Genomic DNA, 72,089 nt, shown 5'->3' with positions numbered 1-72,089 from the left:
ATCATACCAATATGAAAACCATTTTCACTTGCAGCTTTGTGCTTCTCTCACCTACAATATGTCATGGAAATAACAGTTTATTTATGTAGGTTGGCTTTGAAAAATGTGATATATGTAAAAATTACACACACATGAATAAAAACAGGCATATCAAACAACAACTGCAGCCCTAAGTGAGATCATCTAGTCACTTAGCACACGGTTGGAAGGCTGACTCGTTTCGAGGGACGAGCCCCCTTTCTGTATTTTGTAGTGCATTGAAGATTACCCAATCGGAGGAGGCCTGTATTGAGAAAAACATTTGGCTTTGCAAGATATCATCTTTGTCTGAGCACTGAAATGTTATCTTTTTTCAATTTTAATCTACTATAGATTAAAAAACTTGCCCCCAACACAGTGAACTATGTGTGTCTATTGTGAATGCTCTAGCTATTGCGAACTCTGTAATTTTATCCAACAATCAATATGCTCAGCATGATTGGAAACCAGAATGAGTGCATATTGAATTCAAGTGTTTAAATAAAGAAAAGGCCTGTAACCATATAATATTTAGGGGTACTAGTGATTTCTCCCTGAACTAGAGTTCTTCCTTAGAGTATAAGCACACTTTTGGGTAAACTAAATGTAGCAAGCATACAGTAGATCACACAGCTTTAAATTTCTTATAAATTAACATACGAAAATGTTTCTCCTGCTTGGCTTATTGAAAAGTTTCTGGCTGCAGTGGAAAGTGTACAGCAGATTAAGGGAATTGTAATAGTTGCTAAGCAATCCCCATATCTAAAGATGTCACTGTCATCAGAATCCGCAGTCCAGTGACACTGAAACTCCAAACTCCAGGCTGACACTATCAATTTAAATGACAATAAATCATTGCTTTGCAATGCGATAAAATGTTTTAATTAAATTGTGACATGCTAAGAAAACTATGTGTCTGTGATTGATGCTAAATAGCAAGAAGCAAAGCATATTTTACTAAAATATAAAGAACTAGGGATCATGATTGCCAGATTTTATATGTGCACCATATTGGTGAACAGTTTAGAGATCAGATTTAAGTACTGTATTTATTGGCGTATAACACTCACTTTTTTACCCTGAAAATAGAGTGTAAACTGTACCTGTATGTTATACGCAGGGGTCTGTGGTAAGTTTTTTTCCTTAAACTTCCCTCTTAAGCCCTGTACACACGATCGGTTTGTCTGATGAAAACGGACCGATGGACTGTTTTCATCGCACAAACCGATCGTGTGTGGGCCCCATCGTTTTTTTTCCCCATCAGTGAAAAAAAATAGAACATGTTTTAAAATTTTCCTATAGATAAAAAAATGATAGAAAAAAACGATTGTCTGTGTGGAAGTCCATCGGTCAAAAATCCATGCATGCTCAGAATCAAGTCAACGCATGCTCGGAAGCATTGAACTTCATTTTTCTCAGCATGTCGTAGTGTTTTACGTCACTGTGTTTGGACACGGTCAGATTTTTGACCGATGGTTTGTAGGCAAGACTGATGAAAGTCAGCTTCATCGGATATCCGATGAAAAAATCCATCAGATATCCGATCGTGTGTACAGGGCTTTAAAGTTAGGGTGCGATAAATACGGTAAGTTAAATATTTTGTTTACCATGTTTCCCCAAAAATAAGCCCAGGTCTTATATTGATTTTGGCAAAAAAAGACACAGTATAGAATAGATAACACATATACATGAGTTGTGGGTGCTGCACGCCCCAATTTCTTGTATTAAATGGAAAATCCCTCAATGTTTTTTTTAGCAGAGAAATTTATGTTTGAAAAGAGAAGCAATAAATTGACATAAAAATGTATATTTATTTATTTGTGTCATGGTATCAAAAAGTATTTCCATAAATACACAGGAGTCATAAAAAGCAGTTCTGGCCTTAACATAAGCGACATAACTCATCAAAGATGGGGAAAATACACATAACTCATGTTATATAAACTCTTTGTGCTTGTATAGAGTTTCAAAGTAGGGCTTATTAGTGGGGTAGGTGTTACCATGTAATGTGTTGTCTTCTCTCCCCCTCTCTCCCCCTGCCTGGCAGGAATCCCCAGTGTGAACAGAGTTAAAATGCTTGTAAAATCCTATAATTCATTCTATTACTGTAGAATATAATGTACAATGTGTGTGTTCCTGTAATATAATTGTGCCAAATACGTTTGTTGTCGCTTCTGTGACCCACCAGAGCTCTCTTTTCCACAATTATATTACAGAAACACACATATTGTACATTATATTCTACTGTAAGAGTGGATTATAGGATTTTACAAGCATTTTAAACTAGGGCTTATTTTTGGAGTAGGGCTTTTATTGCAGCCCCCCCTTATTTTTTTAGGTAGGTGCAAGACTTTCATTGACTCATGCTTTGTACACACGACCGAGAATCTCGGTGTAAAAGATACGTTGTTTTCCTCAACGAGGTTCTTGTCAAGCTTGATGAGATTCTTGTCAAGCTTTCCTTGCATACACACTGTCAAGACAAAATCTCGTTGTTCTCAAACGCGGTGGCGTACAACACGTACGATGGCACTATAAAGAAGAAGTTCGATTCCACTGGCGCCACCCTTGGGGCTGCTTTTGTTAATATCATGTTACCGCGTGGTAAGTAAAAGTTTGGTGAGAGACGATTCGCGCTTTTCAGTCTGTTACAGCGTGACAAATGTGCTATCTCCATTACGAACGCTACTTTTATCGAAGGTGCGCTCCCGTCTCATACTTTATTCTGAGCATGCACGGGTTTTTAAGCATACACACAAACATGTTTCTCATCGTAAGCCAGCCCGACAAGAACCACGACGAGAAAATTGAGACTGCTGACGAGAAAAAAGAGAGCATGTTCTCTTTTTTTCTCATCGAGATCCACAACAGTTTTCTCGAGGAAAAACATACACACGACTGTTTTTCTCGGCAAAAAAAGCTCTGCCAGCAATTTTCTTGATGGTTTTTGCCAAGGAAAACGGTCGTGTGTATGAGGCATCAGACTTTGATCTTGCTATTCCATGCTCTTCAGAATACAACTGCAATACTTTCATATATTGATGTGCAAAATGTGTAACATTGTTTATCTGGGATCCTTTGCAATTCATTCACTGTCCTTGCATTATATGATGGAACAGAGTTTATTTACTAAAACTGGAGAGTGCAGAATCTGGTGCAACTCTGTTTAGAAATCAATCAGATTCCAGGTTTTATTGCCAAAGCTTAACTGAACAAGTTGAAGTTAGAATCTGATGGACTACCATGAACAGCTGCACCAGATTCTGAGTGCTCCAGTTTAAGTAAATCTACCCCAGTCTTCTTTCTTGGTCACTGGACTGTTGGTTTTGGTAGCTGGTATATTTTTTATGCAACTGTTCAGCATGTTCAATCACTGTTTAAAACATGATGGTTGCGGTTTGGTTTCCCAAAGAAGAATCTCTCATTTTGAATAATTCTGTAAAAAATTCTTATATGGACAATTTTTGCTTATAGCCTCATATAGCCCTCTCATTCTATCCCCAGTCATATAGATTTGTTTAGTAGATAAGGTAGTGGCATACATGCACTGGTTCTATGCCATAGAAACAAGGTGTGTCCCCTCTTTCTAGTCTTCTTTTTTATGATTAAAGTTTAAAGGAAAATTACTGAAAAGAAAGTAGTCACCCAGAAGGTCTTCTATCCAGAACACCATACGTAGGTACCAGGTGTTCAAAGCAGCAAGCATGCATTTATTGCCTTTAGTTTTACCTTGAGGATTAACACAGTTGAGTACAGTACTTAATGACTTGTTTATTTACACTGACACTTCATTTTTGCGGGAGGGGTTAAGGGGTGTATCCCTTCATCTCAATCCATGCAGTACTGGTACACAAAGCTTTAGTAAAATGTTAGAAGAATATTTTCAGAAAAAAAAACACACACCTTTTATTATCGTGAGTGTTTCGTTGTTCAAAGATTGTTCTTCTTAACATTTTGCTAAAGCCTTATTAACAGGTGCATCTCATAAAATCAGAATACCATCAAAAAGTTCATTTATTTCAGTAATTAAATACAAAAAGTGAAATTCATATTTTATATAGATGTGTTACATACAGTTATATATTTCAAGCATTTCTTTATTTTTATTTTGGTGATTATGGCTTACAGCTAGTGAAAACCCTGAATTCAGTATCTGAGAAAAACAGAATATTACAGAAGACCAATAAAACTTTTTTTTTTAATACACACATGTTGGCTTACTGAAAAGTATTTCCATGTACAGTATAGCATGCACACAATACTTGATCGGGGCTCCTTTTGCATGAATTACTGTATCAATGCTCCGTGGTATGGAGGTGATCAGCCTGTGGTGTTATGGAGGCCCAGGATGCTTTGATAGCAGACTTCAGCTTGTCTGCATTGTTGGGGTCTGGTGTCTCTCATAGTCCTCTTGACAATAACCCACCTGCCCACACTGCCAAAAGTACCAATACTTGGTTTAATGATCATGGTATCACTGTGCTTGATTGGCCAGCACATTTGCCTGACCTAAACCCCATAGAGAATCTGTGAGGTATTGTCAAGAGGAAGGTGAGCGACACCAACCTAACAATGCAGACGAGCTGAAGGCCACTATCAAAGCAACTTGGGCCTCCATAACACCTGAGCAGTGTCAAAGGCTGATCAGCTCCATGCCGCAACACATTGATGCAGTAATTCATGCAAAAGGAGCCCCGACCAAGTATTGAGGACATACTATATCGTGCATGAAAATAGTTTTCAGTAAGCCAACATTTCTGTATTAAAACCCCTTTTTTTATTGGTCTAATGTAATATTAAAACTTTCTGAGATGCTGAATTGTGGGTTTTCACTAGCTGTAAGCTATAATTATCAAAATAAAAATAAAAAAAAGCTTTAAATATATGACTCTGCATGTAACACATCTATATAAAATATATGAGTTTCACTTTTTGAATTGAATTACTGAAATAAATTAACTTTTTGATGATAGTCTAATTTTATGAGATGCTCCTGTATTAGTACTTCTTGGGCTCAGAAGAATGGGATACACCCCAAACATTTTTAAAGCAGAGTTCCACCCCCTTTGCAACTTGGTCTCAAAGGAAAGACCACCCCTTCTTTTTGGATAACTATTTTTTTTCTTTCTTACCTTTTCTGAAATACATAGTGTACTTCCGTCCTAGCTCGGACAAGTGCGCCATTTCCGTGTGTGTCCTAGAAGAGAACGGGGCCATTCAGAAAGTGAATCATGTATGCGCAGTAGGAATTGGCTGTGAAGCCTGAAGGCTCCACTGCCGGTTTCCCTTAGTTACAATGGTGGCGCCTGCACCTGATCCGATGGACAAATCGGCCTCGGGGGATTGTCATCGTGGGCTCCCTGGATAGGAAAGTGTCCTTATTATAAGTCAGCAGCTACAGTGTTTGTAGCTGCTGACTTAAAACAAAAAATTGTGGCTGGAACACCGCTTTAACTGCTATTGGAAAAAAAAGCATAACAGATAATACTCAACTGCGTTGTTGCAAATATGCAAATATGAAACCCACTGAGGTTTACATAGGTAACTTATCATGCCTGACTTTTGCATCTTAAATTTACTCATAGTGACTTTGTCTATGTAGTATATTGCCTTACCTGTTCTTGTAGTCTTTGGTGAACATAAAATAAGGAAATTATTAATAGGTGGACCAAAGTGCCCACACCATATTTCAACTCCATATTATGGATTTTAATCACATTACAGTTTTTGGGGTAAAAACTTTAAATAGTCTTCCAGAGGATGAACTACAATTTTGTGAGCTCGGGAGACTAAGGCCCCGTACACACGACCAGTTTCCTCGGCAGAATTCAGCTTCCGACCGAGTTTCTGGCTGAATTCTGCCGAGGAAACTGGTCGTGTGTACACTTTTGGCCGAGGAAGCCGACGAGGAGCTCGACGAGGAAATAGAGAACATGTTCTCTATTTCCTCGTTGTTCTATGGGAGCTCTCCTCCCGCCGAGCTCCTCGGCGGCTTCAGGGCTGAACTGGCCGAGGAACTCGATGTGTTTGGCACGTCGAGTTCCTCGGCCGTGTGTACGGGGCCTAACTGTAAACTGTCATAGAGCTGCAAAGCTTTTGATAGCTCTGTGTTTACATTTAGCTCTGCGACAAGTCTGACAGCACAGACAGCCAGCCAGCCAGTACAGCAATGAGCAAGAACATGGAAATGCAGGCCGCACCTTACCCTCCCTGAATACTATAAATGCTGTTTTGCAACCCTACATTAAATATATCTCCTCCTACTGTACATCTGACAGATGGATGCCATCTGATCTATATAACCTAGTGAAACCACCCTCTAAATCTCTGTCTGTAGAAAACCGCCTATGGTTGGAATGATTTTTTTCATAGATTTGTTTAATTGTCGTCTAATTTTTTCTATTTTATTTAATTGGGCCTCCTGCAGCCAAGGTATTGAGGGATGCTATCTTGAATCGATAACAGTGTTGTTTCATCATAAACATAAGATCCAGTGTTCTTACTTTCCCAACATCATTTCCTCAAAGATACACGATTAATACTGTATATCAGGGGCCAGCCATAACTCAAACAACCTGGAGAGAGAGAAATACAAATTAGACCATTCCTTTCAAACATAATTGACATTTTTCAGCATCCAGAGACAAATTGGATGTACAGCAGCGCTTCGTAGCTCTTTTATTTGCCCAATACACAAAAGAGCGACCCAGGATACAACTATAAAAGTTAAAGAGAGAGATCAGGTCTGACATAAATCTGAAAAGTTGCGATTCCGATTCACCCCAACTTTTTGAATCTTGCATCTTCCAAGCCCATCTTATCGGCTTCCGTAGACGCCCCAATTCTGAAAGAATGAGAGGTAAACTTAAATTGCTGTATGTCCAATTTCATTTAGAATAAAATTAAACTGATACCTTGTGAGAGGGGACCCATCTAAATGAACCAGAAAGACACCCTCACAAGCTGGCCTCAATGATAGATATCTGTTCACAGATCTTACTGGAGAAATATCCACATCTCCATAGTACAATAGAGAGATCCAAATACCCTTACCTGACCTATCTGTTTTTGAAACATGGATAAACAATCGTATCCCTGTCTTGGAGACAATAACATGCTTCAGTAGACCAGAAAAGGATTTTATGTTTTTTGGTAATAATTCAGATAATTAAAGGGCACCAAATAAAGCCAAAACAAAAGCAGTATTAAAAAGGAAAGCCTCGAACTCCAAAAAACATACCAAGGGAGTAGTTATACACACCTTTTTTAACTGAAACAAAAATAGGTCTCCTATCATCAGAGAAAGAATTACTTTTCTTATAAGAGGATGAATAAGCTGGATGAAAAACAATGCTGTACATGGAGGTAAGTTTCTTAACTTGAAGAAAAATTATACACTCGCCAGGGTCTTAGCAATGTCACTGCATACAAAGTGCATAGAAACATTTGAATATCTGTTACAGAAGGAGAATCAAATTGTATGTCAAGTTCTTTAGCAAAGTTGGTCCACCTATGCCATTTGGCTGAATATTCAGCAACAGAATGTCTGATTGAATTTGCTGGAACTACTAAATTAGGCTCCACAGATGTTCTGGAAATGCTTGACCTTCCTTGTCTGCATTGGGAAAAAGTTGATGGAATCTGCATACCTGAAATCGAGACAAGGTGTCCGCAATTTGATTCTCCTTCCCTGGAACATGTCTGACTTTTAGCCGAATGTTAATCTTAAGACCCCCATACACACTGTACAACTTTTGTTGTCTAATTTCCTTTAGATTTACCAAAACCAAGTCATGCAAGGGCCTTCCTGATTGCATACAAATTGAAACTCCTAAATGGTATGTAAAGAAGTTTTTTTTTTTAAATAACAAACATGTTATACTTACCTCCACTGTGTAGCTCGTTTTTCACAGAGTGGCCCTGAACCTGGTCTTCTGGGGTCCCTCGGCAGCTGTTTCGGCTCCCCCTCACAAGAACTCATCACCTTCAAGCAAGCGAGCGAGCGAGCATAGTGATGAGTTCTTGCGGGGCGCTCTTGTGATACAGCCTGCGGCTATAGCCGCTCACTGTATCACTCGGCCCCCCAGCACACTGCATCATTTGATGTGATTGACAGCAGTGCCAGTCAATTGCTGCGCTGCTTTCAATCAACCAATGAACGAGCCGAGAAGCCGACCGAGAAGCCTGCACGTTCACGGCGTGCGACTTTCGAAGAGTCAGGTAAGTAAACGGGGGCTCGTGGGGGGGCTAATGCTGAGATGTTTTTTCACCTTAATGCATAGAATGCATTAAGGTGAAAAAACTTTTACCTTTACTACCCCTTTAAGGTTTGACCTCATATTATATGGTTTTAGTAAATCTAAATCTTAAGGGCCAAATTCCCAAAAACGTAGCCTAACTTAAATTTCAGCAGTTAAGTTACACTGACTTAAAATCTCTACCTAAGTGCCCGATCTTCAAAGCACTTACCTAGAAATTTCAGGCCGTGTAACTTAAGTGCCGCCGTCGTAAGGCGGTCCTCCTCTCCTGGGGGCGTTAATAATTCAAATGAGGCGCGCTCCCGCGCCGGCCGTACTGCGCATGTGTGTGACGTCATTTTCCCGACGTGCAGCGCGCGAACGTAATTAACGCTGGGCGGCTTTGAGAATTTCGACGGGACACTAAAGTTGCGACGGGTGAACAAAAAAAAGACGCGCCGGGAAAACAAATAATTATAAAAAAAAATGACAGCGTCGCTCAGCATGCATTCCTGAGAGGGAGAACTCCATGCCAATTTTCAAAGAAAAAAACGGCATGGGTTCCCCCCCCCAGGAGCATACCAGGCCCTTAGGTCTGGTATGGGTTGTAAGGAGACCCCCCTACGCCGAAAAATCGACGTAGGGGGTCCCCCTACAATCCATACCAGACCCGTATCCAAAGCACGCTACCCGGCCGGTCAGGAAGGGAGTGGGGACGAGCGAGCGCCCCCCCCCTCCTGAGCCATGCCAGGCTGCATGCCCTCAACATGGGGGGGTTGGGTGCTCTGGGGCAGGGGGGCGCACTGCGGGCCCCCCCACCCCAGAGCACCCTGTCCCCATGTTGATGAGGACAGGACCTCTTCCCGACAACCCTTGCCGTTGGTTGTCGGGGTCTGCGGGAGGAGGCTTATCGGAATCTGGGAGTCCCCTTTAATAAGGGGGCCCCCAGATACCGGCCCCCCACCCTAAGTGAATGGATATGGGGTACATCGTACCCCTATCCATTCACCTGGAGGCAAAAAGTAAAAGTTAGTAAACACACAACACAAGGGTTTTTAAAATAATTTATTATTCTGCTCCGGAGGCCCCCCCTGTCTTCTTTATTAGCCCCGGGGGGGCTTCTTCTTCCACTCTCCGGGGGTCTTCTTCCACTCTCCGGGGGGGGTTTCTTCTTCCGCTCTCCGGGGGGGGCTTCTCCGCTCTCCGGGGGTCTTCTTCCATCTTCTCCCCTCTTCCGCTGTTGACTCGGCGAACCCCGGTTCTTCTGCAGATGTCCGGTGCCTTCTTCTTCAGCGCTGGCTGCCTGCTATCTTTGTGTGTTAGCTCAATTAGTAACAGGCAGCCGGCGCGGTCTTCTGTGACGTCAGGGTCTTCTCTCCTGTTCTTCTCCCCTCTTCCGATGTTGCCTCGTCGCCTCTTGTCGCTGTAATGATGGAAGCGCGCCTTGCATCCCATTTATATAGGCATCACCGTCCCATCATGCTCCGGTAGGTACCCACGTGGTGGGTGCACGTGGGTAGGCACCCACCACGTGGGTACCTGCCGGAGCATGATGGGACGGTGATGCCTATATAAATGGGATGCAAGGCGCGCTTCCATCATTGCAGTGACAACAGGCAACGAGGCAACATCGGAAGAGGGGAGAAGAAGAACCTGACGTCACAGAAGACCGCGCCGGCTGCCTGTTAGAAATTGAGCTAACACACACAGATAGCAGGCAGCCAGCGCTGAAGAAGAAGGCACCGGACATCTGCAGAAGAACCGGGGTTCGCCGAGTCAACAGCGGAAGAGGGGAGAAGATAGAAGAAGACCCCCGGAGAGCGGAGAAGCCCCCCCCGGAGAGCGGAAGAAGAAACCCCCCCGGAGAGTGGAAGAAGACCCCCGGAGAGTGGAAGACCCCCGGAGAGTGGAAGAAGAAGCCCCCCCTGGTAATAGAGCTAATAAAGAAGACAGGGGGGGCATCCGGAGCAGAATAATAAATTATTTTAAAAACCCTTGTGTTGTGTGTTTACTAACTTTTACTTTTTGCCTCCAGGTGAATGGATAGGGGTACGATGTACCCCATATCCATTCACTTAGGGTGGGGGGCCGGTATCCGGGGGCCCCCTTATTTGAGGGGACTCCCAGATTCCGATAAGCCCCCGCCCGCAGACCCCGACAACCAACGGCAAGGGTTGTCGGGAAGAGGTCCTGTCCTCATCAACATGGGGACAGGGTGCTCTGGGGTGGGGGGGCCCGCAGTGCGCCCCCCTGCCCCAGAGCACCCAACCCCCCCATGTTGAGGGCATGCGGCCTGGCACGGCTCAGGAGGGGGGGGGCGCTCGCTCGTCCCCACTCCCATTCCTGACCGGCCGGGTAGCGTGCTGGATACGGGTCTGGTATGGATTGTAGGGGGACCCCCTACGTCGATTTTTCGGCGTAGGGGGGGTCTCCTTACAACCCATACCAGACCTAAGGGCCTGGTATGCTCCTGGGGGGGAACCCATGCCGGTTTTGAATTTAAAAATTGCCGTGGAGTTCTCCCTCGGGAATGCATACCAAATGCCGTCGCTGGAATGGGCCTTTACAATGTGTGACTAACTTTCCACATTATAAAACCAGCCCTAGTTTTGCGCAGGCAAATTCGGAACTTACGCAGAAATCACAGTGATGAAATGCTTTGAAAATCTGCTTAAGTCCTCATTTGCATACGCAAAGCTGCATTTCAATGAGAAATGCCCCCAGTGGCGGATGCGGTACTGCATCCTAAAATCTGACCGTGTAAGTGTCTTACACATGTCAGATTTTCTGCCTAACTTTGGAAAAAGCCTTTTGAGAATCGTTTCCAAAGTTAGGCACAGACTGAACAGCAGTTAAGTCTGCGTATCTCTTTTGAGAATCAGGCCCTAAGTATCTAAGCAATTTGACCACAAATATGGATTTAGCTGACAAGCAATTCACAGCATATAATACTCCTTTATTATCAGAATTAATCGGGATCCTTTTATTGGCAAATTGCTCACCCCAGATTTCTAGAGATACTACTAAAGGGAATAGTTCCAATACTACTATACTTTTGGTGGCTTTCAATTTTACCTGGCCACTTACCACAGCCCAATAAGACTTCCAAATTGCTGAGAATCTGCATGAACCTGCAGCATCTGAATATAATTCTAGGTCTGATGAAAACACAGATTTCTCATGAAAAAATGATCGACCATTGTATATCTCAAAGAATTTCATCCAAACTAACATGTCCTTTTTGAGGTCAGCTGTAAATCTGATATGCGAAAAAGAAGGTTTCAGGCTGGACATAAGAGAATATCCTGCCAACAGGTATGATTCCTGCTGCAAACGCCAATAATAATTAATAATTGATTAATAATGATTGTAGTCCCTTTAATAAAACTTGTTTTCACTAACAAACAAAGAAACCATGGCTTTAATATTGTACATTTTTGACACTGGTAACTGATATTCAAATATTTTGGTATCTATCTTTATACCTAAGAATTCTATAGATGAGGACGAAAAACTGTTTTCTCACTAGCTAGTGGAATATCAAAATGCTGAATGACTACACTAAACAGTTGCAGCATAAAGATATAAAGAGGGGAATGAGCCAGGCCAATGAATAAGAAGTCATCAAGTAATTGAGGGTAGAAAGGGGAGTGGGATGTTTACGGTGCTAAATAGAAAAATTTCTAGAGTATCACAAAATAGATTCATTTAATAATTTATTAAAGTATAGAAATATAAATTCAAGTAACACATAGTACAAAGTTTTAAAAACAATTTAGTCAAAACTTAGGTATTTGGGTTGCTGGAGTTCCCCAAGTTGAATAGCTGGTCGGTTTCAGGTGTATTGTAACCCAATATATTTCGCCAAGATTGGCTTCCTCAGGGGTTCTGAAAATTACCAAATTTATACAACCAGCTCTGGCGAAAATAAAAAACAGCATGTAAGAAATTGTACATCATAAATTCAGCTATACATATTCATTAATACAGTATGGCAGAAATTTCCTTTGAAGAGGACATGCGCTGACCTGACATCCCGGATGGGGAGAGAAAACTGTCACCGATCCTGAAAGGACCCCAGGCCCCGAGAATGGCTCAACCCAAGGAGGGTAGGAAGCCCTACACCAAGGTATCAATGCTGCGTGGGAGCAAAAGCTGAACCATAGGGGGAGATATAGGGACCAAGCTGTAGGGAACACATAACGCCTAATGAGTGACATGTTCCACACCAAAGAGAAAGTTATATGATCACTAAAGGAGAGGTGGCACTTACTGCAAGAAAAAAATGTATTGTAAGGAGCAGAGAGCAGCCAAATAACTTTGTCTACTGGTAGATTGAATGCAAAGGCGAGGTATATCCAATTATGCAATCTTAGAAAAAGGAGAAAAAGTAATAAGGATTAAGAGTTGAAAAGAGAAGGCATATTATTGATTAATTTATATTTAATCCAGGTATGAAAGTATATCATACCATTAGCCACTAGAGGTCAGTAGTTAGTATGGCTTCACTGCCCGTTTCCTACTGCGCATGCGCGAGCAGCGTGGCGCTTTGTGAATGGGACACACACAGCTCCCAGAATGCAGCGCGCCCCATTAACAAGAAGACACCCAGTGTAGGAGGAGGATGAGAATCCACCGCGGACGATGAAGAGGCAGATTCGGCACTTCCGCATAGCAACAGCTATTTAGGGTGAGTCAATTTATTTATTTATTTTCATTTATTTTTATTTATTTATTAATTATTATTTTTTTTGGTGAAATATATTTTTTTAGGTGGAACCTCCACTTTAAATGCCATTGGATCAATAGGTAGTAGCCTAAAAGTAGCCTTTATGTCTGCTTTAGCAAGCAGCACGCCTTTCCCAAATTTCCTGATCTGCTGAATAGCATCCCCAAATGCGCAATAAGAGATGGATGACATGCTAGCATCAATTTATTTATTTAAAGAGGTGCCTTTTGGGAATGATAGGTGGTGTATTAGGCTTCTTCTTAGGTATGATCCCTAAAAAAAGGGGGTAGCTAAATGGACCTGTTATTCAACCCACTTTGACTTCTTTATATAATTTTTCCTTAACTATATGTTAGCTATCAACTTTAAATTGTTAACCAATGTGTACCCCTCACCTTGAAAACCTGGAAAACCTTTGGAGAAACCTTCAATTAAAAACGTGGCTGTCTCCTATATTTCCAACCATTGCTGCATGCTTGTTAGTTTCACTAGTGTGTATGATTTTTGCAGTTATTTCTCTGTGAACCTTGAAAATTGGTATTTCTTTTGATACACCTGAGTAAAGGGTAGGGCTTCTGCCTAGTATATCAACAAAGGCTTGGGGAATGCCCAGCTTCTGCCTAGTATATCATGTTTTCTGTGGGTGGCAATATCAGGTTAAGCCACAGCCCAACATCTGTTTTCCCCCATTTTAATGACGGATATATTGATAGATTTTGTCTAAGAGCCCTTTCACACGCACAGAGCAGCTGTGCTAGTGGTAAATCGCTGCTAGTTTTAGCGGCGCTTTACTGTCATTTATAGGTGCTTTTCAGCTGCTAGAGGGGCGCTTTTAACCCTGGCTAGTGGCCAAAGAAAGGGTTAAATGTGCCCGAAAGTGCTGCTGCTGAAGCACTTTGCAGGCCCTTCGGCAACGGTGCCCATTCGATTCAATGGGCAGAGGCGGTGAAGGAGCTCCAAAGATGGACTTTTTCTAACGTCCTTCAAGTGCACCACTCCAGTGTGAAAGCGCTCAGGCTTTCACACTGGGTCTGCAGGGGAGGCATTTTTAAGGTGCTTTATAGACGCTATTTTTAGCCCTTTGGTGCCTGAAAAAATGCCTCCAGTGTGAAAGGGGTCTAAAGGATTCATCATACTGGAACCGGCTTAGTCCTCTGAAACACTTATATCTATTGCTTCTGTCTTACGTCCTTACAGACTGTAGGTCATGACACAGGAAGGAGTTGACCTGCTGATCTCATTAGCACGCCCTGAATCATCCACCCTCCTATTCCCAGCTGCATGTTTTTTAAATAAAATGCAATCAATCAGTGATCACCCTTCTCACTAAATACACAATCAGATTGCATAGTGTATGGCCATCTTTATACAAGTACATAGGAGGGAGTGGACAGAAACACACAGCCAAGCCCCTATCACATCTCTGCATAGTGAGAAGTCGCATTCCCACATGCTTTTTTTTTTTTTTTGCGAGAGGGGGAGGCTTTTTGGAGCATTTTCACTCATCACACATAGGGCAGTCCATCCACCTGAATGGGCTGCCCTACATGCAGCAATCACCCCAAAGAAGCTTCAGAACTTTTTTTAGAGCAGAGCTTGGTGCGTTTTTTAATGCAACCCTGAAAAACAACCCCACACCATAATTCCCCTCCACCAAATGATTTGACCAGTGCACAAAGCAAGGTCCATAAAGACATAGATGAGCAAGTTTAGGGAGGAGGAACTTGACTGGCCTGCACAGAGTCCTGACCTCAACCAGATAGAACACCTTTGGGATGAATTAGAGCGGAGACAGCAAGCCAGGCCTTCTCGTTCAACATCAGTGCCTGACCTCATAAATGCACTTCTGGAAGACTGGTCAAACATTCCCATAGATACACTCCTCTAAACCTTGTGGACAGCCTTCCAGAAGACTTGAAGCTGTTAGAGCTGCAAAGGGTGGGTCAACTCAATATTGAACCCTACGGACTAAGACTGGGATGCCATTAAAGTTCATGTGTGTGTAAAGGCAGCTGTCTCAATACTTTTGACAATATAGTGTAGATAGATAAAAAACAGCTTTTAAAAAAATGCAATAGTGTGTGATGCATAGTGCTATAGCAAACAAAGTCACTCAGTTATAATTTATATGTACTTTAATGAATGTTGTAGTCCTGGTCATTCCTTGAACCAAATATAAAAGCAATAAGTGCTATTAGCATTTCCCCCCACATTTATTGCTAGGCAGGTCAGGATATTGTGTATTACCGTGAATGGATGCACTTTTCATAAAATCTTTTTCAGGATTGTTTAGATGTATAATGCAGTTCCAAAGTCTATCTTAGTTTCTACCTGCTGTACATATTGTATAGTTGCTTACACTGCTTTTGTGTCTCTTGTACTTTATAGACTAAAGGTATTTTGTGTAGGCATACATTTTAAAGATGTCTTTGTTACACCTGCAACTAGCTATATATTCAGGCTCAGTAAGTAACAGCTCAGAAAGGTGTAATTGGATTTATTAGAGATATTGTTTGACATTGCAAGTAGAGGAAATCAAACACTAAGGTGCTTCATTTATAATAGGGATGAGCCAAACACCCCCCCCCCCCGTTTGGTTTGCACCAGAACCTGCGAACAGACCAAAAGTTTATGTGAACTTTAGAACCATGTTAAAGTCTATGGGACTCGAACGTTTGAAATCTAAAGTGCTCATTTTAAAGGCTAATATGCAAGTTATTGTCCTAAAAAGTGTTTGGGGACCCGGGTGCTGCCCCAGGAGACATATATCAATGCAAATTTTTTTTTAAAAAAATGACGTTTTTTTTAGGAGCAGTGATTTTAATAATGCATAAAGTGAAACAATAAAAGTGAAATATTCCTTTAAATTTCGTACCTGGGGGGGTGTATAGTATGCCTGTTTCCTGTATTTCCTGTGCTTAGAACTGTCCCTGCACAAAATGTAATTTCTGAACGAAATAAAGTCATTTAACCACTTTACCCCCGGACCATTTGTCAGCCTAAAGACCAGAGGTGTTTTTACAATTTGCCACTGCGCTGCTTTAACTGGTAATTGCACGGCCATACAATGTTGTACCCAAACAAAATTTGCGTCCTTATTTTTCCCACAAATAGAGCTTTCTTTTGATGGTATTTGATTGCCTCTGCGATTTTTAATGTTTGCGATATAAACGGAAAAAGAGCGAAAATTTTGAAAAAAAATGATATTTTCTACTTTTTGTTATAAGAAAAATCGAACAAACTCAATTTTAGTCATGCATTTTGGCCAAAATGTATTCAGCCACATGTCTTTAGTAAAAAAAATGCCAATAAGCGTATATTTATTGGTTTGCGCAAAAGTTATAGTGTCTACAAACTAGGGTACATTTTCTGGAATTTACACAGCTTTTATTTTATGACTGCCTATCTCAATTCTTGAGGTGCTAAAATGGCAGGGCAGTACAAAACCCCCCCAAATGACCCCATTTTGGAAAGTAGACACCCCAAGCAAACTGCTGAGAGGCATGTTGAGCCCACTGAATATTTTTTTTTTTGTACCAAGTGATTGAATAATGACAAAAAAAAAAGAAATTACAAAAAGTTGTAACTAAATGATATATTGCTCATACATGCCATGGTTATATGTGGAATTGCACCCCAAAATACATTCTGCTGCTTGATTTTTTGGGAGCCTAGCCGCGTACGGGGCCCCGAAAACCAAGCATCGCCTTCAGGATTTCTAAGGGCGCAAGTTTTTTATTTCACTCCTCACTACCTATCACAGTTTTGAAGGCCATAAAATGCCCAAATAGCACAAACCCCCCCCAAATGACCCCATATTGAAAAGTAGACACCCCAGCCTATTTGCTGAGAGGCGTGTTGAGTCCATGGAATATTTAATATTTTGCCACAAGTTGCGGGAATATGACAATTTTTTTTTTTTTTGCACAAAGTTGTTACTAAATGATATATTGCTCACACATGCCATGGGCATATGTGGAATTACACCCCAAAATACATTCTGCAGCTTCTCCTGAGTACGGGGATACCACATGTTTGGGACTTTTTGGGAGCCTAGCCGCGTACGGGACCCCGAAAACCAAGCACGGCCTTCAGGATTTCTAAGGGCATACATTTTTGATTTCACTCCTCACTACCTATCACTACCTATCACAGTTTTGAAGGCCATAAAATGCCAAGATGGCACACAGCCCCCCCAAATGACCCCATTTTGGAAAGTAGACACCCCAAGCTATTTTTCGAGAGGCATGTTGAGTTCATGGAATATTTTATAGTTTGCCACCAGTTGCTGGAATATGACAAACTTTTTTTTTTTTTTTGCACAAAGTTGTTACTAAATGATATATTGCTTACACATGCCATGGTTATTTGTGGAATTGCACCCCAAAATACATTCTGCTGCTTGTCCTGAGTACGGGATACCACATGTGTGGGACTTTTTGGGAGCCTAGCCGCATACGGGACCCCGAAAACCAAGCACCGCCTTCAGGATTTCTAAGGGCGCAAATTTTTGATTTCACTCCTCGCTGCCTATCATAGTTTCGGAGGCCATGGAATTCCCATATGGCACACAACCCCCCCAAATGACCCCATTTTGGAAAGTAGACACCCCAAACTATTTGCTGAGAGGCATGGTAAGTATTTTACAGCGCTCATTTATTTTTGAAAATGAAGAAAGATATATATATATATTTTTTTTCTTTTTTCAATTTTCAAATCTTTGTGACAAAAAGCAAGATCTGCAAAATACTCAACATACCTCTCAGCAAATAGCTTGGGGTGTCTACTTTTTTAAAATGGGGTCATTTGGGGGGGTTTTGTGCCATCTGGGAATTCCATGGCCTCCGAAACTGTGATTGGCAGTGAGGAGTGAAATCAAAAATGTACACCCTTAGAAAGCCTGAAGGCTGTGCTTGGTTTTTGGGGTCCCGTACGCGGCTAGGCTCCCAAAAAGTCTCACACATGTGGTATCCCCGTACTCAGGAGAAGCAGCAGAATGCATTTTGGGGTGTAATTCCACATATGCCCATGGCATGTTTGAGCAATATATCATTTAGTGACAACTTTGTGCAAAAAAATAAAATAATAATAATTCTCTTTCCCACAACTTGTGTCAAAATATAAAATATTCCATGGACTCGACATGCCACTCAGCAAATAGCTTGGGGTGTCTACTTTCCAAAATGGGGTCATTTGGGGGGGTTTTGAACTGTCCTGGCATTTTATGCACAACATTTAGAAGCTTATGTCACACATCACCCACTCTTCTAACCACTTGAAGACAAAGCAATTAGTGAGACTTTTTTTTTACAAGAAGACATATTTTTTTTTTTTGCAAGAAAATTGCGTTGAACCCCCAAACATTATATATTATTTTAAAGCAAAGGCCCTACAGATTAAAATGGTGGGTGTTGCATTTTTTTTCCACACAGTATTTGCGCAGCGATTTTTCAAATGCATTTTTTTGGGCAAAAATACATATTTTTAAATTTTAATGCACTAAAACACACTATATTGCCCAAATGTTTGATGAAATAAAAAAGATGATCTTAGGCCGAGTACATAGATACCAAACACGACATGCTTTAAAATTGCACACAAATGCGCAGTGGCGACAAACTACATACATTTTTAAAAGCCTTTAAAAGCCTCTACGGGTTACCACATTAGATTTACAGAGGAGGTCTACTGCTAATATTACTGCCCTCGATCTGACCTTCGCGGTGATACCTCACATGCATGGTACAATTCCTGTTTACATATGACGCCAGACTGACACTTACGTTTGCCTTTGCGCAAGAGCAGGGGGGGACAGGGGTGCTTTTTTTATTATTATTATTTAATTTGCTTTTTTAATTTTATTTTAAACTGTTCTTTACTTTTTTTTATTATTTTTATAATTTTTATTGCCATCTTAGGGCATGTAAATATCCCCTATGATAGCAATAGTTAGTGACAGGTACTCTTTTTTGAAAAAATTGGGGTCTATTAGACCCTAGATCTCTCCTCTGCCCTTAAAGCATCTGACCACACCAAGATCGGTGTGATAAAATGTTTTCCCACTTTCCCAATGGCGCGGTTTATATCTGGGGAGGGGACATTCCCTCCCACTGCTTGTAAAAGCAGTTTAGAGGCTAATTAGCCGCTAGGATTGCTTTTACATGAAAGCCGACCGCTGGCTGAAAAGAATGATACCAAGATGATACCTAAACCCGCAGGCATCATTCTGGTATAACCATTCAAAGTCCAGCAACATACCATACGTTGATGGTTCTTGTTGGACATGTATTGTAATCTTTTTTTTTTCATGCAGCCTGTTGGCTGAACGAAAAAAAGAGATTGATCGGTGGGTATGCCCACCATTAGAATACCTCCCTTCATCCACCCATTTCTAATGATGGGCATACATGCACCATTTATATATGCCGAAGCATGGGGGCATCCTCCCGCAAAAAAGTTATGCCGCTCACACACGTATGTACGCCGCATAAAAAGTTATGGCGCATACACACGGTCGTACTTTTCCACGGGCAAGCTTCCGACGGAATTTCGACCGTATTAGGAGCAAAATCGCTCCTCCGCCCCTAATGCCCCCATGCTTCGGCATATATGCTCTTTTTTTAACTGTTGTGGTGAAATCACCTCCTACAGCGTTGGAGTCGCGGCTTTATATATCGTGGGAGCAAACGCTGTTGCTGTCACGCTAAATAAATCCGCGATGCAACTGAATGGCGTACCTGCTAAGCAAATGATGGTTAACAATAAAACAAATATTACAGTATAACATACCATACCTGCAAAGCAAATACAATAAAACATTGTAAAAATAGAGAGAATAGATATAGAACAATAGTGAGTGGACAGTAGAGAGTGAACATAAGAGAACAATAAAGAGAGGAGAAAAATACAACCACAACTATTTTTGGATTTTTTATTTTATTTTATTTTTTGTGTTTGTGTGTGTTTTTTTATTTTTTTCCACTTTTTTTCACTTTTATGAAAACTATAAACTGAACGTTGCAGATTATGGTCTCTCAAAATGTGATGGCCATCACATATTCCGAGACCCTGTGTTGGTGTGCCTAGGACTGTGTGGTGCTGTACCCTACGCTAAAACTCAACTAGTGTGTGGTAGCGTTTGAAACATACACCAATGCAGAGACCAGGTTGGTCAGGACAGTCGGGACAATAAAATCGGGTGTCACGCCTAAATCCGAGTTTGCTGCAGACACGACATCTTTTTTGGGGGGTTCTTCGGGTAGGGGTACCAGCGAGGACAAAAGGAAAATGCCTCTCATACAGCCGGCTCACTGCATTTGCGTTGGGAAGGTGGGGCACAGCACCATCTGGAAACAGAAGGGCTTCGACGATCTCTTCCTGGAATTTTAGGAAGGATCCAGTCCGTCCTGAAGCTCTGTATAGCACATGAGCGTTCAGCAAAGCCAATTGAAACAAATAAACAGACACTTTTTTGTACCAGCGTCTGGACCTCCGGGAAATTAGGTACGGCACCAACAACTGGTCATTGAGGTCCACCCCTCCCATGTTAAGGTTGTACTCGTGGATACAGAGGGGTTTCTCCACAACACCAGCCGCCGTAGGAATTTGGACTGCCGTGTCTGCGTGAAGCGTGGACAGAACGAAAAAATTCCATGAATCCCTCCACTTCACTGCTAACAAATTATTACACTGTAAGCAGGCTCTCTCCCCCCGACTAAGATGAGATTCTACAAGCCGTTGGGGTAAGCCCCGGTGATTAGGTCGCACGGTGCCACATGCGCCAATTCCATAATCAAAAAGGTGACTAAAAAGTGGCACGCTTGTGTAATAATTGTCCACGTACAAGTGGTACCCCTTTCCGAATAAGGGTGACACCAATTCCTACACTATCTTACCAGCGCTCCCTATGTAATCTGGGCAATTCTCCAGCTCTACGTGACTGTCTTTTCCCTCGTAAACCATAAAGCTAGATGTATAGCCTGTTGCCCTGTCACAGAGCTTATACAACTTGACCCCGTATCTGGCACGGTTGCTGGGAAGGTATTGTTTGAATGACAAGCGACCAGAGAACTTAATCAGGGACTCATCAACGCAGACAACTTGTTGGGGATTATACAAGGCTGCAAAATGTTCGTTGAGGTAGTTTACGAGGGGCCGAATTTTGTAGAGCCGATCGAATCCAGGGTCTCCCCGAGAATGACAGAGTTCATTGTCACTAAAATGCATGAACCGCAAGATCTGCTCGTATCGTGTCCTGGCCATGGAGGCAGAGAAAATGGGCATATGGTGAACTGGGTGCGTGGACCAATACAACCGCAGTTCACTCTTTTTAGTCATGCCCATGATGAGGGAAAGGCCCAGAAAGATCTTAAATTCGGAAACCGTAATTGGCTTTCAATCTCTGGCAAGGGACAGCTGGGGATTAGCGGCGATGAATTGACCAGCGTACAAATTGCTTTGGTCCACAATAGATCTATAGAGATCTTCCGTGAAATACAGCGAATAAAAATCCAGTGACGTAAAATCAACTGTATTCACCTGAATTACGAGTTGGCCAGTGAATGGGGGAAGTACGGGTGCTGCAGAAGTGGTGGGTACCCAATCAGGATTGGCGAATGCAGCAGGAAGGGCACTATGGGGACGGGCCTGTCTTTGTCGTCTTCTTCTTGGTGGCAGCGGGACACTACTTGTGCTTGCCACCTCTCTAGCTTGAACTGCACTTATGGGACTCGCCACGTCACCAAGTGTTACTGCAGTGCTGGATGTATGACCAGGATGTACTAGGCCGCTGGTGCTTGCCAGTTCACCAGAAGGAATAGCGGCGCTAGTATTTCTCTGCTCCATACGAGAGCCCTGCGGTTCTTGCACCTCAGCGACAGCAGAAGATCGGGGTCTGGTACGCCTGACCCTAGCAGGGACCACAACTCCGTCGTCAGAGCTATCTGTCAGGGAGCCACTGTCGTCTACAGGATCGTATTCTGAGTTAGAATTTGACAGATGCGTGACCTCCTCCTCACTATCTGTCAGACTCAGAAACAAGTAGGCCTCTTCATCACTGTACATTCGATTTGCCATTTTGGGCTCTAAATTTTGGGGTACAGTGGTGAGATTCACAGGCAAAAAAGCACCTGACCTGTTAGCGACTGAGTCAAGTGCTACCAAAAAAACTGTTAGCGATCGCAGAGATCAGGCCTGACTCTGCGAACGCTGCAGTTATGTGTTTTTGTGTTTTGTGTCAGTGATCGATCGATCGATACTGCACTTCGGTGGGCTGGCCTGGGCGAAGGGGCTAAACGCAGGTGCTAGCAGGTATCTGGGCTGATCCCGCTAACAATGCGTTTTTAGGAACCCTAAACTGCAGGGGACGCTAGTATAGATCTGATCAGATCAGGTATCGATCCGTTCAGATACTATACCACTAAAGGGAGGCGTATGGTGCGTGCGTGGGTGTTAGCGCTACTGGCACTAATCTGACGCTGCCTGGGGCGACGCAGACCCTATCTGGCGCTAAAACCAAACTTTTATCACCCGCCGGGTGATCAGGGTGTTAAAACTTTATTGCAAAAAATATGGCGGGTGCCTTGATGCTATAAAAAATAAACTAGCTAAACTGCGTCACCCGTGACACTTATACTATGATCACTGGTGACAGGGGGTAATGAAGGGGTTAAACCTTTATTGGGGGGGCTAGAGGGGGTCCCTAGACTTTTTAGGGTCTAAGACTAATTACCCTAACAATTATTTTAGTCACTAATGACACTAGTACAGCGATCCAAAAAAAATCTGATCGCTGTACTGGGTGACACAGTGACAGGCAGTGAAGGGGTTAATTTGGGGGGTGATCAGGGGGTGATCGGGGGGTGAATTGTGTGCTTACGTGACCTGGTGTCAGTGTAGTGTTGTGCAACTCACGTTTTAGATGCTCTCTCCCCCTCGGTCTGAAACGAAAAGACCGACACGAGGGAGAGAGCAGTACTTCCCCTGTCAATGTTTACAAAACATAGACAGGGGAAGACAACCATTGGTTTAGAGTGATCACCAGGTCCAGGCCAGATTTTATTGGCCTGGACCTGATGATTGATCAGTTCTGAAACAAATCTGATCATCAGGAACGGCGGGGAGGCGCGCGCGTGCGCCCCCTTGCCGTTCACGCGCAGGACGTATAGCTACGGGCTCTCGCCCAGGAGAGCTGACCTGCCGCCGTATAATGACGGTGCGCGGTCGGCAAGTAGTTAAAACCACTTACGGCTATAATTAATTATCGGCTCCCGGCAATACAGAAAAAAGTCATTGATAAAAAAAAGAAATGCGTGGGGGTTCCCCCAAATTCAATTACCAGGCCCTTCAGGTCTCGATATGGATATTAAGGGGAACCCTGCGTAAAATTGTTTAAAAAAATGAAGTAGGGTTCCCCCCAAATATCCAAATAAATAAAAATGGCATGGAGTTCCCCAAAAAATCCATACCAGACCCTTTAAAAAAACTGCAGTGTTTAAAACTGTTTTTGCATTGATACATGTCCCCTGGGGAAGGACCCAGGTCCCCAAACACTTTTTATGACAATAACTTGCATATAAGGGCCCTTTCACACAGGCGGATCAGTAATGATCCGCTCCGTGTGTCCGCAAAAGCTCAGCGAGGATCCTCTGTAAAATCAATGCTGAGCTGACAGGGCGGTCCCCGCACACTGTGCAGGGACCGCCCTGTCTTTTCTCCGCTCTCCCCTATGGGGGATTGGATGAACACGGACCGTATGCCCGTGTTCATCCGATCCGGCAGACGGAAGAAAAATAGGATTTTCTTCCGTCCGCAAATGCAGATCTTTGCGGAGGCGGACGATTACGGGTGTCAGCAGATGGTCATCCGCTGACACCCGCAATCACATATGGATCACATCCGCAACGGACGGATGAAAATGCAGACATACGGTCCGCACGTGTGAAAGGGCCCTTAGCTTTTAAAATTAGCACTTTAGATTTCTCCCATAGACTTTTACAGGGTTTTCCGTGGCTTTTCGAATTTGCCGCAAACACCCCAAATTGTTCGCTGTTCGGCGAACGGGCGAACAGGCAATGTTCAAGTCGAACATGAGTTCGACTCGAACTCGAAGCTCATCCCTAATTTATAATGTATTCATAAATATTTAAAAAAATTATAACCAGGAATAGCAAAATTACTATAATTGTTTTCAATTATTATTATGATTGTCTTGTTAAACTGATAAGTTGTAGTGGCTTTTGATAATTTTACCTAGACTTTTCATATACTAACTTGTGTTAAGCCTGTGTATGATTTCACCCTGTAAAATATGTATTTTAGGAAAAAAAATGTATACCCGATTGCAGATAACAAGCAATTAAAGTGGTTGTAAACTCTGTACAACCACTTTTACCTACAGGTAAGCATAGATTAAGGCTTACCTGTAGGTGCTGAAAATATCTCCTGCAAGGTTTAGGAGATATTTACAATATACACGTGTGCCAATGTCATCCGCGCATGCGCACTTTAGAAAGGGCTCATCCCTAGTCACTAGTGTTATCAGATGTAGATTTAAGGGGCCTCATAATCACACTTACTGTAGGTACACCCTTCCATTGATGTTGTGGTGCTCACAGGTGAAACAAAGCATGTCAGAAGACATAGGTGTTGATTTACTAAAGACAAACAGGCTGTTCACTTTGCAAGGTAATTTGCCCCTGAACTTAGTGAATTCAGTAAAATTTCAAAATACCCAGTCACTCAATTTCAATAACAAAAACAGTATTTTTTTACTTGCATGTAATAAGTGCTCTTTACTACTATACCAATCATAGGTAGGGGCCGTGACACACCCCCAGTCACCTGCCCTCTTTCTACTCATCAGTATTTATATGCCTCAAGTCCCAAAAACTCCCCTCTCTTTTAACCAACAGGGATGGAGGCGTATGTTTTTCATATGCCTCATTTAAAGTCCCAATCCTAGTTTTCTTTATACTATACAGGGATGGAGATGTGTTTGTGATACCCTTATACATTTATGCGTTTTTTTCCAGTGCTCTTTACTACTATACCAATCATAGGTAGGGGCCGTGACACACCCCCAGTCACCTGCCCTCTATCTACTCATCAGTATTTATATGCCTCTATTGAGGAGACTTTAAAAGTTTAGTTAGGCCTGCAGCTTAACCATGTATTTGCAAATGCGTGTAACCAATCCTCTACATTTAGAGTTGAAAATGTATTTATTGTTTTCGTATAAACAACACATAAAAATAGAAGAATCATACAAAAGGAAACAATAATCAATGGTACATAAAAGTGACGATTGTGATCAAACATGTAATTTGAGTCAGCCCAATGGCTATCGCCCACAGCTTAACTCCTGATGTCTTATAGGAAGTAATGAGCGTCATCAGTCGTCTTTGGGAGCAGAGAACGACTCCCATCAGGCGGGTGTCATTGTTTCCGATCAGATAGCATATGAGAAATTCAAAGTAAAATAAAAAAAAGAAGAAAGAGAGGAAACGAACGACCTAAAGGAGGTCATGGAAAGGGAAAAAGAGAAAAGGAAAGAAGAAAGAGCAGAAAAGAGCAGGCAACAGTAGGGGTAGGGCACGAGGGCTGCTGTGAAAACATTAGCTGGGTAGGGTCACAGGAGGGCAATGGGGAGGGACATCCGGAGGTATACGCCTCGATCAGCCCAGAAAGAGGGTCGTAGGTCAGGGCGGTCGTGTTGGGGGTGGTAGCATGTTAATGAGAGTATCAGAGGCGGAGAAGTGGAGCCAAGTCGACCACAGCATCTTGAATTTTTCAAAGGAGTCATTGTCAAGGGCCAGCATCTCCTCCATTCTCATGGTATCGTTCATGATTGAAACCCACCGTGACAAGGGGGGAGTGACAGTCGTTTTCCAAAATGAAGGAATGAGCTGTCTCGCTGAGGACATAAAGAAACGGAGAAGACTTTTCTTTTGAGACGAAACCGACCCAGGGAGAATGGAAAGGAGGGCGATCTTGGGGGAGGGTGTCAATGTGTCATCATAAATTTTATTATAACAAGCAAATACCTGAGTCCAGAAGGGGCGGATCCTCTCGCATTCCCACCAGATATGGAGATAGGTCCCTGTAGCAGAGGTGCATCGCCAACATGTGGCTGGAGTAGACGGGAACAATTTGTGTAACGTGAGGGGGTCCCTGTACCACCGTGACAAAACCTTATAGTTCTTTTCCTGGGAGTAGCAGGATATCGTTGATTTGTGAGTAAACAGAAACGAGGTCTGCCAGTCCGATCGGGATATGTCTTCTTCAGATCTGCAGACCACTTCCCCGTGTAAGGAGGCAAATCACTATGTAGTAAAGCTTGAAGGAGACAGTATATGGTAGAGAGAAGGTGTCTGGGTGTTTCAGAGAGGGAGCACAGTCGCTCAAATTCAGTGTAGGGACGGTGGATTTGGGAGGAACTGTGTAGACACTGTGCAAATGTAGAGAGGTGAAGGGTGGTAAGCCAGTCTATGGGACCCGTCGATGTGACCGGAGTCCCTCGCAGCGGGTCCACAAAAGAGTGTGCTTGTGGCCAATCAGAACGCCTAAAGGGCCCTATTGTGGTCGCCCCTATGCCCTGGGGGAATACGGGGTTATCGAACAAAGGGGACAATGGGGAAGGGTCGGAGGACAAAGAGGTGCATAGACCCCTATGGACCCATAGTCTGAGAGAGGCAATCGTCAATGGCGAGATGGACGGCAAGCGGGAAAAATTGGACCCATATCCCCAGAGAAGGGCCCGTAGATCCACGGGTGTTAGGTCTTGTTCGATGGCGACAGAAGCCTTTAGGAAAGGGCGGGGGAACCATTCTAGAATGCGTGCCACATGAGTGGCTTTGTAATAAGTCTCAAAGTCGGGTAGACCTGCTCCACCCTGTGACTTCGGGAGTGTGAGTAACTTGTATCTCACTCTGGGCATCCCCCTATTCCATAGAAATCTAATAGCTAGTGAGCGTAGGGCCGCAAAAAAGATTTTAGGGACTAAAACAGGGATCGTCTGAAAGAGGTATAATAATTTGGGGAGGGTGTCCATTTTAAGGGTGTTGATCCTTCCAAACCACGGTAAGGGGGAACCTCCCCATCCCTCCAAGTCCTTCCGGATGCGAGAAAGTAAAGGGATATAGTTCAGGGAGAACAGATTGGAAAGGTTGGAGGGTATTGTAACCCCCAAATAGGACACTCCCTTCGCCTTCCATTGGAATGAGTAGTTAGACCGTAGGGAGGACATCACAGGAGCAGGGAGAGAAATGTTGAGAGCTTCGGTCTTGGAGACGTTAAGCTTAAAGTTACTAAAAGACCCAAACCTTTGGAATTCATGGAAAAGGGATGGTAGAGAGGTATGGGGGTGTTGCACATAAACCAGGAGGTCATCAGCATATAGGGACAGCTTATGGTGAGCGGAGGGTGTTTGTATACCCTGGATGGAGGCGTTCTGCCGGATAGCACAGGCCAAGTGTTCTATAACAATAACGAACAATAGAGGGGAGAGGGGGCAACCCTGCCGGGTGCCATTAGCAATGTCAAACGGCTCAGAAGTTGTGCCGTTTACCAGAACCGAGGCAGACGGTCGGGAGTACAAGGACAGCACTTTAGAGATAAAGGTAGAACCTAGCCCCAATTGTTCCAGTGAGAGTTGAAGAAACTCCCAATTGACCCTGTCGAACGCTTTTTCGGCGTCGAAGGAAAGGAGGCAGGCTTTCATGCTTGTACGTTGGACAAGGGATATAAGGTGAATCGTTTTAGTGGTGTTGTCTCGCGCCTCGCGGCCCGGGACAAATCCCACTTGGTCATTATGAATCACGTTCGGGAGGAGAGGAGACAAGCGATTGGCCAACACCTTGGCGAACAGTTTGAGGTCAATATTGAGCAAGGATATCGGCCGATAGCTGGTACAATGGGAAGGATCCTTGCCTGGCTTAGGGATCACAGAGATGTTGGCGGATAGGAGATCTCTTGAAGGCAGATGTAGATCGTCTATGGCGTTAAAAGCCTTAGCTAAAAGTGGCGCCAGTTGGAGAGCAAAGGTTTTGTAAAAGCGGGGGGTATAGCCATCCGGGCCTGGACACTTGCCTATTTTCAAGACTTTAATGGCACCTAGGAATTCGGTCACTGCCAGGGGTTTGTCTAGTTCCAGGGAGTTTAGTTTGGGGATGGTAGGCAATGCTGTTTCCCTAATGTAGTCCTGCATAGTGTCAGTAGGATGGGTGGTGCGGGCGGGTGGGGTTGTGGGGGGGAGGTTGTACAGCCGGGAGTAGTAATCCCTGAAGGCAGAGGAGATGCCTTTCGTATTAAACGTCTTGGTTTGATCAGGGCAGGTAATGAAGGGGATGGAGTCTCGGGGCGGTCTAGGATGGAGGATCTTTGCCAGGTGTTTGCTACATTTGTTGGCTAGAGAATAATAATGATTACGCGCTTTGTCCCGAGCTATCAAGGAATGTGTATCTAAGAGTTGCAGTAAATCCCTACGCGCATTCGAGAGTCGTACGAACACGGCGGGATCTAAGTCCCGTTTGTGGAGGGATTCGAGGTCCGCTATGGTGGAGAGGAGACGGCGTATGTCATCCGTTCTCATCCGCTTGAGACGGGAACCGTGCTGTATGAGCACTCCCCGGATCACACATTTCAGGGCATCCCATTGGATAAGGGGGGAAGTAGAGTCAGAGGAATGATCAGCGATGAAGTTCCGAATGGTTGTGGAGATGTCTGCCACACAGACGGTGTCCCTCAGTATATTGTCATTGAGCCTCCAGTGCGTACCGACGCGAGACGTTGGAGGGCGGGCTAAGGTCAGATAGATCGGGGCATGGTCAGACCATAGTAGGTGGCCTAGGGAGGCCTGGAGGGGAGTATCTAATAAAGACTGTGATATCAGGAAGTGGTCTAGCCTGCTGTAAGAGTTGTGAGCTGCAGAGTAGTGACTGTAGTCTCTCTCTGTGGGATGCTGGACACGCCAAACATCCACCAGACGAGACGCATGTAGTAGGGATTTGATGCGTGTCAAAGAGGAGAAGGAAACAGGAGACTTACCCGAGGAAGTGTCTGCAGATGGGGACATAGCGAAGTTGAAGTCTCCACCGACGATAAGACAGGGACCCCCAAACGAGGATAATCTGGTGAGAATGGATGAGAGGAACCGAGCCTGGTCCACGTTAGGTACATAGATGTTGGCCACTGTAAAGAGAAAATCATTTAGTCTCAGCTTAAGAAAAATAAAACGGCCAGCTACATCGATAAAGGAATCTAAGATCTCAGGTTTGAAGGACTTATGAAAACCAATGGACACCCCCTTGGATTTGGCCTGGGGGTTAGTACTGTGAAACCATTGCGTATAGTATTTATTGCGTAGGGCCGGGATAGAGCCCGTACGGAAATGTGTTTCTTGGAGCAAAAGGATATTTGAGCGCATTTTGTGAAAGTGATATAAAATCTGGCTCCGCTTCTCCGGCTTGTTGAACCCCCGACAATTAAAGGATGCTAAAGCAATAGGGGTCACCTTAGCCATGAGTGTGGATGGTAAGTATCAATATTGTCCCAGAAATCAGCAGCCCTCGATCTAACCAGCAGAGTTGAAAGAGGCACAGGGAGAAAGAAAGGGGGAAGGAGGAAGGAAGAGGGGAAGTGAGTAGAGGTAGCAAGAGAAAGAGGGGCAAGAGAGAGCAGTAAAGAGCAAAAGAACCCACAATGCAGGAAGGTGAATTACTATATCTCGACCACCATGTTCCAAACCACAAATAGGAGGTAAAAACAATAGGCAAAGGGAATCTTGATTTAGAGGATGAGGTGATCGACAAACTATTCTTAGAAAAAAAAAGGTTAGAAAAAACAAAAACAAAAAAGGCCACTAGGTGGCACCAAAGAACCATAGGTAAGGGAAAAAAAAGACCCTTACCACTTGACATACGACCGTATATCACTCAGTGTCCAATATGGCACTGAGAAAAAAAAAAAACCCTTAAGGGGGGGTGCGAGGGAAGACCCACAAAGCAGAGTAATCCCTAGGTCCCCCAGCTCCACGGAGTGTGAGAGAACAAAGAAACAATAATAATATTAATTATAGAATAGGTTAAAACTGACAAGCATGCAGTACAACATGTAATGATGGCAAATAACAATGACACGTAACAAATTGCAGGGAACAATCAATCGCATGAATAATGCCACATATCTCAGGGTGAACAAAACATAACAGGCCCCCAACATCAGGCAGTCCAGCAGATCAAAAACTTGTCCCCCAAATATAGCGAGGGTGATAAAAAAAAAAAAAAAAAAAAAAGGAGAGGAAAATCCAGCTTATGCTTAGCCATCAGCAGTACAGGGGGGTTCCCTGTAGGAGTGGGAAATCAGTGCGGAAAAGCAGGACATCTCAGTCATTGGGGCCCTGCCGGGGCATGGATCCGGAGTGTTGAGGCGTATGCTTGGGGTTGCGTTTGCGGCCCTGTTTCTGCCATTGAGGTGCAAAGGGGAGGCCCGGCGTAGTAGGAGTGAATGGCCAATCTGGGAGAGAGACCTGCGGAAGCTCCAGTGTGCTGAGGAAGGAAGGCAGATCTCCTAAGGTGCGGAATATGGCGGTTTTGCCCTCGTGGTGTACTCGGAGATGAAAGGGGAATCGCCATTGGTACTTTATCTGTTTAGCTTGCAGTAGCTGTGTAAGCGGCTTCAAGGCTTTCCTTATTGTCAGGGTCTGACGAGACAGATCCGGGAGAAGCATCACAGGGGCATCGTTGAAGAGGATAGTGGTCTGTGAGCTAGCCACTCTCATGATTTCCTCCTTGATCTTGTAGAAGTGAACTCGGCATAATGTGTCCCGTATAAAAGAGGGGTCAGGGGTCCGGGGCCCCGAGGTTCTGTGCACACGGTCTAATTCAATGGGGTCATCTTTGGGGCGCTGCAGCAATTGGTTAAAAATCGCCGTCACAGCCGTGGGCAGATTTTTGGGGTCAACCGTTTCGGGGATCCCGCGAATGCGTATATTATTGCGACGATTTCTATTTTCGATGTCGTCTTGTTGGTAAGCGAGTTGCTGCAGCATGACAGTGTGGGTATTGAGTATTTGATCATGAGCCTGCACAGTGTTGCTGAGGCTATCAGTGGTGTTATCTATGTCCTCAAAGCGGGCACCCATATCTTTCTTAAGGTCAGAGATCTCCTTTTTGTGCGCTTTTTCTATTCTGTGGACACAATTTTCAAAGTCAGATTTAGTGGGCAGGGCCCTGATGTAACTGTGAAGGGATCTCATCTGGGCCTCCATGTCCCAGCAATCACCTGAGCCCAGGGATGCATTAGACCTGCTCCTGGTGAGCATGGAGGGGAACAGATTGTCCTCGGGGAGCGGGAGATGGCTATGGGAGCTCACCTGCGTGTGGATTGAGGACTCAGAGCGGGCTGGAGACGGCGGGGCCGGCGCCATCTTGGATTCTGGGCGGCGGAGTGCAGCGGCCCGAGATCTGGCGAATAACTCCTCGAGATCGCCGCTTTGTGTGTTTCCACGGGTGCCCCTCGGTGCCCGCTGCTTGTCTTTCCCCATATGCGGCGGTGAAGGCGGGTTCCTGCGATGCTTGCAGTCCGTGGAGCCGAGGGACCGGGGAGCTGCGAGCAGACACGTCCTACAGCTCCATGCGTCAGGCCACGCCCCCCTCCAATCCTCTACATTTAACATACACAGTTAGACAGTTGAATTTGGCCTGCTGTTTGGGTGGTAAGTGTGAGCCTGGTTATCACGTATACAACTTTATTTATACTTACTGTTTTCTTAAAAACGCATCTCATTCAAAGTCCCAAAAACTCCCCTCTCCTTTAACCAACAGGGATGGAGGCGTATCTTTTTCATATGCCTCATTTAAAGTCCCAATCCTAGTTTGCTTTATTCCATTGATGTTGTGGTGCTCACAGGTGAAACAAAGCATGTCAGAAAACATAGGGGTTGATTTACTAAAGACAAACAGGCTGTTCACTTTGCAAGGTAATTTGCCCCAGAACTTAGTGAATTCAGTAACATTTCAAAATACCCAGTCACATTTCAATAACAAAAACAGTATTTTTTTACTTGCATGTAATAAGATGATGGAGGCCAACAGAGCTTCACCTCATTCACTAATCGCTGGGGAAAAAATCCTTGCAAAGAGCATAACCTATTTGCCTTCAGTAAATCAACCCCTTAATCCAAGATGCCTGGCATTACATAACTTGTAATTTGCTTGTCCCTTATGAACTCCATATTAATCCCTCCTTCAATCCAGTATGTTTTTTAATGTAAGAGCTGCCACAATTGGGCAATTTTGCTATTACAAAACAGGGAAAATAAATGAAAACAAAATGTGTATTTTATTATACTATTGCATCAACAGGAATAGTGTTTCTTATCAACACGTAATCATCCTAAAATTCTCTTTTTGACTGATAATTAAAACTTTATAAACAGAAAATAGAAATACATTTTTACTTAGCTGCCTGAGACTATTATAATATTTAGATAGAACAGAAAGAAAAGTTTGTAACACATTTAATGCTATAATAGGTAACATGGAAAGAACATAGTTTAACATGCTCTTACAGAAGCCTTACCATGTCCCCAAGACACAGTATATAAATGTATTTTTCAGGAACATTCTGATACACGTCTTGTGGCAAATCAAAGAATGAAGATGAACAATTTCACAGGGAAAAAAGGCAATTTCATGGACTGACAGACAGGAATTGTAACTCTTTTTGAAATGGAGAATGAGATACTGTTAAACACAAGCTCCTATCAGAGCAAGGTGTAGCCATGATGGGTGGGCCCTCAATTGAAGATGACAGCCATCTGAAGATGGACCAAAGTGACACAATTAGACAACAAGTAACAATTCTAATGAATGCCATTTTTCTTCATCACTTTCTAGAATATTTGAAAGTCAGCCAGAAAGCTATCAGACCAAACATTATACGCAGCCACTGTAATCTGCTAATTAATATTTATCCCTTCAATTAAAAGGCACCTTTTTTTAGGATCATTTGAAATAGTTGGTATGTTTGCTGCCAGCATTACTTGTCTGTTGTGATATGTCTAATCCTTGTCAACGTTCTACAGTAGGCTGTGTCTTCCAGTCTTAAGAAGATAATGTAATATATTTCCATGAAAATAACATTTATAATAAGGCATTCATTCGTACAAAACAATCTTTTTTTTTTTTTTCCAAAACTTTATTAGGAAAATCACTATAAGTATTAAAATGATGTGGCCTTTGAAAATTTAAATCTGACAAGGGGGAAGACTTTGTTCACAAAATTGTGCCGCAAACTGCTGGTCAAATTGAATCTTCAGATTTTAGCTCTCCCTGCAGCAAAGGGATTCTTCCAATAATTATTACCATTGAGCTTTTTAAAACAATAATAAGTGTATAATATACGGTAAACTTTTAGGAATCTAAGCTTTGGTGACCTATCTGATGTATGTTAGTATAGGCCATTTGTAGAATTGGGAATGAGTACAAATATATAATTTTCCTGAGCAATGTGAAGACAGTATATTGGAACGATAATGTGAAACTAGTGAATCACTTATAAAAGTTCAATATTTTACATGGAAATAATAAAAAAAAAAATCATCATCATTACCTAGATGTATACACTAAAACTGTCTGTGAACATTTAGATAATGAGTCAATATGAAGGTCCGAGAATATAAGAATGTTAGTTAGTAATTATTTTAATGTTTACTCTACAAATCAAAAAAAAGAAAAGATCAAATGAATATATCATATTACACAGTTTTTGGAAAGGTGGAAAAAAAACCTTCAATTAGGATGAGTTACAGTAATATAAAGAAATTCTTCCAGCTATGATCAGATAAAATGCTCAGTAACTTATATACCAAACACATTATCAAGATAAAATAAAAACTCAATGCCAATAAAATAGTATATTATTTTAAATTGCCACAAAAAACAAGTTCCCATCACTGGAGCAAATTAGCAATTGTGTACAAAATCCTTTAATGTTTATGGCATAAATAAAATGTCAACAAGAAGCTGGATAAATGTCGCTATGTTTAGAGTTAATACCCCATATTCCAATCGCACATATTCCTGAATAAAACTCTACAAGATTTGGGTGCTGCAGCAACCACCAGCTGGAAACTTGTTCAGAAAGCCACAATGAGGATATTTGCCAGCACAGCACACCACGGATCAACACGTAGCGTCCAAATGTTTTGTTTTTTTTAAAGCATGATCACATCACAGAGCAGGTAGTGCAATGTTTCGGAGTCACGCAGAACCCCCTCGTCAGGCATGTGGTAAGTGTAGGGTAACAGTCAGTCCCTCTGGCTCTCGCACCGCCACTGATTACAATAACATAGATTCATGCATTGCATGAATCTATGTTATTGTTGCCGCTGCTGCCGACTATTCAGATGGCCGGATGGTGAGCGCCGGCCACCTGAATAATGGCAGCTGGTTGGCTGTGTGGAAGTGCCTATCAGAGCCAGCGGTTACCGGTAACCTGATTGGCTGAAGCGTCATCGAAGGTGGGAGAAGACTTTGAGGGACGTGAAAGGAGGATGGCTGACCCCCAGAAAGGTAAGTGCCGGGCGTGGTGAGGGGCATTTTACAGGGCACAGCAGCGACAATGGGCACAGTGGCGACAATGGGCACAGTGGCATCAATTGGCACAGTGGCCACAATGGGCACAGTGGCATAAATGGGCACAGTGGCATCAATTGGCACAGTAGCAACAATTAAAGGGCACATTGGCGACAATTGGCACAGTGGCGACAGTTGATGGGCACAGTGGCTGCGTTTGATGGCATGGCACAGTGGCTGCGTTTGATGACATGGCACAGTGGTGACAATTGATGGCACAGTGGCTGCGTTTTATGGCATGGCACAGTGGTGACAATTGATGGCACAGTGGCTGCGTTTGATGGCATGGCACAGTGGTGACAATTGATGGCACAGTGGCTGCGTTTGATGGCATGGCGCACTGTTGACAATTGATGGCACAGTGGCTGCATTTGATGGCATGGCACATTGGTGACAATTGATGGCACAGTGGCTGCGTTTGATGGCATGGCACAGTGGTTACAATTGATGGCATAGTGGCTGTGTTTGATGGCATGGCACAGTGACTGCATTTTATGGCATGGCACAGTGGTGACAATTGATGGCACAGTGGCTGTGTTTGATGGCATGGCACAGTGGCTGCGTTTGATGGCATGACACCGTGGTGACAATTGATGGCACAGTGGCTGCGTTTGATGGCATGGCACAGTGGCTGCGTTTGATGGCATGACACAGTGGTGACAATTGATGGCACAGTGGCTGCATTTGATGGGCCCAGTGGCTGCATTTGATGGGCACAGTGGCTGCATTTGATGGGCACAGTGAGGCTGCAATTGTTTTTTTTTTTTTTTTTTCGTTTGCGCCCCCCAAAAATGTTGAGCACCAGCTGCCACTGGTAACAGTGTACAGTATTTAAATAACCATCAACCAATCAAAAATAGCCAGAAGACAAAGGACCATCCACCCCTTGACAGGTGTGACGTCATTAGTCCCGCCAAAAACCCAATAAGTTTAAGCAGACATATCAAGCTATGTATAAGCAAAGGTTGCTAGATCACTTAATGATATGGTTACGACATGGGTGCATTGTCAGGCAACTGCACTGTGTCTGCAGACACATTCAATCAGGCACATCTGTAAGCGGCACCCAATCTGTGTTCAGATTGGTGTCCGTACAGGGATACAAGGTTGCCTGGCAACAAGTTGGAACCAATCAGATTGGGTGCCGCTTACAGATGTGCCTGATTGAATGTGTGTGTACATTCTTGGCCAGCGATCACCTAGCAGCAGGGGACGCTGCCGGGCACTGGGGCTGCTGATGCCATGGGAATGCATGACATCAGGCCACCTTGCCTTTATAGGCACACCACGTCCAATCTCAGTCAAGGGGATTGAAAGAAACAGTGGTAGTGTACAAGTGAGGGTGAATAGAGGGAAAAATAGCCACTAGAGCGGGAGTACATACAGGGGAAAGGGACGAAAAAGAAAAAGAGGAGAAAAAAGGAGAGAAAAAAAGAAATCAGGACCAAGGAGTAATGGAGAACACAGAAAGTAATCCCGGAAAAATAGTGGAAAAGAAAAGTGTAGAAGCCTAGTGAATACAATGAAGGAATATAAGTGAGAATTACATATGGAGAATAGGGAGAGAATGATGAAACAGTAAAAAAAAGATGGAAAAGGGAAGGTAAGAAGAGAACAGACAAGGGGTGTGTGTGTGTGTGTGTGTGTTTGTGTGGGAGGGGGGGCAACAGAAGTAGAGGAAATAAAATATATCTTTATGTATGTTAATCATGTCTACCCATCAATTGTATTGCATGCTATGAGCAGCATATCTTAGTGTAAGTCATGTGACTACCTATTTATTTTATACAATGTTTTCTCAAAAATGATTTTTAAACTGTAACAATAAATCATGTACCTATATTTACACTTCTGTATCCATTCTGCTCTTATTACTTGACATAGCGGGCCTCCCTCAAAGTCCCAATTATCTCTCCTTCTCTATAACCTAACTATAGGGATGGAGGTCCGCCATGTGGCTGTGCTAAGTCACATTTATCCATTGTCCTACAGTATTATACTGTTACATTTTTATTGATCTTTATATTAGTGTGAATAGCCATTTAGCTTATTTTAATTAAATATACCATTCATTGCATCTCCTGGTGCACTAATGCTCGTACACAAGACCGGATTTTCAGTCGGAATTTTTTTTTTCTATGGAATTCCGCTCATGCTTGGCTTGCATACACACGGTCACACAAGTTCTCTGAACTTTCGAATGTCAAGAATGCGGTGACGTACAACACTTCGACGAACCGAGAAAATTAAGTTCAATGCTTCCGAGAATGCGTCAAATTGTTTCCGAGCATGCGTTGGCATTTTGTGGGTCGGAATTGCTGAAAACGATTGGAATTTCCTATTGGAATTTTTTTCTGTCTGAAAATTTGAGAACCAGCTCTCAAATTTTTGTTGGCGGAAATTCCGACAGGAAAAGTCTGGTGGAGCCTACACACCAAAAGCTCACATCGGACTTTTCTTGTTGGAAATTCCGACCGTGTGTACAGGGCATTAGTTTTTGGCGCACCTTGCTTTTCTCCCATTGTTCTTCCAGAGACTGCTCCACTCTCAAGGGAGATGCCACTAATTCTGCATATGTATACTTCCTGGACTTTATAATCTTTTAGTTGTGTTATCCATGTGTTTTGGTACCCTCTCGTGCACCATTCTGTTTTTGTCATAGATGGAGAATTGTTTTACTTGGTCAATCCTTAAATATTGTGACAGGAAGTCAGGTAAATCTGTGGGTGTTGTCACAGACAGGACATACATTTCTGCCTTGTTTAGACAATACACCAATTGTTATTAGGCACTTGTTTCCAGCAAGATGAAAGAATAAACCCAAATCTTTGTTTTTAACCGTCTTCGACTGCCTGTCTGTATTAATTCAGTGTGTGGTGAACCCATCCAAGGGGTCACACACCCCGCTACCGAGCTAACCCCTTACACATGGTGGAGCGCCGCGGGCAATTAAAGTAAACCCAAAATGGAGGAGATACTGAAACAGCTGGCTATGGCAAATGCAAATCAACAGCAGACGAATGCAGGTTTGCAGCGGAGCATTGCAGCTCAATAACAGGTTCACCAAGAGAGCATTGCAGCTCAACAACAGGTTCACCAAGAGAGCATTGCAGCTCAACAACAGGCTCACCAAGAGAGCATTGCAGGCTTGGAACAGAGACACCAGCAGCAAATGGAGGCCATCGTGAAACAGCTTCAGAGACAGCAGACCGAGGCTGGGAGTCAGGCCAGTAACGTACAGACTTTTCAGGTACGACACTTATTGCCAAAGATGACTGCAGATGAGGACCCTGAGATGTTTCTGACCACGTTTGAGAGAGCAGCGGAAAGAGAGAGTTGGCCTAAAGAACAGTGGGCTGGACTAGTGGCCCCCCTATTATCTGGAGAAGCCCAAAAGGCATATTTCGATTTGGAGCTGGCAGACGCAAAAAACTATGATAGATTAAAAGAGGAAATATTGGCACGTTTTGGTGTAAGCCTGGATGTCCGTGCTCAGCGGGTCCACAATTAGAGTTATCAGCAGAGGAAGCCACCTCGGTCGCAGATGTATGACCTCATCCATTTGGCTAGGAAATGGCTGCAGCCAGAAACTCTGTTCGGACCAAAAATTTTGGAGCGAGCAGTCATGGACAAATTTCTTAGGTCTCTTTCTAACACCCTGCAGAAATGGGTGAACCATGGTGGTCCGGAAACTGCAGACAAACTTGTAGACCTGGTCGAAAGGTACCTAACAACAGAGAATTTGTCCTCTTCCACCAGAGACGCACAGACTTTTCACCCCAAGACCAGACCCTCCCTACCTATAGGTAAGACTGCATCAAGATATGGGGGTGGAGAGAGGTACCAAGGAGCAGCTAGAGGAATTATCGGGACTACCGCTAATATCCACTTAAGCCCCGGACCAATATGCTGCCTAAAGACCCAAGGTGTTTTTACAGTTCGGGACTGCGTCGCTTTAAAAGACAATTGCGCGGTCGTGCGACGTGGCTCCCAAACAAAATTGGCGTCCTTTTTTCTCCACAAATAGAGCTTTCTTTTGGTGGTATTTGATCACCTCTGCGTTTTTTATTTTTTGCGCTATAAACAAAAATAGAGCGACAATTTTAAAAAAAAATGCAATATTTTTTACTTTTTGCTATAATAAATATCCCCCAAAAACATATATAAAATTTTATTTTTTCCTCAGTTTAGGCCGATACGTATTCTTCTACCTATTTTTGGTAAAAAAAATCGCAATAAGCGTTTATCGATTGGTTTGCGCAAAATTTATAGCGTTTACAAAATAGGGGATAGTTTTATTGCATTTTTATTATTTTTTTATTTTTTACTACTAATGGCGGCGATCAGCGATTTTTTTCGTGACTGCGACATTATGGCGGACACTTCGGACAATTTTGACACATTTTTGGGACCATTGTCATTTTCACAGCAAAAAATGCATTTAAATTGCATTCTTTATTGTGAAAATGACAGTTGCAGTTTGGGAGTTAACCACAGGTGGCGCTGTAGGATTTAGTGTACACTTAGTGTGTGTTTACAACTGTAGGGGGGTGTGGCTGTAGGAATGACGTCATCGATCGAGTCTCCCCTATAAAGGGGATCACTCGATCGATGCAGCGCCAAAGTGAAGCACGGGGAAGCCGTGTTTACATACGGCTCTCCCCGTTCTTCAGCTCCGGGGAGCGATCGCGACGGAGCGGCTATAAACAAATAGCCGCGCCGTCGTCCCGGATCGCTCCCCGAGGGAACCCGACCGCCGCGTGTAGCGGGGGGAGGGTTCCGATAGGACCCCCGACCCACGTCTAGGCAGGCACGTACAGGTACGTTGATGTGCCTGTCCGTGCCATTCTGCCGACGTATATCTACATGCGGCGGTCGGGAAGTGGATATTTGGCGAGAGCGGCCTGGAAGACCCATCCCACAGGAGAGGACCAGAAGGTTGATTTGTTACCGTTGCCGGGAAGAGGGACATGTAGCAGCGGTTTGCCCAGCGGGTGATGAACCCATGCAGTGTGACTTTCTGACAGAAAGACGACAGTCTTTTTTTGCAACCACATGCACTGCAGTAAAGGGAAATTAGAAATCTTTATATAGAATGTGCTTAGATGGTAAAAATGTTGTGGTATTGTTGGATTTGGGTAGCCTGGTCACCTTAGTGAAAAGTGATCTAGTGGTGGGAAAAATCTTACATCCTAGGAAAATGGCTGTAGTTTGTGTACATGGGGACACTCGAGAATATCCGGTGACTACGGTTTCCTTTGAAACCTCCCTCGGTAACTTGTGTCACCAGGTGGGTTTAGTTCCCAAACTGCCACATGACGCCATTGTGGGAAGGGATTTCCCAAAATTCTGGGAACTCTGGGACTGCCCAGATTCCCCAGTAGGTGGTTCTTCTGAGTCTGAACCATCTACTCTAGAAGCCTACAGTTTACGTTTAGAACAGAAGATAGATGATAAAGAGCAGGCATTATATGATGCCCGTTTAGAAGGCAGAAACTGAGCCAAGCACCTTCGCCACACGATTTAAGCACTGAGGAGGCAGTTCAACAGTGCACTTCCATTAGCCCAACAGGAGAAATTCTCCAAGACAATGATGGAGCTGCAGAGTGACAAGATGAAGACTGTTAATGAAATGCAGCTTGTGCAACAAGAAGGGAGGGATATTAAGACCGGTGCCTTAGAGCTAGAGCTAAAGCTGAAGGGCTTGGAAGAAATTACATTTTTGAATACTGTCATGTCTGAACAGGAGCGAACAATTACCAATCTGGAGGAAGAGCTTGTTCAACAAGGCAAGTTTCATGAGGAACGTCAAATGGCCTGGAATAAAAGAGAGGTGGAACTTGAGCGTCAGCTGGATATGTATGAGCAGCAACAACATGAAGTGCTTATCACTGCACGGAAGTTTGAAGAAGCTACTGGAGAAATGCCCGATTCTAGTCTACCCCTACCGCAACAACTTGACCTAGTGCTGCACAAAATAAAAGAGCATGTGTACACCATCCTGGAAACCAAAACCAATTGCCAAACGTTACAAGAGAAACTTAAAGAAAAAGGAGCTCTCCTCTGGACAGCTGAGCAAAATGTTTTGAGTCGTGACAAAGTGATAAATGAACTGAGATTGCGAATACCTGCAGTCATAGACAGAGAGAAGCTGCTATCAGAGTTTAACCAAAAAGAAGAGGATTCAGAGATACGCCAGGCCTTAAAAGTTGCTCATCAAACAATTGAGAATATGCAAGCTTGACTTAATCAAAAAGAAGAAGTTGTTAAGAAATATCAACATCTTTTAGCAAAAGCGCGAGAGGAACAGCAAGAGAGTGCAAAAAAGCATGCAGAGGATCTGAAGCTGGATGTACATTCAGATGCCTCACTTAGCAAATTTAAGGAGGCTGCTCTGGAGCTTGTGAAGAGACCCACTCTGGAAGTGCCATCCACAGCTCACTAACTGCGCTTAGCAGACATGGAGCAGACAGTGGCTGAACAAGACAACTCCCTGTCTGCCCTCTCCAGCAAACTGAAGAATTCCACTGCAGAACTGGAGTACCAGAAGCAGATAAATCTGGCTAAAATGAGTGAACTGGAAAACCATAAGGCCAGGCTTGAAGAGAATTACATTATGGAGATCAAAAAACTTAGGAGTGAAGCTGAGACACTAAGAGCACAGGTGTCTGAGATGGAAAAGGAAATGAATTACTTGAATACTGAACTTGAAGCCCAAAAAGAGGCAAACACCAGAGCTCCAACTGCAACAATGAAGAATCTTGTGGAACGCTTGAAGAACCAAGTATCCCACAAGGAAAAGCAGCAGAAGGCTTTAAGCAAAGCTCTGCTTACTCTTCGGGCAGAAATGACTGCTCATGCTGAACAGCAGATTATTTCCGCTGCAGCACAAAAGGAGGACAATTTAAACATTCAGCAGATTGTTGACAGACAGACCAAAGATTTAAAGGCACGGATTGAAGATTTAAATGAGCTACAACTAAAGCTTAAAGAGGCCCTAAAAACTAGCAAGGCTAGAGAGAATAACCTCACAGAAGACCTTGAAAACCTAAACCAAGAGTTGCGAACAAAGCAGAAAACCCTTAATAAGCAACAGAAGGAAAAAGATGAAGTAGACAAGGAAAATGAGGAACTTAAAAAAAGGGTGAAACGTTTGACGAGCAGCGTACAGAGCAAGTCCGATCTGGATAGTAAACAGAGCACGATAGATGAGCTTCAGAATAAAATTAAAAAGCCTGAACTGGTAACGCATCGCCCCGGTGCTAAATTGGGGAATACAGATGGGTTGTCCCGAGTGCATGCCTGCCTGGCAACCTGTGTCCCAACCCTAGGGATGAAACAAGAGGGGGGGTATGTGACAGGAAGTCAGGTAAATCTGTGGGTGTTGTCACAGACGGGACATACATTTATGCCTTGTTTAGACAATACACCAATTGTTATTAGGCGTTGGCTGCAAATGTAGCCATAAAAAGGTCTAAGGGCGTTGGAAGACTTCAGCTGTTCAGAATGAGGCAATTAAGTCCTCTATAAGTAGTCCAGAGGATTACCACTGATTGGCTGCATGCTGAGGCTTTCTGAGTGAAAGAGAGCAGTAGCTGAAGGTCTTCTGAGGAGGTAAGGAGGAAATTGATTTTTCTGTGTGATAAAAATCAAAAGACTATTGTTTTTCTGCTGTATGACCAGCACTGTCTGCCCAGCACTAGGCTGAGCCAGACTCCATAGATAGGTTCCTGTGTGGAAGGTAGACGCACAAAGTGGCCAGGGTTTATTTTATGTTTGATTTTGTTTATGCTGTTTGGATGCTTGCACTTGTTTCCAGCAAGATGAAAGAATAAACCAAAATCTTTGCTTTCAACCGTCTTCGACTGCCTGTCTGTATAAATTCAGTGTGTGGTGAACCCATCCAAGGGGTCACACCAGGGCTCAAGTCCTGCCGGAATGCGTGGGAACGGAGTTCCTGCACTTTTTTTACAGCAGGAACGCAGTTCCCTTTGCAGGACTAGAGCAGCCGAGAGCAGCTGAGCCGCCCGAGCCAATCCTTCACTAAGTGGTGATGCCCAGCTCGAGTCACTGTCAGGGGCAGGCGAACCTTAGTAATCCTTTATGTTACTGGCCGCTTCCTGTATATGGATTCATCAGGTAGTGTAAAAACAATTCCTCGATGCCGCAATGACTCCTGGGAGCTTTTGTCATTGTTCCCAGGAGACATTGTGGAGGTCTGCCGCGAGTTATTGCGGGAATTAGAAAGAACTTGCTTAAAGTTCAAAAGGATCGGAAAAAAAAAACATGCGGTTTAGTAATTATGCATATGAGCGTATCATTTTTTTTATTTTTTTGGTGGGGGAGTGGATCTTGGGTGGGAGTTCCAACACTTTTTTCCCCAGGAATTGACCCCTGGGTCACACACCCCGCTACCGAGCTAACCCCTACAATATATATTCTGCACAGTATGTTGGCATACTTTTGGAATCAATTGGTATTCCAGAAGCACTGTTTGACTTTCCTGTAAAAAGGGGTCATAGTTCTCTGGTGAGTGGCCACCCATCTCTTGAGCACTTGTGGTGAAGAACTAGGAACTCGATTTTGACCATCACAATTTGGTGTTGGGATTTATCACATATGGACTTTTAGCTTGCTATATATATATTTGTATTTGCATTTTTTTGATTCACTGAACATCACTAGCGCCTCAGCGTTTATACCAAAGTAGTAACTAAGGCAATAATTAGAGTTGTGGAGAAATCTTTAATTGAAAGTGTGGGGAGTTTGTAGGGAAGGGGATGTCTATGTGCAGTGTACCGCCTTAAGGGCCACAGATAAACTAGTACTCCCCACCCTGCAAAGCCAGGCACAGCCAGACACACCAAATGTTCACAGTCACTTCAGAGTCAGAGAACATTACGTGACTTTGTTTTATTTTTATATTGAGGAATAATAACTTGGATATGGATTGGAAATTATGGGATGCCCACTTGACTTCAGACAAACTTTGGGGAAAAACTTCTCTTATATACAGCCTATATACATTCCATTGCTTCCTCCAGCACTCGCTTGCAGAACTTCAGCTGTGTCACCTTGTTGAAATTGTTGAAGCTAAGGCCTATTACAGGCATGGACTCACAGCCACTATACTTGAAGATAGGGTGACACAGCTTACACTTTTCCAGCACTTCCTCTCTGTGGTCACTGATCCCAGCACCACCTTTTCAGGCACTGTCAGACTGCCTGGCTGCAGCTGCCCCTTTCACTAGCCCTCCTGTCTAACTTCTCCACAGTCCTCCCAGACTGACACTCTCTCCTCTCAGGCCCCGTACACACGACCGAGTTTCTTGGCAGAATTCAGTCAGAAACTCGAGCGGCCTCAGACTGAACACTCACCAGCCCACCCAGCTGACTTCTCAGGAGATCTCCCTGACGTGCTGACCTGTTCCTGCTGGCCTCTCACTTTCTCCCATTCCTCCAGAAAAGGATTCCTCTGTGTGTTGTAGATGGTCCCTCTGGTACCTAAGCCCCAGGCCTGAGGTTGCCCCTCCACCCCCAGACTAGGGGGCACCTTCAATAATTACTGAAATCCTCCTCAGCAGTCAGCACACCATCTCTACCACCTGACTTCCCCTGCTGGCATGACTTATGGCAATTTATGAGGTGCCCACCCCTTACAGCCCTCTTTTGCTGGGGATTGGTCGAGGACCTCATAAATATGCCAAGCTGCGCCTCCTAGTCTATACCTACTATATCTGGAAGCTTCCCCACGGTTCCAGAAACAGGAGGCACCAGAGAAACTGCTTACACTTATCCCTGACCCAGATTCAACCCAGGCCTGGCTCTCAGCCAAACAAATTTCCCTACACTATCAAACCTATATACATCTAGCACACTAGCTAGAAGGTGCTACATAGCAGACATTTTCTGCAGAGTGGAAAGCCTGGACAGTAAAAGTACCTAGAGTACATGGAAGTAAAAATGTGGCCCTTAAGTTATTGGAAACCTGCCATTTTTTATTTATTGTCTCATCTGTACAAATTACCCATTTCTACCCTTGCCTCTGAATTCTCCAGTATAATAATATTGCTGGATGGTAGTAGTGATAAACATATCAGTCAAGTTACTACAGTTTATACATACAAAGTTGTGGGAATTCCATTCTATTCATGAGAGCTAAGTATTTTTCAGTTTTCTAATATTTACAAGGCCATTGTGTATATATTTTTACGATCTGAATATAAGAAAAAAAAAAGTGACTTTGAAAAGGAAGATTTAAATAGTTTTAAGAAGGATGAACTCATCCATGTGCCATAATATTCAACTACATTTTATGTCTCCTTGAGGAGGCAGTATATTCTATTAATTTCTCTGAAATATATTTTATATTTTATCTAGGTTGGTTCAATTTTATCCAGGTTTTATTTTACATGCTCAGTCACTGGTCTTCCAGTGAGATTAAAATACTAGATACATCCTTCAATCCATGTATTTCACCAAGGATAAGGCCATTTAAAATAACTGATGTCCTCATGTTACTCCCTGTAAGTCTGATAAGTGGCATAATAATAGGCCCTCTTCTAAATCCATTTCCGTCCAGCCAGGAAAAAGGCATTTCTGTTGGCTATCTTTAAGTCTAAAGACAGTAATCAGGTGTGGCCTTTCCGACTTTGCTCCTATCAGGTCTGGAGTGCACACTGTTACCATGGCAACCATCGCTAAAAAAACAAATTATTCGTTTTCAAGAAGACATCTAGCAGAGAAAAGAAAACCATGGTTAGTGTCTGCAAACTGATACCACTACCAATGAATTTATTTAAAACAATGTGAGAGTGGACTGAGATAAAGCTAAAAGCAGGTTATCTAAATCCCTTCTTATTTACTGGGCATAAGAAATATAATATGAGTAACAATATAGTCATCCCACAGTATGTAAATACTATTGAACAACCCATATAGTTCCAATTTTGAACATATTCTGCATAGTTTACGACAAGGGTATTTGAACCATCTCTAAAGCTGGCTATACACTAGTAGAATTTTATTTGAAAAATGTTGTTTTAAGAACATTTTTTGATTTTATAATTATTAGTGTCAAATCAACATTTGTTTTTGACCAGTGATGACAATTTTTTATAGGAGCAGAATGCAAACTTTTTCTTGAATGATTACATTTCTAACAATAATTATGGTTTTCATTTGGGAAATTCTGTTCATTCCAAGATTGAATGTTAACAGCAAATTCAAATGATGATCATATAGTCAAAGTCATCCAGTCAATTTTGCAAACAAAAAGTTTGTTTTTAAAGCAAATCTGTAAGCCCTTTTCAGGGGGTCCCCGGGCAATAGGAGATTATGGGTCCCCCAGACAATATGGGCCACACAGTATACACACATACACAGACACACAATATACACACACAGTATACACAGAATACATATACACACACTGAAAAGGTACTGGAGAGGCCGGGCAGCTATAATCTTGGGATTTGTTTAAAAAACACAGATTTTTACATACTGTCCCTGGTTTTACTGAGGCTAGCAACCCTGATGGGGCCCCCTAGTGGCATGGGGCCCTCGGGCAATGCCCGAGTGCCGAATGGTCAGTCCGCCCCTGGCCCTTTTACATTTTTACATGTAAAAGGCCAGAAAAGCATACGCTATCACCATTAGAACAAAATTGAGTGGATCTTCACCTTTATATAGAAGTTCTCTACGTCTCCTAACCTCCTTTACACAGGAAATGCACTATATTCGTTTTTGTTTGTTTATTTTCTTTTTCCTTAACAAATAAGCTCAGTCCTGCCCTCCCTTTGCATATCATTTGCCTAGGCACATTGCATATCCCAGGAGGCATAGTGCTTCATTGAGAAAGGAGGAGGAGGGCAGGTCTAGTGTCATGTTATCACAAGGCCTGGCGGCAGAAGCCAGAAGGGCCAGCAGGCCATACGATAACTTCATATAAGAAGATGGCGGCGAAGGACTGAGCAAGGCAGAATTATGAGAAGATTCTTTACGAAACCACTTGATCCACTGGGCGGGTGAGTATTTGAAATTTTCAGAACCAGCATTCAGGTAGACAAGGGTTGGAGATCTGATTTAACTAGAAATATGTCCTGGTTTTGGCACAGATGGGTAGAATGCATCTTTAAAGCTTAAAAATTTTAAGTACCCCTGATAATGCAGCTAAAATGTGTACTCCTCAATATTGGGGTTTATCTCACATCCCAACCATCCCTGAATGGTTTAAAATAATTGACAAAATCGCTGAAATGGAAGTACTTATCTTCATAGCAGAGACTCCCCAGCGAAACTTTGACATGTTGGAACCACTTCCGAACAATTGATAGATACCTGACACTAATGGGGCAATCCCAACCTGATCACCCCTGTCAACATCTCCAATCAACGGCTTTCTACCAATAAGTGCTTTATTCGCTTTTCCCCCATCATCTTACTGCACCAGTATGCAGTATTCCCTAGTGGAGACTGAGGAGAGAACAACTAACCCATCTCTCTCTTCCTTTTCCCTTCCCCCCCCTCTCTATCCCTTTCCACTCTATACTTTCACTCCTATAACTGTCTTTCTTCTCCTACTAATCCCCAGTATTATTACCTATTGCTAAACGGATGTTCAAGATAGAACACCCGGTTGGCAAAAATATATTCCTATTGATCACATCATACAAATATCAAAATCTTCGGAAATCCCCGCTCGCCCCCGACTCCCGTGCGTGTGCCCGGCGGGCGCGATCTCCGCCGGGCACACGCGATCGCTCGGTACAGAGCGGGGAACGGGAGCTGTGTGTGTAAACACACAGCTCTCGTTCCTGTCAGCAGGGGAAATGCTGATTTTCTGTTCATACAATGTATGAACCGAGGATCAGTGTTTCCCCTAGTGAGGCCACCCCCCCCCCCCACAGTAAGAACACACCCAGGAATACTTAACCCCTTCCCCGCCCCCTAGTGTTAACCCCTTCACTGCCAGTGGCATTTTTATAGTAATCCAATGCATTTTTATAGCACTGATCGCTATAAAAATGCCAATGGTCCCAAAAATGTGTCAAAAATGTCCGAAGTGTCCGCCATAATGTCGCAATACTGAAAAAAAAATCGCTGATCGCCGCCATTACTAGTAAAAAAAAATATTAATAAAAATGCCATAAAAATACCCCCTATTTTGTAAACGCTATAACTTTTGCGCAAACCAATCAATAAACGCTTATTGCGATTTTTTTTTACGAAAAATATGTAGAAGAATACGTATCGGCCTAAACTGAGGAAAAAAAATGTTTTTTTATATATTTTTGGGGGATATTTATTACAGCAAAAAGTAAAAAATATTCATTTTTTTCAAAATTGTCGTTCTATTTTTGTGTATAGCGCAAAAAATAAAAAACGCAGAGGTGATCAAATACCACCAAAAGAAAGCTCTATTTGTGGGAAAAAAAGGACGCCAATTTTGTTTGGGAGCCACGTCGCACGACCGCGCAATTGTCTGTTAAAGCGACGCAGTCCCGAATCGCAAAAAGTACTCTGGTCTTTGGGCAGCAATATTGGTCCGGGGGGTAAGTGGTTAACTACAGTTGATCTTTATACCTTACCTAATATTTAATCTCTAATTAGAATTTAAGTTTGATACTTAATATGACCATTAATGCTTGTACATCTTTGTCACACTTGTTATGTCCACAACGTACAATGTTATTTGTTTCCTCAACAAATGTATGATAATATTGTAAACCTGATACTGTTATCTAATAAAATCTTTGGTAAAAAAAAAAAAAAAGCAAAGTAAAACCAAGATTAGAGGGGCACACAGGAGATTATTTTATGTCTACTATAGACAATAGCAGGCAATGCGTGGCTTTTGTATTAGGTATAATGTTCACTTTTAAAAAAATTTAAATGTCTAACAAGTTTGCCTTTGAGGGTATTTTTAGGCAATACAAAACTTCTAGAGTAACTATAGTTTAACATACAATATACTGTGGGTAATTGACAAATGACATTTTATGAGGAGTTATATTATAAGATGATTTACACAACAAGGAACCATCTGTTGAAGAGAAAAGGATTGCCACTACTCCTGACCAGCCCAGATGAACAAACGATAAGGAGCGGTCTTAGCCTACATGTCTCCACCACATCATAAACCCTGATGCATTTGGCCCCACCCACCAGGGCTTAGTCATAGGGTCATCTTGTAACAGACGCTCCCAGCGCCGTGATGCGTTCCACACTGGAACGCATTACAGCGACCGCGCGATGACATCATTGTCCGGCGCCGCAACGTTTGGAACGCAGACGTGCGCCTCACTGCCTAAAGGCATTCACCTTAAAAAGAAACATTGTTCTATTATTGTCAGCTGTAGCCGACTTGGCTGCTATGGAACTACAGGTACCATCCATCCCCAAGCTGCAGACCATGCCATCCTGAATGTCTGCTCTATGCTGAAGAGATTGCCATTGCTGGGACACCCTACACTACGGATTCCCAGGCCTTCTACCAACCTACTGCAGCCATTCATTCCTTCAAAACGGATACGTAGCAATTGTTTCACTTGTAGTTCTACAGGAAAACCTGCTACATATAATTGCTCTTAAACATTTATTGTAATTTCTCTGGCTTGCTAATTATTAAAGTACTACTTGGGATTACTTACTGTATCTCCAGCTGATCGCTGTGCTGTATCTTAAAGGGACATACAAACTCAAATTACCTGAGCTATATTTGCCTCTCCTACACAAATATTACTTGCATACAATATTCTTAATTGCTACGTGCTTGACATAAGTTCTGACTTGTTTAAGGGCCAATGCCCTAAGTTACTGAACATGTTTGCTCTAATTTTTCTATGCTAAGGGTTGAAGGTAACTCATTCCTACTCCCTCAGTGGCCTAATGAACTGCTGTATATTTAAGTGATATGATGTAGAGAACCCCCAAACTCCTGTTCTCTGATTGGAGTGACGCCTGGGGTCCAATACTGATAATCACTTGCATACAGTTGTGCATTGGAACATCCTCCTGAATCGTATCTTTTTAACGCTAGGGTATGGTCGCATGTTGTAATGCGTCCACCCCTAGTAGCTCAACGCATTCTTTTATGTGAGAGAGAGGTGATGTAGAGAACCCTCAAACTCCTTTTTGTGTGGAGTGACGCCTGAGGCTCAGTACTGAAATCTCACATAAATCCTTGCTATCAGCAGTTGTGGTTCACTCCTGTTTACCAGTGCAGTTACACATCTCTACTTTCTACCTACTGTCACCAAAAGCTATATAACATGTCACAAGGACATTTGGCCCCACCCACCAGGGCTTAGTCATAGGGTCATCTTGTAACAGGCGCTCCCAGCGCCATGATGCGTTCCACACTGGAACGCATTACAGCGACCGCGCGATGACATCATTGTCTGGCGCCGCAACGTTTGGAACGCAGACGTGCGCCTCACTGCCTAAAGGCATTCACCTTAAAAAGAAACATTGTTCTATTATTGTCAGCTGTAGCCGACTTGGCTGCTATGGAACTACAGGTACCATCCATCCCCAAGCTGCAGACCATGCCATCCTGAATGTCTGCTCTATGCTGAAGAGATTGCCATTGCTGGGACACCCTACACTACGGATTCCCAGGCCTTCTACCAACCTAAAATACTGATAATCACTTGCATACAGTTGTGCATTGGAACGTCCTCCTGAATCGTATCTTTTTAACGCTAGGGTATGGTCGCATGTTGTAATGCGTCCACCCCTAGTAGCTCAACGCATTCTTTTATGTGAGAGAGAGATGATGTAGAGAACCCTCAAACTCCTTTTTGTGTGGAGTGACGCCTGAGGCTCAGTACTGAAATCTCACATAAATCCTTGCTATCAGCAGTTGTGGTTCACTCCTGTTTACCAGTGCAGTTACACATCTCTACTTTCTACCTACAGTACTGTCACCAAAAGCTATATAACATGTCACAAGGAACCATCTTTTATATTTTGCTGCAGCTTTAAGAATCAACTATAGTCTCTACCTGAAATATATATTTATTTTCACAATTCCATCCATTTATAGCCATTATGTGCTATTGGTAAAGCCGTGATTGGCCACAGCTATCACATGTTACAGTGTATCATGTGATCTAAAGGATGCTGGAGGCATGCAGCCCCCATCCTCACAGCTCACAAATAAAAGACAATCTCCTCAGGGCTTCAGACTATTTAACAGTATCTCAGCCACCAACTTGCACCCCCCTCCAGCAATTGGTTAGGCCCTACTCAGTATTCAGGCTGGTCATTTGAATTCTCCCAAGTGGTTAAAACTATGCAAAAACACATATCTTTACTCGTAGACATCAAAGTATTGAGCCAAAATGGTGGCATTTTGCCCAAATTCCCCAACTTTTACCAAAATATGGGGGAAATGTTTACTCTTAATATTGTTTATCTGAAATGATAACCACAGCTTCTGAAACAAATTATGGATGGCAACACATATCGGCAATAATCACAATATTCCTTTAACCACTTCAGCCACAATAACCAGGCCATTTTTTGCGATACGGCATTGCGTCGCTTTAACTGACAATTTAACTGACAAGTGCGTCGCTGTACCCAAACAAAATGTATGTCATTTTTTCCCCACAAATAGAGCTTTCTTTTGGTGGTATTTGATCACCTTTGCGGGGTTTTTTTTTTGTGTTTTTTTTTTTTATTGTATTTGCACTATAAACAAAAGAAAAGCGTAAATTTTGAAAAAAAAAAAAACACAATGGGGGTTATTTACAAAAGGCAAATCCATTTTGCACTACAAGTTCAAGCTACAAGTGCACTTGAAATTGCACTGAAAGTGCACTTGGAAGTGCAGTCGCTGTAGATCAGAGGGGGACATGCATGGAAAATAAAAAACAGCATTTTAGCTTGCACATGATTGGATAATAAAATCAGCAGAACTTCCCCTCATTTCAGATCTACCCCTCATATTTACAGCAACTGCAATTTCAAGTGCACTTTGCACTTGTAGTTTGCACTTGTAGTGCAAACTGGATATGCCTTTCCTAAATAACCCCCAATATCTTTTACTTTTTGCTATAATAAATATCCCAATATTTAAAAAAAAAAAAAACATTATTTCCTCAGTTTAGGCCGATATGTATTCTTCTACATATTTTTGGTATAAAAAAATTGCAATAAGCGTATATTGATTGGTTTGCGTAAAAGTTATAGGGGTAGATCCACGTACAACGGCGCATTAGTGCGCCGGGCGTAGCGTGTCTAAGATACACTACGCCGCTGTAACTTACTTTTTTTCTTTTGAATCCTCAACCAATTCGCTCTGTAAGTTACGGTGGCGTAGTGTATCTCTTGCGGCGTAAGGGCGCGGAATTCAAATGGATGTAATGGGGTCATAACCCGACGTAAACAACATTTTTTTTAACTGTGCATCCCAGTGCGCATGCTCAAAATGTAACCGGAACAAGCCAATGCTTACGACGGTGACGTCATTCTACGCAAATTCCTATTCGCGAACGACTTACGCAAACGACGTAAAAAAATCAAAATTGAACGACGGCCATACTTAACATTGAGTACACCACCATATAGCACCTATAACTATACGCTGGAAAAAGGCGAACGAAAACGACGTAAAAAAATGCGCCGGACCGACGTACATTTGTGGATCGCCGTAACTAGCTAATTAGCATACTCTACGCGGATTTCGACGGGAACGCCACCTAGCGGTCGTCGAAAAATTGCAGCTTAGATCCGACGGCGTACTAAGACGTATGCCTGTCGGATCGATCCCAGATGCCGTCGTATCTTGCTTTGTGAATACAAAACAAAGATACGACGCAGGAAATTTAAAATTACGCCGGCGTATCTACTCCTTTTGTGGATCTGCCCCATAGTGTCTACAAAATAGGGGATAGATTTGTGGCATTTTTATTAATATTTTTGTTTTTACTAGTTATGGCGGCAATCAGCGATTTAAATTGGGACTGCGATATTGCGGTGGACAAATCGGACACTTTTGACACATTTTTGGGACCAGTGAAGTTTATACAGCTAGATTAGTGCTATAAAAATGCATTGATTACAGTATAAATGACCCTGGCAGGGAAGGGATTAACACTAGAGGGTGATCAAGAGGTTAACTTTGTTCCCTAATGTATGTTCTAACTGTAGGGGGGATGGGACTGATTAGGGGAAGAGATTGATCAGTGTTCATACATTGTATGAACATACGATCAGTCTCCTCGCCCCTGAGAGAACCAGGATTTGTGTGTTTATACACACACGCATCCCTGTTCTCGTTCTGTAATGAACAATCGCGGGTGCCCGGCGGTCATCGCGACCACCGGGCACTTGCATCGGCTCCGGGGAGGCCTCTTAAAGACCTGACGTACAGCTATGACAGCTCATGCGGGGGGGGGGGGGCAGCCTGTCGCAGTATAACACGGTTAAATAACAAGTAAAGAGAAAAAAAAGGTTCAGCCTATGAACTTCTTTCAGAGGTTTCTTAAGATATACTCTAATGCCGCGTACACACTATCGGTTCGTCTGATGAAAACGGTCTGATGGACCGTTTTCATCAGACGAACTGATCGTGTGTGGGCCCCATCGTTTTTTTATCCATCTGTGAAAAAACTAGGAACTTGTTTTAAAATTATCTGATGGTTAAAAAAAACTATAGAAAAAAACGATTGTGTGTGGGCACGTCCATCGGTCAAAAATCCACGCATGCTCAGAATCAAGTCGACGCATGCTTGGAAGCATTGAACTTCATTTTTCTCAGCACGTCGTTGTGTTTTACGTCATCGCGTTCTGACACGGATATCTGATGAAAAAATCCATCAAACCGTTTTCATCAGATGAACCGATCGCGTGTACAGGGCATAATACTCATACAAATATGAAAGCTTTTATTTCGATTTTTTTTTCTGTAAACAAAGTCATCCTCTATTGTCAGACTATTTAAACTGCCAGGATAATAAAAAAAGTTATAGATAATAATATAAGGACTGTCATATTTCGGTGGCTGTATTTCTAATTAATTAGGATTAAAAATAGCCAACTCAATCTGTCTGTCAAAAGGGAGGCAATTTTTAGCATTTAAAGAGAGGCTTGCTAGATGCCGCCAGGACAAGTGTGAGGGTTTATAGTTTGTTTGTAGAGAAAAACAACCTTGAGCTTTTTCAGTTAATCAAATAAAACCCTTAAGGTTGTCAGCATCATAGTGAATAATGTCAGTGCTTAATATGAACCCTTTCCCTAGATAACCTGAAAAAAAAAAACATCAATAGAAATTACTTAAAAAAAAAAAAAGTAAAATACATTGAACAAAACACTTCACACCCAGAAGGCTAATTTATAGATACTGTATTTGGTTTATATGTTGTTTTTTTTTGCATACAGAATCTTTTCTGTTTAATAGACTGCAAATGTAATAATCAAACATGTATTTATTCTCCAGCAAAAGAAGTGTGAAAATGACTTTTTTCAATAATTAATGATCTCTTCTAAGAAAATGTTTTTTTAAAGCTCACAATGTCAAATATCATATTCACTTATACTGTATAATTTAGGGAAACACTTCAAGCAAAGGCAAGGCCCATTACGTTTCTTACTAAATTAATTTTCATCTTTGGCATATGTAAATTACTGTAACCTTTCTTTACATTTAATTCATTCATCATTTCCCACACATCAGCTGAAAGTGTAGACTGGCAGTGGGAGTGCCTGTACTGGTAGCTAACTGGTATGTGCTTCTGAGAGTACTATATGATATTTCAGGCACTGATAGTTAGGAAAGAGAATTGACATAGTTTGCATTGAAATCGTGTGTATAGGGAGGCGTGGCCCAGATGGAGACCAAGATGGCTGCTTAAGTCGATAGCTCCTGTGACCTAGGGATTTAAAACTGCCTTATGGGAAGCCCTGAACGACATAATGGCATGTGCAGATCAACCAGGAGCACCTCAACATTCTGGGCAGCGAAGAATACCGGAACGCAGCTCAGCCGAAATATCCCAGAGCTGTTCCAGACACAGCGCTTGTCCACACACACGGCTAAACAGGCCCTGATGCCATACTCGCCTATAAGTTCATCCGACTCACAGATGTCGGGAGGAGATGCGCTCAACCCACATCGGATTCAGGCTCCTAGCCTGTTTGACTTGGGAAAGGTGGCCTCCGACATTAAAAACACTGTTATGACTGCAATCGCTGATCTCAGATGGGATATACAGGCAGTTGCTCATCGCATTACAGATGTGGAGCAGACCTCTCAAACCCATGCTGCTGCCATTCGTCACCTATGATACTAAGCTCTCCCATCTTTTTGACCTCCACCAGCATGTGGAAGATCTGGATTATCGGGCCACAGGCATAACATTAGAGTGCAGGGAGTGCCTGAGGGGATTGACACAGGACTGCTGCAACAGACTATTTGCATTATCTTTAATTACCTGATAGAGTGACCAGCAGATTCACCCATTGATATAGAGAGGGTATATCGCGCCCTGCACCCCCAACCCTGGGACTCTGAACCTCCAAGGGATGTGATATGCTGGATCATGAATTTCCCCCTTAAGGAGGAAATCCTCCGTAAAGCAGGAGAAAAGGGTAGTTTTATCCACAATGGAGCTGAAATTAAACTTTTCCAGGATCTATCCCAAATTACTTAACAGAAAGGCACTGCGCTCCCGCAAGATACAGTGTCATTGGAAGTTTCCCTATGGCCTGTCCGCCTCCGCTAGAGATCGCTGTGCTCTACTCTGCACGCCGGAAGACCTGCAGGATTTCTGTAAGCAACTCGATCTAACACGACCTTGACCTACCGGAATGGTATGCTTTCTATTTCCTGACTGAACCATGGCGTACAGTCTCTCTCAACCCATCTCCGAAAGCCCAGAGGCACAGATCCCGCAGATGCAATGCAGATCCGGCCACACCTAACTCCTGCTCGTCCTGTCGAGACCTATGCCAGCGTAGCCTGGGCTCTTCATCACCTCCTTCTCCCAGAAGGGTCCGCCTGGAGGCTTAAAGCAAAGCATACCCATTCGGCCATATACGTGTGAGTGTCCTTGACATTGGTGTTCCTGTTTGTTTTTAGTATCCTCTTCTTTGCTTCAAACATTAAGTTACAATTTTTTCAAGAATGGAACTACCCAGCAAACAAAAAAAAAAAAAATCCTGAGACAATTGTTTCTACTTTGAACCAAATACATTTTTGATCACTACACTTACATCCCTAAACCTCTTGTGAGAGCAGCATGCATCACACTCCATAGCCTGTCATGGAGGTTCGCTACTTCCGATACCAAACTGGGCAACTTGATTGGTGATCTTGAAAGCTCAACAAGTTCATGAGATTTCTGAACATTGTGGCAAAGATCCTTTTGCTCCTGGAACTGTACAGCCTCCCCTTGCTTCTGAGCAATGCACTCGAGATTGTACCCTGCCTATAGTTACCTCATTTGCTGTGGGATTCTTGCTAACACAGCATAGGGGCTAGTGTGGGGGGATTGGAGTCTGGCTTGGAGAGAACGGGGCCACCAGGTAAAGAAACAATATGCCTCCGACATTTAGCATTTAGCTGCTAGAGGGCTTTATGCTCTATTCCCTTTGCACTTCCTTGCCCCGAACTGCATTGGGGCAGCCTGTTCTCTCCGACTTGGAACCTGAGCTGCCCTTACCTGGGAATCGATCACTGGTATACCTCTGTTGGGGGTCTAACAACCCAAGGGCTAGTGGTAGGGTACTTCCTGTCCCTGGCTTCCCTACAAGTTGCTATCCTACAAGAGGAGCTTCTTAATTATTTTCCTGCTCAAGCCTGTTTTCTCACTGATATATAATTGTACATTTTTTGTGTGCATTCCCCACCAAGAGAGGTACCGATGGGGTGTGATTGGAGGTACACGGGTGTCTCCCTTAATGCATTGTTACCCAAGCCAATACGTTTATATCTCTTTGGGAGCAGTACTGCCACCCTCCTATGGCTACATTTAAGCATAAGGTTCTAGGCGTAGCCTATTCAGCACACCAAATGTTTTGTAGCTTTTAAAGATTTATGAGTAAAGCAAAATTATATCTGGTATAGTAAAAACATATATCAAATTTGGTTTCAAAGCCATAAACTATGTGTGCATGTTTACAATACTTTGTCTGCCTTTAAATTATACCTTATGTGTGTTATATCCTACTATGTTTATCAGTAACCAAGAGGCATGGGTGATGTGGAATGGACCGCCTTATAAAACATATAGGGGCAGATCCACACACATCTGCGCCGGGCTCAGCGTATGTAAGATACGCTACGCCGCTGTAACTTACTTTGCTTTGGTTTGAATCCTGAAAGAATTTGCGCTGTAAGTTACGGCGGCGTAGTGTATCTCTCGCGGCGTAAGGGCGCGGAATTAAAATTCGGCGGGTAGGGGGCGTGTTTCATTTAAATGAAGCGCGTCCCCGTGCCGAACAAACTGCACATGCGCCGTCCGTAAAAAAACTCCCAGGGTGCGTTGCTCCAAATGACGTCGCAAGGATGTCATTGTTTTTGACGTGAACGTAAATGGCATCCAGCCCCATTCACGGACGACTTACGCAAATGACGTAAAATTTTCAAAATTATACGCGGGAACGACGGCCATACTTAACATTGAGTACGCCACCATATAGCATCTTTAACTATACGCCGGAAAAAGCCGAACGGAAACGACGTAAAAAAATGCGACGGCCGGTCGTACATTCGTGGATCGTCGGAAATAGCTAATTTGCATACTCGACGCGGATTACGACGGGAACGCCACCTAGCGGACGCCGAAAAATTGCATCTAAGATCCGACGGCGTACGAAGACGTACGCCTGTCGGATTTAGCTGAGATGCCGGCATTGTTCATTTTCAGTTTCAAAGTTTGCCAATAATTTGTTATTTTTATTTTTATGTTGGTTGAAGAGAACATGGCCCATTGGACTCTAGTGCGTTCAAAATGTCTATGTAGTTTCTCACTTATCAAGTTCATGGTATAGCTAAGTGGATATGCAATGCTGGAATACATCATATAACCATAAAAAGGACTAGTTTTACTTCTGATGTTGTTATAAGTTACTATAACGGTTGCATTATCATGTTTATTGAAGCAGAGTTCCACAAAAAAATTTAACTTCTGATTTTCCGCCCCCCCCTCCCCCTTCTGTGTCACATTTGGCACCTTTCAGAGGGAGGGGGAGCAAATACCTGTATAATCCAGGTATTTGGTCCTACTTCTGGTGATAGATTGGTGCAGATTCCACAGTAATCTACACCATGTCTGGCCCCTCCTCTGTCCCCCCTGCTGTCTTCTGGGAGACACACTAGTCCCAGAAGACAGCAGGGAACAGTGAGATCACACAGAACAACTTGCGCATGTACAGTAGGGAGCCAGGCTGTGAAGCCACAAGGCTTTACTTCCTGATTCCCTTACTGAAGATGCCGGCGCCTGCACCCAGGAGCCGAGGGACAGATTGGCTTCGGGTGAGGACATTGCGGGCGCCCGGGACAGGTAAGTGTCCTAAAATTAAAAGTCAGAAGCTGCAGTATTTGTAGCTGCTGACTTTTAATTATATTTTTTTCTGCAGAACTCCACTTTAAATACATGTGAGTTTTCAGTAATGCTGTGCTGTGACCAGTAGTGGATTTAGGCTTTGTGCTATGCTAGGCCTGACTAAACTCATGACCCCCCTAATTTAAATATGAACCACCCCTTCCTGTAAAGGCCACACCCCTTAAAACCCACCCTGAAATTTTCGAGTGGGGACACTAGGGCCTGGAGGTGCAATAGATTCCCTTAATTTGCATACATTTCCCCTCGCTTCCTGTTTGTCTGTGGGGCAGGAAGTGAAGGGAAATCTCTGCAATGGGTCAGGGATGGTAAACAATAAACTGACAGGGGCTATAACCATCCCTTACTTTATCCAAAATGAAAATAACATGTTTCCTATAGTTCTACTTTAAGCACAACATTTATGATAATTTTATGGAGAGGACTAAGAAGATATAACCATGCCATTGGTGCAGCAGAAAACATATAGTACAGTGAGGAAGGTCTGTGGTCCAGGCTGATAGGACAGTAAAAATTAGAAGCAGCTTGCGTTACACTAACAATGTAGCAGAAGTCGGCGGGGACTCTTTCCGTGCTGGCCCCTGCAAAGTGCTGCCATAGGCCTGGGCCTTGTTGGCCTAGGCCAGGATACAGTGTTGGCTGTGACCTATGGGAATATGCGAACACAGTAACTAACATATATCAAACTTAAATTTTATTGGTTGAATGCATTTTTATTTGAATTCTGGGAGGGTTACAGTAGATAGTCAAAGGACCAAAGACTTGAATGCATTGGGGCTTGCAGTCATCAGATTAGGGGGCTGTATGTAAGTAGTGGGTAGTATTTACATAAGTCATTTACTAACTCCTTATGTTCTTACTCTCTGGTTTGGTTGCAAGTAGGATTTCTTTCTTTTTCTTTTTTTAAATCAGAAAAGTAATCCTTTTTTTTTATTTTAAAGGAGCAATTCGGTACATGGGTAACAGAAGCTGAGTGATGTTTTGTGTTTAATTAACACTTGTATCTGTGTTTTTATTTCTTCATTTTACCCATATAAAGATTAAGACATCCATCACACTTTTGTGTTGTGGTAACATGAAAATAGCTGTGTGGTGCATTGCTGTGTCATACATTTTAAATAGTACCTTAAAGCACTATTAAGCTGCCTATAAACTAGTAGGATTTTGTTCAACATTTTTCATTGTAAGATTGTTGTAAGAACATTTGTTCACTTTTGTAATCATTAGTTGTGGTCAAATCAATGTTCATTTTCCATCACAGTGATGAGAAAAATTCAAAGGAGTGGGATGGTAAATATTTTTTTGATTTCTAATCGTGCATTCATCCATTCATTCCAAAAATGTAATGTTAAAAGCATGAAAAACCTTGAACTATTTTTGAATGACATTCAAATGTTCTGAGAACTTTGATATGAATTTTAGTTCAAAATTCTATTAGCGTATACCCAGCTTTAACCTCCCTGGCGGTATGATTCTGTCAGAAAAAACATGCTGAAAGCGGTACCATTATTTGCAAGGAAATTCGGCGTTTTATATTGTAGGTCTGTCATTTTTAGAAATAACTCACTTAAATCTGACCAAACAAGATTCTAATAGGCATCCCGGGTATGACATTTTTTTAAAAACAAAATTATAAATTATAATATAATAAATAATTATAAATAATTATAACAAATAATAATATAATTATAATAAAAATTATTCAATAATGTAATCAAATCAAAATCACTGAAATTTGCTCAGTTGCAGAATTGTTGCTGTCATTATTTTTTTTTTTTTATGACGAATTTCCCCACAAATCGCTATCGCACAATTCTGCAAGTGATTATAATTTATTATCGCTGTTTTTTAGCTGATCTAAAACTATTTTTGACATAAAGGGACACTTTTGGTTGCTATGGACAATCTACAGTTTGCAAGGAGAAAGAAACGTTTTTATTATATAAAATGACATGCATGACACAGGACAGACCACTAGGGACAAGGGGGGTGTGTTTTTTTTACATACAGTACTGTAATCTATAAGATTACAGTATACTGTATGTATAGTGTTTGTTTACTTTTTTGAATTTGGCGCCGTTCTCCGTCCCCGTGCGTCGTAACGTCGCAGGGAACGGAGATCGGCGTCACACGGAGGCACTGTGTGAATCGAGCGAGGTCCTGCTCGCTCACACAGCGCGGTGGCATCGCTGGATCCAGGGACAAGGTAAGTAAAACTCCCTGTACATCCAGCGAGGCGAGCCCGAGTCTGACTCGGGGTTACCGATCCTAGCCCAAAAATCTCACCCCGAGTCAGACTCGGGAACACCGCCCAGGAGGTTAAACAAAGTAAGACACATTAGACCCAGGCAGCACTTATACATTTAAAGTTCTTCACAAAAAAATATGCAATCTGATCATTGAATGTCCATCATGTGAGGTCCGTAAACAGAAATGTAGAGGTGCGTTAGAACTTGATAGAGACAACAATCCTTAAATCCCTTAAAAGGAAATCTGGCTGACGCCAGAAAATTACACATCCACACGTGCACTTAAAGGAAAGGAGGGGGGTGTTGATAGATATCCCCTCTTGAGTCAACACTTACCAAAGAAAACTATGATTACAGCATGTGTGTCACTGGTTAAAAGGCAATCCCCACGGGTGTCTCCACTCCCTGCCCGATCCTGGCCAGCCACTCTGATCAAAGAGAGAAGGGACGAACATAGTGTAATCCCGTTTTTAAAAAACTTTATTACAATCAAAAGCCCCCTTCCCGAATGTACACTCACATTGAACATAAAATTCACAGCATTAATTCGCATAGAGTCAGCATCCGAAAGCATACAGCGTCTCCTACTGCTCACTATTTAACAGCTGCTCAGGGATTGTAGCCTTGTTTCCTGGTAGTAGCTGACGTCACTACGTTTGTAATTTGGCCACGTTTCGTCATTCGTGAATGGTAATGTAGCGCTACGTGTGAGCCAAAAGGCAATGGCTGTATACACCTAATGGGGTGTGACTGTATATTGTGACACAAAAGATGTAATGGCAAAAATTGCACCACAACAAAATGTGAAATTCAAATCAGTGAAGTGAACAATATAAGCAAAAATGTGATATAGTGTCCATAATAAATAAAACGATGAAGATGTCATAAGATGGTGAGGTACTTCCCTACAGAAATCTTCAAATATGAGGTGGAATACATATGCCCTTACCGCAACCGTTGGACCCAAATGGTGTACGACAGTGTATCAATTGAGCTTGGAATGTCCCACAGAGATGTCACCGGAAGTCCAGAAAGAAATGGAGTCTGCCTCCTAGGCAGTCAGATGTCATCAACCCAGGAAAGGGCGGGAAGACCAGGGGGCAGATCCACAAAGATCTGCCCCGGCGCAGCGTATCTCAGATACGCTACGCCACCGTAACTTACTTTTTTTGGTTTGAATCCTGAAAGAATTTGTGCCATAAGTTACGGCGCCGTAGTGTATCTCTTGCGGCGTAATGGCGCCTAATTCAAATCGGCGAGTAGGGGGGCGTGTTTCATTTAAATGAAGCGCGTTCCCGCGCCGAACGAACTGCGCATGCGCCGTCCCTAAATTTCCCGCCGTGCATTGCGCTAAATGACGTCGCGAGGACGTCATTGTTTTTACGTGGACGTAAATTACGTCCAGCCCGATTCACGGACGACCTACGCAAACGAAATTTTTTTTTTTAAATTATACGCGGGAACGACGCCCATACTTAACATTGAGTACTCCACCAAACAGCAGCTTTAACTGTACGCAGAAAAAAGCAGACTAGAGATGACGTAAAAGAATGCGACGGACACTCGTACGTTTGTGGATCGTCGAAAATCGTCGAAAACGACGGGAACGCCACCCAGCGGACGCTTAAGAATTGCATCTTAGATCCGAAGGCGTACGAAGACGTACGCCTGTCGGATCTAACCCAGATGCCGTCGTATCTTGTTTTAAGGATTCAAAACAAAGATACGACGCGGGAAATTTTAAAGTACGCCGGCGTATCAGTAGATACGCCGGCGTACTCGCTTTGTGGCTCTGCCCCCAGATGTTCATCGGCCACCGACTACTCCAATACTGAAGATCCTAGTAAACCGTGGGTATGGCAATCATAAAAGATCCTCCAAGCATTCAAACATGATCTGGTTCAGGTAAGGGAGAACCCTGGCATGGGTACTGGAAACCAACTGGAGAGGGCTCAAAAAAAGCTTATCTTCCACAAATTCATGTAAAGAGAAGAAAAAAATGGGTGCTCCAATGGTGTAGGTTTTTTAAATACATTCTGGGGAGTTTAATACTCACCTATGTCTGCTATCTGGGTCCCTTTTCAGAACCAATTTTGGGCATGGGGGACTTATAATACTATGCTGTAAATGGGCCCAAGCAGGCCAGTTCCTTAAGGTACCCCTGTGCTGAAGTCATCATCTGCAGACTCTTTTTGATCCTGGGATGACCCTGGCACTGGACAGCCAATAAAAAGTGTCCACATTATGCAGTTTGTAAAGAAAAAGAAAGAATACTGGGGATGCGGAATTACGCAGAATTGCTTGAACGTAGAATTACATAGGTGAGCAGACAGGAGATTTAAGGGGTTTTGTTTCTTATTCTTATGTCAACAATTGGTTAAAATGGGGGGGGTTGTGTAAAGCCTCGTACACACGGTCGGACTTCAAACAAACCTTTCCGTGGATTTGTGTCCGAAGGGAGTTGGCCGGGCACACCCATAGCATACACAGGGCAGGACTTTTCTGCAAACTTTCCCAAAACTTTCCCAACATCACGTGGCTTTTCTGCTCTTTTCTGCTCTTTACCTCCACCCTTTGGTCAACTTCTGCTATTGTCGGTTGATTTCAACATTGGTTCTGGGAATGTGTATTTGTACTTCGGATGGATTTCTGTACACACGATAGGACTTTGCACCATAGGATTTTTGTTGCCAAAAAGTTTGTCCGTTTGCAGAGCGAACGTTTGTCTGATGAAAGGCGAAAAAGTTTGTCCAATGGAGTGTACACCCAGTAGGATTTTTTTGTAAACGTGCTCATTTTGAAGTTTGTTGTCAAAAAGTCCTACCGTGTGTATGGGGCTTTAGGAGCAACCCTGAAATCATATATTAAAGAAAAAGTTCATCTTTTTATAATATGTTACATGCTACACACGTATTCAGGGTGTAAAATGTAACATGTTACTGCTCCAGCTGCCTCTGTGCCCTCCCCAAATCCCCACTGTGACAGCATGCCGGGGCAACGTCATTCATTCACAGAGTTCTGTGAATGGGAGAACTACAAGTACCAACAGCATTTGCGGCTGTCGGCTTGTAGTTCTCAATGAACTACTAGGATGCTGTTGAGCACTGCAGATGGTTCATTGGTGCTTCCTGTCAGTGTGTAACTACCTGCTCGTATGAGGTATGAGCAGACAGCTTACACTGACAGTCTGCAAGAGCCCTACATTGTACCCATGATCTGCTGATCACAATGCTTTACAGGCTGGTACAATGCTTTACAGGTACAATGCTTTACAGGCTGCCAGTAAAAAAATAAAAAATAAAAGCACATTTTTTTACCTGCATAAAGATGTGCATTTTTTTTTTAAGGTGAATTTATTCTTTAACATATATGGGATTATTTATAAGATCCTAATAGGCAATGTGTCATGACCAGTATCACCCAGACAGATTACAGTATACTGCAATCAAATTAGATACAAAAAATGAATAACATAATTTTTTCGCTCGTTGCATTTCAGAATATGATCAGTAGCAATCTATAGGAATGTAATATACTTGTAACAAAAAGCAATATGTTATATAATTAATATCATTTATAGTGTATTTTTGAATGCTTTCAGTTTTGTTATATCAAGCTATCACATATATGTTGTACAAGTTACAGTTTAAAAATGTAAAATTCACTTCCTTTATTTCTGCATTTTTTCACACCTACTCAGATATTAGCAACATTTTGTTTTAAATCTTGCAGCATAATTTAATGCATCCAAACATTTCCCGTCTTGCTTATAAGAATATGTAAATTAAATGCAAATCTATGCAAATCCTCTCTTCTTATATTTTCTATCTTCCTAATGGTCTTAAACTTGAATTTCAAGTCCTGTAAATAATGTAAGCTCAATGTCTCAGCACAGTATACTTATAAATATACAGTATATTAGACAAATATTTATGTGTTTAATTACTGTAGTATGTGAAACACAGAAATATGTGCATAGCTAAACTGTTAAATTATTTGTCATATACTGTAAATCTAACTTTATTACCTTAAAAAAATATTAAAGTCAATATAAGGAAGACTGATAGTAAACCAAATATTGATTCAATAAATAATGTGCCACTGTTTTATAATTAAAGTACAAAAAAAAAAAAAAATCAAAACTCTTTTTAAAAATAATAGATGTCTTCCATAAAATGCCTTAGACGATTTAAATTTGATCCTTGACACCAACTGAAGTCTATCTAAAGTCATTTTTTTTACTTTTAAATTTAGTACGTAATGTTTACCAACCCTAACTTCTTTTTTATGGATATCTGTCAATGCTGGGAAGATTGACCCTTTCTATTTGTCCTACAGAGCATTGTCAGAGAGTCAACTGATTGTTGCAATGTGTTACTTAGGGTTAGCTGTGCAAACGCTTAGTTCTGTTCAATGTTTTTATTTTCAAAAAAGAAGAAACATAACAGTATGTATAGAGCCATACAAATGGGATAAGTACAGCATGAGAATAAACATGAGAATAAACATGTACAATTGGTTGAACTTGGGTAAAACAAGAAACAGTGGGACGTTACAGACCCTAAACGACTAGAACATAGGGATGTTAGAAGTCCATAAGAAATGCCGTGTATGCCTCCAGTCCACCTGACCACCCCTATTGGGTACACACTGTGGCAGGGTGGGAGCACCTCCAACAAAATGCAAATCAAAACAGTAAAACATAAAAATAAAAAATGCAAGTGTGGTACTGGAGTTATGTGGGGACAGACTTTACATAGGATCCTCACAGCACAAGTGCCTAGTAGTGCACTCAGAAACACATATATGCACTCGACTGGTATGGGTGGGGGTGTAAGTGTTTGCACAGTTTTGCCAGTAGTTCCTTCACCTCTCATCGTGTAGTTGTTTAGGGTGTAAGAGTTACAACTGATCACCTAGAGTGAGTAATTAGATGTTATTAGACGTCCAACCTTGTTAACTGCTAAGAATTGTAAGAGTAAAAATGCATTATAGGATTGAAGATAGGGTAGGCTTAGTTCTAAGACCAGGCTGTTAGTGGCAGGCAGTGGTCTACACTAATCATCAATGTGGTTCTCAGCCATGTGATCACCATGACAGTCAATCATAATGATTACATGGATTTGATTATAAACAAACCTGTTAGCAGAGCCGTCACTGAGAGAGAGATGGGCTTAATGGAGCCGAGAAACCTGCCATATGCACTCATCAAGAGTTACGACAAGGCCCACCCTCATTCACCATTCATAGAAACTGTACTACAACTTCTCCTTGTAGCACCCTGCCAAAAAAGTTAGGATAATCTTATTTTTTTGGCCATATTGTATTGTACTCTTGGTCAGTGTTTCCTGAGCTGAATAATTGATTGAGGAGAGTTAATCACATTGTTTGGGGAGGACTGGACAGAGTGTTTTCCTCTACTAGGAGCGTTACACTTCTCCTGAGGCTGCTGCCCCTGGGAGGCAGATGATTCTAAACAGGTGGTAGGCTGAGGGCCTGGAGAAGTTTACTAAAGGGACTCTTACTGGAAGACACTGTTCTGGAATACTGGTCTGGAGAATTTTTAATTTTTTTTTGATTTATATCTACATACTGTACATATATTCCATACCTACAAACGATTACTGAATCAACGAGATAGAGACTATCCTTAGAAGAGTTTGATTATTTAAGGATTTTTTTTTAATGGAACTGAAATTATGTTCTTTCCGGACTTTTCTCCAGATGTACAAAAACTGCGTAAAAATGTTCAAGATGTTCAAAAAAGGTTGCAGACCCTGCAACTATCATACTCAATGGAAAATACGGAAACTGCGCTGTAAACCAACATGAAAATAAAAACTGTGGAAATTATCTTAAATATAAACAATATAAATACCACACTAAGTGCATAAGTGTAAATGTACCCATATGATTTTATATTAGATGATATAAAAGTCCAATTGTCAACAACTAAATGGCAGCAAATAGGAAAAACAAAGTCCTGATATGCTTCGAACAAAAGTGATTCCACAATAACAGAAACGTGAAAAAAAGCCTATGATGGCACCAATATCACATGTGTCCCTTCACCAGAAGTACAAGCCTGCTTACCAGAACACAGGCTAAATAGGCCTGGAAGTCAAACACACTCTGGACTGGAATAGGTCGTTAGGAAGATGGACACGGGAAATCCGAACAGATCCAAAATTGATCTCCTCAATTTTGACAGCTAGAGGGTGGATGGAAGTAATCCGAACGAGTGGAAACGATCACCTCACTCACAGCAGGTATCTCGTACAGTACCGAGGGAAGAAATACTTGCATAGCATAATATTGTATGCACAGAGTTTAATGTAAAAAGAATCAGATATACTTACAAAAGCATCTGAACAAAATCACGTATAAAAACAGCCGGCCGGCAAGCAGACACCCGTCCTATGGGCGAAGACGTCAGCGTGTCAACTTCCCGACAATCGTTTCGTCTCACAAAGACAGAAACTTATTTTCTGTTTTATCATACTCAATTCTATACCCAGCTAAATTAAGAGTGGAAGCAAATCAAGCTGCAATTTTTTTCAATAATCTACAGGATGCCACTGAATGGCTGAATAGGCATTATAAATTAAATGGAATGAGAGGAAGAAAAGTTTTTTTTATTATTCTTTTCTCTCTTTCTATCTACATAGATGGGATGAGGTTAGTCTGATCTATATAGAGCCGGGGGAGAGAGTCCAGTAAATTATTACTGTATGAAAGAAAAAGTGATATCACCTACCAAACACCATAGTGACAGATTTTTTTTCACTTCTAACTATTGAAAAAAAAAATATACATTATGTGTATACTGTGATGATTTTTTTTATATGCAAGACCCTTCGGGAAATGGTTACTAAGGGAGATGGAAACTTTTTAGGGGTTTATGTGAGATTTGCACATGTTTTGGAATTTTTCTTTTTTGTTTTTATCATTATTATTTCTTTATTTTATTTTTTGTTGGTGGTATTGTTGTTTTATTTTTGGTGTTTTCTTCTATATAGATTTTTTGTAAGCGCTTGCCATATAGCTAAAATAAATCTAGAAATTTTCTGCATAGAAAGAAGGGACTTATTTCCCCACATTATTAGAAAGGATTTTTCGATTTAAATGTAATGCATATCTTGCAATATTAGGGGGATTAGTGACCCAGTAAAGAGTTTTCTTCATCTATTATCTGCCTACAAGAGACCCATTTAAATATACATAAATTAAGTTTTTGAAGCGCACACAATATGCTAGGCAATATCATTCTACGTATACTACATACTCTAGGGGTGTGTCTATATTGATAGCAAATGATGTTGATTTCTCCTGCAGTAGGTACAAATATACACTAAAGGTCATTATATTTTCTTATATTGCACAATGTATAGAAAAACATATGTCCTAGCTAATATATACTGTATATACCACCCCCATATTCCTCAGAGATATTTAAAGAACTGTTGAATTTTACTTCTGATAAAACTGATGTCCTTTGATTAATAGTAGGAGATTTTAATAACTATCTTGACCATTTATTAGATAGATTTGGTATGGTTGCCGGTTCAGCAGATCCAGTATGTACCTCTTTTGCTGGTTATATTTGGGAGATTGGCCTCATGGATGTCTGGAGAATGCTACACTCGAATGAAAGAGTGTTTTATTGCTCCTCTAGTACCTATTGGGACTTAATCTAGAATTGATTTAGTGTTAGATACCTCTATGAAGCTACCTGTGATATCTGACGTGACCTATGCAGCTAGAGGATTGTCGGATCATTCCCTGTTGGTTCTCAAGTTAGCTTTAAATTCAATTAAGACTTTATGGAAAATTAACCCTTATTGGTTTGATCTTTTTCCTTTAAAACAGAAAATAATATCTGACATTTTGGCCTATATATATATATGTGTGTGTGTGTTAACAAACCCTCTGTATCTTCACAGATCTATTGGGAGTCTTTAAAAGCTTAAATGAGAGGCTTATTTATCTCTTAAATTTCAAGGATCAAATAAAAATCTAGGGCATGGGAACGTTCGGTGACGGAAGAGGTTTCAAAGGCAGAACTACAATATATAGCAAATCCTACCACAAACACAACAGAAGTGGGTAGGAAAACAACAGATATATGCTGATATCTTGCGTAACAAAGCAGAACAGAAACACTTTTTCCTCCAGAAACCTCATTTTGAGGATGGGGAAAATATGGACCATCTTTTAGCATCAATAGTAAAAGCTCTGAAACCAATGGAACAAGTAGTAGAACTACATGTTTCTCCATCTTTAACTGTAAAAACTACTGCAGAGATTTCATCAGCGTTTGTTAATTTTTATAAAAACTTGTATAGTAATAAAGTATCCTATAAGGCCTCGTACACACGATAGGTTAAACAGAGGACAACGGTCTGATGGACCGCTTTCATCGGTCAAAACCGATCGTGTGTGGGCCCCATAGGTTATTTAACCATCGGTTAAAAAAAAAAAACTTGCTTTAAATTTTAACCGATGGATTCCTAACCTCAGGAACTGTCCTGTCGGGATGCCTCTAATTTGGGGCCATGGATGGTGGCTGGGGGCATGGAGGAGGGTATTGTCTGTCGTAGGCTTTCTAAAAGTAACAAATTAAGTTCCCCAGTTGTTCTAGGGACCCCCACATACCACCAGCACATCATCAATGTAGCACTACCCCTGGAGGAGCTGCTGGTTTGTTTTTGAGTCTGACCCTCTGATCAACCCCTTAAAGTGGCTCAAAACCCACCCTTGACACACCTGGTAATATGGGAGTTGTGGATCCCAATATCTTGTGGGGAAACTACAACAGATTATGCAAATAAAAGGGGTTACCTTGAATGGAAGGGATCCTGCAGTATGAAAGATAGGCTGCACACAGGCTTCAAGGTAACCAAAGTAATGTTTTACTTAAGGTGGAAACAAAGGAACATGAGTAAAACAGTAATACACTATTTGCAGATCCCTGCAGTATCAGTAACAATAATACGGCTTAAGTGTGAGCTAGACTATAATGTCTTATAGACCTGTGTAAGCACACAGCAAGAGGGACCCCTTCAACAAAACATACACATTGAAACGCCCTCTTGCCAAGCCTCACCCAGCTCTCTGTCTCTCTACAATACTATACAATATAATAGAACCAATTACACTATAACTATACACTATAACTATAGTTAATCACGACTGCCGATCACTGCCCGATCGGCAGTCACAGTCCTGTTAGCCAGCAGCCTCCAAGTCTCAGACAGGTCGCAGAGATACTGGAAACTCGTCCTATCACTCCGGCAGAGGCTCCGTCTCTCCTTCTCAAAGCCGCTCCGCCCGGGCGTATGTAGGACTCAGCTGCGGCCTACTCCCTGTGGACTCTCTCAAAAATATTCCAATTGCACACATTCCTGGAGAGCGGCCAATAAGAAAAGAGGGTGCTGAAGCGATCACCAGCTGGGAACTGGAAAAGCGATCATGTAGATATATTCACCAGCACACCGAGAATCATTTAGAAAAATGTAAAAAAAAAAAATTAATGCATAGAAACGATCACAAAAAAGCAACGTTTCGAAGTCGCACAGGACCTCTTCGTCACTTGCCTGACGAAGAGGTCCTGTGGGACTTCGAAACTTTGCTTTTTTGTGATTGTTTATATGCATTACATTTTTTTGGAAGTTTTTCTAAATGATCCTCGGTGTGCTGGCGAATATATCTATACTACTCCCTGTGGAGACACTCCTGGCAGTGTCCTCCTGGGTTGAAGAGCCGGTCCCAAGAGAGCGCGCCAAAAATGTCCTCTCCCTTAAATCATCTCCCCTAGCAGGCGGTGCGGAAGGCAAAGCATCCTGGGGCTGCACAGCTACTCTCTGGGTAATGTAGTCCATTACAGGCCAGGGAAAATGGAGTCTCTTCTCCCCTGAACTCAATTCCCCAACATTCTCTGCTGTACCAGAACAGAATGTAAACAGGTGTCTCTAACCCAACTCAACCACAGGAGGGAGCTGGGATCCTTCACGTTCAGCAATGGTAGTCTTTTATATCACATCGAAAAGAGTGAAACCCCACTACATCAATGTAACGGACCCATAGGACTACATGTTATTCAAATGCTGGTTGAGTATATACATCCTATTTTTCCCACCATCCCAGGTGTAAACACGCATATGATGGAGCACATGCGGTGCCCATGGGTACTCCTCTTATTTGGCGATAGAATGTTTTATTAAAAACAGCAGAGGGTGCGCTAGCCCGGAAATGCATTTCAAACATGCCTGTGACATCATCTTGACCAGCACTGCGGTCCAAGGAGCGTTCCAAGCCTCCTCTTTAGCTCTCCTCCACTACACTATCATCTTGACGGCCAGGAGAGACTACAGAGCAGCCAAGACAGCTTCCCTTTGTTTGACCAGTGTGATGAATGCCGCACTGAGCATTTAATGAACAGATGTACCCAACCCACATATAGGGGGCGCTATTTCAAATTTAAGAGATGTCTGGGCCAATACTTGGGGCCAGACCTGTTTGATTAATACAAATTTGCCTCTTTTCTGGCTGTGATACTACTTGGTAGTTTTCCCTTGTTGCCTGCAGGTGGCGTTGCCACTAGAGGCCCCTGTTGAAATGCAGGTATACCATGGTGTGTTGGGTGTCTCTTCTCGGCCTTAGTACAGTGGGAGTGGTGAACCCGCTGTGCATGCTGGGAGGGGATACTTAAGGTGCAGACGCCATTGAACGGGGTCCTTCGCCTCGTGGCCCTCCTGGCACAAGGTGCGTGTGTGAGAGTCCGACTTCGGGGCCACGTTGGCCCGGGGTTGCTCCGCTGTGGAGTAGGCCCAGCTATGCTGGCTGGGGCCTGCAACTGTAAAGGGGGATCCCAAGCTGTCTGTCCACAAGGGAGGAAGCTGTCTTAATGAAAGACTTGCCCTGGAGGAGACCGGCAAAGTGCTAGCATCTCGGGTGAGGCCTGGTGACCTGATTAAGGAGGGATCCACTACATTGAAAGCCCTACAGTTCGCCGGTTTGGCTTAAAGGCTCTTCTACTGCATGGCTGGAGGTTCGGGACTTTAAAATCCTGTGGCAGAGGATTCCTGGACGCATCCAAGTTCATCCTACGACAGTCTGTGGAAGAGACCAAGTTCATTCAAAAGGTCTGTGGCAGAGACCAAGTTCATTCTACGACAGTCTGTGGCAGAGATTGTCTGGGCATTAGTTCATGCATCATCCCGGCTGCTAGGCCACGTGAGAGGGGACTATCCGGGTGAGCAATACCCACTCAATAGTTGAGAGTGGAGACTGATTGACTATATTTGAGCATTCTGTACCGTGTGCCTGAACCTTCCCTTACTCTTCTCCTCCATTCTGCTTTCTCTTCTTCAAGTTACCTTGCAGTGAAAATAAAACCAATTTGTTGAAGGTTTTACATCTGTCTGGACATTGCATTTACTATGGACATTCCTACCCTGACAACGAAGCTTAAGAGGTAACGTGCAAACCCAAAATTTAACCAGCAGCTCCTGCGGGAGTAGTGCTACAATTGTAATCCCAAAAGTAAGTTACTATGTGATTGTTAAATACACGCCTAACAGTCTACACTCAGAGGCACCTACATTGGATTTTTTTCTTGCATATCTTGGGGACCGCTTTTGCTTCCC

The sequence above is a fragment of the Rana temporaria genome, chromosome 1 (assembly GCF_905171775.1).
Source record: "Rana temporaria chromosome 1, aRanTem1.1, whole genome shotgun sequence".
Taxonomy (NCBI): domain Eukaryota; kingdom Metazoa; phylum Chordata; class Amphibia; order Anura; family Ranidae; genus Rana; species Rana temporaria.
Note: the sequence above shows the minus strand (reverse complement) of the source record.